Here is a 72,089-nt window from a genome sequence, read left to right on the forward strand (position 1 = left end):
TAACAACTTACAACCTTCTTGCGCTACTTGTGCAAGCTACCGGCTCATGCTACTGGCGTAAGCTACTGGCTCAAGCTACTGGGGTAAGCTACTGGCTCAAGCTTCCGGCTCAAGCTACTGGCTGTAGCTACTAGGGTAAGCTACTGGTGCAAGTTATTTGCACGAGCTACTGGCGCTAGCTACTGGTACAAGCTCACTGGGGCAACTACTGGCACAAGCTACTGGTACAAGCTGCTGGCGTAAGTTACTGGTACAAGCTACTTGCACAAGCTACTTGCAAATGCTACTGGTGCAAGCTACTGGCACAAGCTACTTTCACCACCTATTGGCGCCCGCTACTGGAGTAAGCTACTTTCACAAGCTACTGGCGCACGCTACTGGAGTAAGTTACTGGCGCAAGCTACTGGGGTAAGCTACCGGGGTAAGCCACTGGCGCAAGCTAGTAGCTCAAACTACTTGGGCAAGCTACTGGTACAAGCTACTTTCACAAGCTACTGGCGCAAGCTACTGGAGTAAGCTACTGGCGCATGCTACTTGGGTTAGCTACTGGGGCACGCTACTGGCGCAACTAAGTAACGCAAGCAACTGGTACTAGCTACTGGCGCAAGCTATTGGAGTAAGCTACTGGCGCAAGCTACTGGGGTAAGCTACTGGAGCAAGCTACTGGCTCAAGCTACTGGGGCAAGCTACTGGCGCAACTGACTAGCGCATGCTACTGGTACGAGCTACCGGCGCAAGCTACTGGTACAAGCTACTCGTACAAGCTACTAGCGCAAGCTAACTGGTGCAAGCTACTGGCGTAAGCTACTGGTACAAGCTAACTGGTGAAAGTTACTGGCTCAAGCTACTGGCGCAAGCCGCTGGCACAAGCTACTTGTCAAAGCTACTGGCGCAACTAACTAGCGCATGCTACTGGTACGAGCTACTGGCGCATGCTACTGGTACAAGCTACTTGCACAAGCTACTGGCACAAGCTACTGGAGTAAGCAACTGGTGCAAGCTACTGGGGTAAGCTACTGGCGCAAGCTACTGGCTCAAGCTACTTGCTCAAGCTACTGGCTCAAGCTACTGGCTCAAGCTACTGGGGCAAGCTACTGGCGCAACTAACTAGCGCATGCTACTGGTACTAGCTACTGGTGCGAGCTACTTGGACAAGCTACTTGCACACAAGCTACTGGCTCAAGTTTCTGGGGTAAGCTACTGGTGCAAGCTACTTGCACAAGCTACTGGCGCAAGCTACTGGCTCAATCTACTGACTCAAACAACTGGCGCAACTAACTGGCGCAAGCTACCGGTACGAGCTACTTGCACAAGCTACTGGCGCAAGGTACTAGCTCAAGCTAATGGCTTTAGCTACTCGCGCATGCTACTGATACAAGATAGACGAGATTTTTGCAGTGGGAGGAAACGCTTACGCGTTAGCGTAATTACGTGGTCCCGCTCGCGCTCGCACTTGCATTTTTTCGTAACTTAAAATCACGTAGTTTTCCAATGAATAGTCATGGGAAATCTATACATAACTATATAAATAAGGCACAAGGCCAGACGCTACACGTTTATTGTTTACTGTTATTAGGTACACAAAACAGGTAATAACTAAAAGTAAATCTAAATATAAGTAATAACAAGTTTTGTTCTAAGTTACAACCCAAAGTATGTGTACACAACTTGGAATTAAATTAAACAGTAAGTAAAAATAAATTTAAAGTTGAAACAAAAAAGAAACACTTAAAAAATAATATATATATGATTTCTCTAAAGATTATGTGGAATAATGCTTAATAATTTGATTTTTAAAAATATTTATCCTTTTGTTAAAAATGACAATATTACGATTACTTGATACTAAATCATTATAAAGGCGGCACATGCGAACGATGGGATTGTGAAAGGAACTCGTAGCTAGGGTACACTTGGAAAGCCCGTGCTTCTCACATAGGCAGCTATACATGGCATATATTCGCGTGTGTCCTATGCTCGAAATTTACGTATCGTAGTAAATGGAAAACACAACATTGTTGTGTACAAAAGTGTTCCGAAATAGTGCACTGTTCTATATTCATGATCTGTGGTCCTATTCCTTCTGGCAAAGTTTTTCAAATCACCACGCGAGCGAAGCCGCCGGTAAAAGCTAGTACTAAAATACAGCTTACTTATCAGGGTTGACTGCCAATTTGACTGCACTACGTGGTGATTATGGACAAGCCCTAGTTGAGAAAGACTTGCACTGTTACAGGCTATTTATGTAATGATGTTGATGACACTTATAAAAATTATATGGCATAGTTTTTCATCTCTTGATTGATTTTATTTTTGAACTTTAATTGTTGCATCAACCCGTTGGCGTCTTTTCTAACGTCAAAGGTTATCTGGAAAGTATCGCTTTAGCGATAAGACCGTCTTTGTACACCCTATTTTGTATTCTGAGTTTCAAAATTCAAAATCTATTTATTTCAAGTAGGCCCAGTTTATAAGCACATTTGAAACGTCAAGTCAGCCTGTTTGTGGTGACTCTACCACCGGTTCGGAAGGCAGATTTCACCGAGAAGAGCCGGAAAGAAACTTAGCATACCTATTGCTCTGTTTTTAGTTCATTTTACAGTTTACAATCTTTGAAATTCTTTCCTTTTTTCTTTCTTTGGAGAGATGAGAGTGGAGCCTGCTTACAAGTTGCCTTGTCGTTAAGAAATTCATCAATCGTATAGTAACCACGATTTATTAAATGTTAAACACATTGTGTGTGTTTAAACTTACAAACAGAGTGTTTAAACGTATGCATTGTCTGGTCTAAAATTACCTTGGGAATCATATTTTAAAAGCATATACTCAATCCCCCAAACGACTTTTGCACCTTTCGCAAGCGATATGTATATATCTTATGTCCATATTGTTTGACGGCCCATTGGCGCAGTTTGCAGCGACCCTGCTTTCTCAGTCAAAGGCCGTGGGTTCGATTCCCACGACTGGAAAATGTTTGTGTGATGAACAAGAATGTTTTTCAGTGTCTGGGTGTTTATCTGTCTATAAGTATTTTATGTATATTATTCATAAAAATATTCATCAGTCATCGTTGTACCCATAACACAAGCTACGCTTACTTTGGGGCTAAATGACGATGTGTGTATTGTCGTAGTATATTTATTTAATTATTTCGAGTAAGGCTTGTTTATCATTTCATACACGTGTTTACTTTGTATAAAGTTTGTGAGTGCAATAAAGTTTTCAAACAAAAAAACGGGACACGGTCCTGCACAGTGCTAATCGCAATATTGTAATCGCGACAATCATTAACCTTACAATGATTATCTGATTCATTACCACAAAGAAACCCTTTATCTATGATAATGATAAAGTGTATAAAGTCGTCGAACAACACTCTTAGGAGTTCACATAACACTCTCGTCAATCGTGTGATACGATCTATATATATATATATAATAAAATAATAAATAAAAAAGCCTTTTATTTCTTCATACATTTACATAGTTTCATATTTATCCTTAATTTTAAGTATATAAAGTGAAAAAATAATAATAATAATAGTTATAATAATTAAATAAAAAAACTCCGTTATGAAGAACCCTTTTTCAAGGTCAAGGCCTCCTCCAGAGACAGCCAGAGCTGCCTGTTTTTTGCTTTCAGCATCCAGTTTGGTCCAGCCACGTTTTTGATGTCGTCCTACCACCGATAGTGCGGTCTACCTCTAGCACTATATATACATATATATACATATATATATATATATATATATATATATATATAAAAGAGAAACTGTGTGGGTATGTTCCGTATAGGTTCCAAAACGGCTGGACCGATTTCAATAAATAATAAATAATAATAAATATACTACGACAATACACACATCGCCATCTAGCCCCAAAGTAAGCGTAGCTTGTGTTATGGGTACTAAGATAGCTGAAGAATATTTTTATGAATATAATAAACATAAATACTTATAATATACAGATAAACACCCAGACACTGAATAACAATCATGTTCATCACACAAACATTTTCCAGTTGTGGGAATCGAACCCACGGACTAGGACTCAGAAAGCAGGGCAGCTGCCCACTGCGCCACTCGGCCGTCAAAATGAAACTTTTGACAAAATGAAATCTCCGGATTGACCTGGCGAGTAATCCTGTAAAGTTTGGTGACGATCGGAGCACTCCTATTTTTTAACCGTCAAATACAGCTTTTATTGTAGCTATAAAAATAATTGTAGTAAATAAAAGCTGTATTTGACAGTTTGACAGTTCAAAATAAAATAATTCTATTTGACTATTGTAAGTCAACTCTACAATATTTCTCACATTCGAGAGGTTCTGGAAGAAATCTCTTTAGAGATAATTTGTCTTTGTGCACTTCCAGTCCATTTTTATGTGAACTTTTAAGTTTCGTTTCTTATTAAATAAACGAACAGTAAATTTTCACTTGGCTTACCGTAGTTTGCAGCGCCCTGCACTGCAAAGTAGACCACTGGGTCTGGTACTTTGCAGCGCGCTAGGCGCAAGACCCAGTGGTCTGGTACTTTTAAAGAGGAGAGCATGGCGATAGCGATGACAAACATCGCAATTTCGAGAGTTTGCTTTTTGTTATCAAACAATATCACTTGATACGGTAAATCTAAATGCTAGTGCAGTGTTTAACAAGTTGCAATTGTTTCCGCGCGTGCTATCAAGTGCGAAATACTGCATTCTCAAACAAACTTATCAGGAGGGACACGTCCGTATCGCTAATTAGACCAGTTAAAGATTTAGTGTTTATCTAACACGTTACTCGGGTATCTACTGGAGATCTTTGTGATATTTATTAGTGGATAGTCAGTGTGCAGTGTGTTTTGAAGCTGAAATGATTGTATAATATACAAAACTTCGCATCGAAGGATCAAATTCCTGTAAGTACTTTACAATATTTGTGTAAGATGTGTGCGGTGTTGTGACGGCAAATCAGAGTACAGTTGTCACCACCTCTACTGTCTCCGTACGAGACGACTTTGGAAATATATCGCAGAACAGACAGCAGTGTGCTCTGTGCTACTACTGCCATATACAAAGTATTATCACCGACTCTTCTTTCTGACGTGGTCATTGTAGGCAAACCTTCCCTATGACAGAGACCTTTAGTCCAGCAGTGGACTGTTATAGGCTTTTGATAATGATACACTATGAAATGCTAACTTTATGGAAATGGTAATGTTTGGCCTTATTTATAATACTGTTAATCTAATATTATAAATGCGAAAGATTGTTTGTTTGTTCATCAATAACGCAGCAACAGAGCAACGGATTCATGTGATTTTTGCATATAGATAGTTTATGGGCCGGAGAAAGACATAGGCTACTTTTTATCCCGGAATGCAGTTCCTGTGGGAAGATATGCTTACGCTTACGTTTTGCGCAGCAACAGAGTATCGGATTGACGTGATTTTTGGCATGTAGGTAGTTTAAGAGCCGTAGAGTGCGCTGTTCCGTATTCTTGATCGGTGTTCTATTCCTCCAGGCAGAGTTTTTCAAACTACCACGCGAGCGAAACCTCGGGTTAAAGCTAGTTTCCTATAACAAGTGACTGCATTAATAATGTGTTGCTTAACTGTTGCACTACATTATATTAGACGAAAGCGCTGGGTAAGCAACGTTTACGAAAGTCAGTAAATGGATGGGTGACCGTCGTTGGAAGTTGAGGGGGTGGAGGTCATACTATTTTGGTCTATTGGTCTTTTTACAATTACAATCCAACGCGTTAACGTAAGAAACCCACATTTTGAAAAATCTCACGTGAGATTGGGGGAGGGGGTTGAATAAAATCTCAAGACATCTCACCAGGGGGGGAGGGAGCGACATTAAATTTAAAAAAAACACCTCACGTAATTTATTGACGCCCCTTAACACACTTTCTTCTTCTTCTTTGCGTCCCCCCTTTGATGCAAAGGGAAGACACAACACTTCTCCATTCCAACCTGTCTGTGACCACATGCTTAACTTCAGTCCAGGTAAGGCCAATCTTGTGCGCCTCCGCTATGGTAGTTCGCCACTAAGTTTTTGGTCTTCCTCCATTTCACTTCTCCTGTGGGTTCCAGTCAAGAGCCTGTCTGGGAACGTGGCCCTAGTTCCTCCGCAGGGTGTGACCAAACCACTTCCATTTGCGGCGACGTATTTGGATTTCAATTGGATCTTCATGGCACAGTCTCCACAAATCCAAATTAGTTATACTGGCCAGTAGATTTTTAAAATACGTCGTTGGCAGCGATTAACTGTATGTATTCAGTATCGTTAAGCCTTGAGTGAGCGGTTTGCTGCTGTCCGCTGAGGATTTCTGTACTCTACCTCCAATCCAATTACATTCATCAGTTCTACACGAAGTAAAACCTATCCAATACAAAAATAATTATTCAAATCGGTTTAAATTTGACGCAGTTATGGTGTTAAAACATCATCAATCGTCTTCCAAAGGAACCGAGCTAAAATTCGGGATAAAAAGTATACTATGTCCTACTTCTTAGTGTGTACTCAAATTGTGCAAAGTTTCATTTTAATTCATTCAGTACTTTCAGCGTGATGCTCTGCCATGATAGTCTTAAATTACGTAGCCCGGAGGACCCATAGACAACGGGGTCCCAAGGTGCTGGAATGGCGACCTTGAACCGGTAAACGCAGCTTTGGTAGACCCCAACGAGGTTGACAGATGACATCAACCGAGTAGCAAGCTGTTCTAAGTGGTACAAGTCCATTGTATTTGGAACTCGCTACAATAAACTTATGTCCAGTAGTAGATATGATGATGATGATTTTGGCATATTCAGCATCTTAATATTGACCTATCTTCTAGAACCAAGATTACTGGAAGCAGTTAAGAAGTTAGGGCCTTAGCGCCCTCAGAATAATGGCGAAGTTCATTAAGTCGTTCTTCACCAACGATAGGCGGAAGAACTCGTGCTTCGAGGAAAGCGAAGAGGATAAAAATATCGCACTATCTCTCGATGGTAGGAGGAAGCTGTCTCTATCAAGATCGGGACGGATGAAGCAAACAAACAAAAAAAGGCATTCGCTATCTTTGGATGTTTATAATCAAGTGAGTATTTCAGTAACAGAATACATAATTCAAAATTCAAAATTCATTTATTTCAAGTAGGCCCAATTAATAAGCACTTTTGAAACGTCAAGGCAGTCTGTTTGTAGTGACTACCACCGGTTCGGAAGGCAGATTCCACTGAGAAGAGCCGGCAAGAAACTCAGCAGATTGCTCTTTTCCAACATCATTTTTAAGTTTAACAATCTTTAGAACTTTTCTGTTTTGTGAGAGATGAGAGCGGAGTTGCCTGCTTCTTAGCAGCCTTGTCGTTAAGGAATTCATCAATCGTGTAGTAACCACGATTTGTTAAATGTGTTTTAATATATTGTTTAAACTTAGGTAAAGGTAGATGTAATATTACCTTCTGTATCATGTTATAAAAGCATAACCCATCCCCACAAAGGATTTCTGTACTTTTCTCAGACGATATGCAGATATCACTAATTTATGTCCGTTTCTAGTTAGTCGACTGTTTATATCGACTTTTTGTTTATAATTACTTACGTTTTGTTTAATAAAGATTAAATTATTATAAATATACATATAATTAAGAACATAGCATTCAGCCAGTATTGCATGCAGTGCATTTTACCCAAAAACAGTAAAAACGACCAGCGCACATCTCACTTCATGCCCCAAGAATGTTGCTAGCTCACAAACATTTCCCATTTACCCATTTTACGAGAAACGTTTAGAACATTAAGTAAAATATTTACTGTCAACTGCCAAATGGAATAAAGTGATACACCCACCTGTTGGAGAAACAATACTAAACTGGAGTCGTTTCTGATACTTCAATATGAGGTCGTGTACACGGTTTTTGTATGTTCTTAATTCTGTGACAAAATTGGCAAATCCTTTGTAATTCCCACACTGCAGAAGTAAAACTTATTAAATGTAGCCTACGAGAGATTGAGATGGTTATAGAGTAACAGGGGGTTAGAATAAATGTAAGGGGTATTTTTAACCGAGCTTAAAAAATATTTATTTGATATTTTAATGTAAAACCATGGAAACTAAAATAAGAAATAAAATGTGTCATCTCATCCTCACATTTATGTGTTATTCAGTTTCTATGGTAATTGAAATAGTCCTACCTTTTTGTCTCCCATACATTTATGTGTTTGTTTCTTTATCGTGACGCAATTTTGTTTCATCGAGTTTCAAATCACAAGAATTAAAAAAAAGTTTAACTTCAATAATTCCCTGTGTTCAGTATCTGTCGAACTTCATGGCGCAGTGGTGAGCGCTGAGGTCTTATAGGTCGAGGTCCCGGGTTCGACCCCGGCATGAGGAATTTGGTAGTGGTGTGGTGGCTGAATCGTTTTAATCCATTTAGCGTTCGGTCTCGTTCAGTGTAAAAAAAAGTGTAAGCCGTCATAAGACGTCTAGTAGATGTGAAACATCAAGATTTATATTCATAATAGTCAGTGGCGTGCATAGAGGGTATGCATAGGGTATGCAGATGATATAAAATGAAATCTCCAGTACGAGTTATAAGGAACTTAAAGGATAGGCATTGTAAGAGTTATAAAAAACGTACCTTCTATTCACGCCGCTGATAATAGTTTTATGCATAAAATAACAGATTAGGGTAGGAATCAGATATGGCATAATGAAAATAATTTTTTTAATATTTAATAAATATGCATTTTTATTAAAAAAAATCTAACCTAACCTAAAGGGCCAAGTTACGTGAAACGGCATAACGCTCATGCCGTCATGCTCCTCTACGCCACCATATTTACTCATTTTGAAATAAATTCTGTACCGTTTAAAACCTGGCCAGGAAAATAAAATCGTCGCCATATTGCGTATAAAAATTAAACTTTTTATTTCTCTACCGATACTCTGCAAAACGTAGATATTGCCATGAAAATTTGGCGCCCTCAGACCAGGTTTTGTATTTTCCTGGTCGGACTAAAGACAATAAGAACAGTATATAAAGTAGACAAGGACCTACCATCCTAAAATGACGTAACTCTAAAAAATAAATTATGAGAAAAATAAACTAAAAAGTAGTTTATTTTTTTTCGTTATTGTTTTTACTAATTTTTAGTTTATTTTTTCTAAGTATTTCTTTTTTAAACTTTGGTCACGTCCGTTGCCATCTTTTTTTTTTAGTTAACAGCTTGAACATTTTTCAGGATATACAAATGTCAGAAAAACCAAGGAACACAGAGCTTCAAACAGCTTCAGTCACCAAAGACAATAAACCTGAAAACGTGCGACGAAGTCTGAGCGCCGAAGAGGAAATCGACACTGCCTTTGAGATCATCAATAAAACGATAATAACTGATTTATAACTAATAACATAAGCATTAAGAAAATACAGATTGTAGCAGTAGATCTTTTTTTGACATAGCTCGTCCGCCAAGCAGCATTGTTGCAATGCTGTGTTCCGGTCTGAAAGGCGTCGTTGCTGGTGTACTGATGATAATACCTACATCAAAATATCTTATATATGGTTAACTAGCGACCCGGCCCAGCTTCGAACGGTAAAATGTATTTAGGGTACTTAATTGGATAAGGATTAATGAACAGAATTAAGATCATAAAGAACCCGCGTACATGACTAATATTGAAGCATCAAAAACCACTCTACTTTAGTAGTGTTTCTCGAAGAGACAGATTGTCATTTCCCACATTTAGCAATTAACAATAAGTATTTTTCCACCTATGTTCTAAAAGTTTACCATAGAAAGGGAAAATGGGAAAGTGAATGAGCTAGCAACATTCCGCGAGTGTGAGTGCGCGGGGACTTTTCACTATTTTTGGACACAATGCACTGCATGCAATAATGACTGAGAACTTCACCTGCATGCCTGAGAGTCCTCCATAATGTTCTCAAAGGCGTGTGGAGGCCACCAATTCGCACTGGGCAAGCGTGGTGGACAACGGCCTAACCCCTTCTCATTGTGGGAGGCGACCCGTGCCCGGTAGTGGGTTGATATGATGAAGTAAGTTTACGCCGCTGTAGTTAGTTATTCGTATGTATTGATTGTTATAGGAAATTCACTGAATGAATTTACCGCATTTGATTAGGTTTTGGTTTTAAGTGGCTGTAAAAGAACCTATTAATATGAGCTTATCAGAATTACTATCGATAATAATTGATTGTATAATATGTTAAGATTTAAATGATATTTGACACAGATTATAGAAGTACCGTGAAAGAATAGTATTTCATTAGTGTACATGGTTTGAAGCTCATGGCGAAGTAAATAGAACCCAGACCATCCTCGAAAAGATATTTTGCGCCTTAGGCAAAATACTGTTAAGGCGCGCTTTAAAGAAAATTCGTTTAAAATAAAAAAAAATGTAAACAGATTAAATATGTTATTCCTAATCCAAAAAACGTTAGTCTAGGTTGTCGAGCAGTGCTACCAAAGAAAAATATTTTGGTAGATACATGAGTAAAAAATGGTAGAGATATACAGTTCTAAATTTAAAATAATGTTTTCTTTTTTTATTAAACAACTTAGAATAAGAATATGAATAAATCATTTGCTAGAATTGTGGGTCATAACAAGTTACTTTACAATATTTAAAATACATTTCTACACAATCTACTGCCAACGACAGTGTGCAAATTATTATTATAATTATTTTTTTCAATTATAAATAAGTACCAATAAAAAACAATATTGTTTAGATTGAAATACATTATTTTTGCCTACATTGTTTCACTGTAAAAAACTGTCAGGGCTGAAGTATTTTGTAAATAACTTTCCTGAAATTCGCGAGCGGTATTTTGTTTATGGCAGTCTGGCAGTTTAATACCTATATAAAGTTACCTCACACGATAAGAATTTCTGGTTTTTTTTTAATATTACCTTTTTTTCATGAATGTTTTTCTGTGTCAGGGTGTCTATCTATATATTTTAAGTAGGTATTAATGTATTTTACTGATAATTTTTTTTTTTAATCGCGTATTGCGCAGTATTCGACTTTTAAGTGTGTTGTCTTGAACCCTCCTTTTAAACACTACCTTAATTGGTATAATTGGAAAAAAGTGTTGATGTAAAAATTAAAACAAAAAATAAAGACTGATTTCTGAAAGTTGATAAATTGTATGCATTTATTTTATCTTTTACAACATTTGATAAACAATAATTAACTGATACGTAAGTGTATATTCTAGCACTTGAACAAAATAAATTATATTGACTAAACTGAAGAGTTTAGTGTGGACAATAAAAATGATGCACTGTTATCAATTTTAGGGTTCTGTTATTGAAACGGTTAATATTAAACTTTAAGGAACTTTAGTCTACAGCAACTGCTACTATTTTTAATAATTAAGGGAGCAAGCGGACCGCTATATTACCCTTAATAATAATAATTAAAAAAATATATCTTTATTTTCAAAAAGATTACAAAAATCAATTGCTAGTGGTCTCAACACTAGGTAGCCTGTATCGTGGAGACCATGAAAGACTTCTCTTTTAGATTAACATAGGACTACTTTAAAGCAAGTGTCATTTGATTGCTTAAAACCCGAAGAACTCCGAAAATTTTGCGGTTAGACAGAAGTGCTACTGGGCTACCCAAACAGGCGTTATTGTTTGTTTGTTTGAAAGCTTTATTGCACACACACACACACACAAATAGTTTTTGAGCACACTCTCCGAAATATAGGAAGTGAAGTTTTCAAAAATATTGAATAGGTATTTGCTTTTAACAGGGACTTCGTCAGCATATTTTTCGGTGTTTTCAAGAACCTCTCGGGACTAATCGTTTGCCTCATTTAGGCAAAATCGTTTTGCTTTGAATCCATGTTTTTCTGAATTTAAAAATATAAATATACACTAGCGGACCCCAGCACCCTCTGTCGGACTGATTTGTGAATCTAAACCATCCAGTGTGCCGCACGAACGCATACCTAAAAATACATTCAAATCGGTCCAGCCGTTTAGTGACATACACACGCACACAAGAAATATGTATGTAAAGATACGAGGGTGCATTTTTATATTCGCGGAATGGGTAGGTAATTAATAAATGAGGGTACTTTCCTTAGTCGTAACTGGTTAAGTAGCTCATTATTAGTATAAATAGAACGTTTTGTTTTAATCGGGCCATTACTATTTGAATTATCGTCGATCAAACAACTCAGTTGGGAAGAACATTGTGAAAAATTGAGAAAATCGAGCACCGCGCTGTCATAAAGTTCCTTACCAAGCAAGGTAAATCGGTTCAAACCATACTAGAAGAGATGTCACCCGTTTACGGGGAGTCTTGCCCCGGTAAAACCATGGTTTATAAGTGGCATACCCTTTTTAAGCAAGGCAGGGCCTCACTTGAAGATGATCCTCGGCCAGGACGGCCGATCGAGGTGACCACTCCGGAAATAATTCAAAAAGTGGAAAAATTAATACTGGAAGATGCTAGACTAAAGAAGAAACAGCTCGCAGAAATGGTTGGAGTATCCGATACAACCATATTTAGAATTCTTCACGATCATCTCGGCGTGACCAAAGTCAGTGCAAGGTGGGTGCCGAGAATGCTCACGCCGCCTCAAAAACAACAGCGCTTAGAGTGTTCTCGCGCGTTTTTGGACCCCTGTAATGAAGACCAGGATGGAGTATTGACTAGAATTGTTACTGGGGATGAAACTTGGGTTCATCATTATGAACCTGAGTCCAAACAAGATTCTATGCAGTGGCACAAAAAAGGTACACCACCACCAAAGAAATTTAAGGTGTCACAGTCGGCGGGAAAAATCATGGCGACAATCTTTTGGGACTCAGAAGGAATCTTGTTGATAGATTATAAAGATAAAGGTGTCTCCATAACCGGAGAATACTACGCTTCAATCTTAGAGCGATTAAAGGAAGCAATCAAGGCAAAAAGAAGGGGAAAATTAACCAAAGGTGTCCTCCTTCTGCACGACAACGCGCCTGTGCACAAGAGCCGTGTTGCGTTGGCTTCCCTGTATAAGATGGGCTTCGATATTTTGGTTCATCCACCCTACAGTCCTGACCTGGCTCCCAGTGATTATTATCTCTTTCCAAAAATGAAAAAAGAACTTCGGGGGAAGAAGTTCTCAAGCGATGAAGAAGTGAAGGAAGCAGTTTCAGCTTATTTTTCAGACAAAGAAAAAACATTTTTTTTCGAGGGTATACATAAGCTAATTGAAAGATCTGAAAAATGTATTAGGGTTGCAGGAGAATATATTGAAAAGGAAAAATAAACTTAGTATTTTTATTTCCACGTCTTACCCCCGATTCCGCGAATTTAAAAACGCCCCCTCGTATGTGCATATGAAGCAAATACTACATTTTTAATTTCGGAGCGAAAAAATTGCTTATCAGGTGCGATAGTCACCAGGAGTCGTGGATAAAACACTCGATAAAAACAGGTATAACCGCGGGGCACAATTAATTATACCATAATTATAATAAATTTTATTATTATATTTTAATTTTCTTCTTCTTTGGTTTGATGGCGAGCGGACCAGCGATTTTGAAGACGGTACTGTAAGAGAAATACGAATACAATAAATTTCTTTTATCTAATTATAACATAATAATTTATACACAATATTATACACAGACGTAATAAAAAATGTATTATCTGTTCAAATAAGTTTGTATACTCACTGACAAGTTGTGCATATGGGACTGAATTTGCAGAACACTGTAACAAACAAACAATATCTGTGAACACTTATAAATCGCTTTTGAACATTTAAAATGGCTTCTCCTAAACATTCGGAAAAACAATACACGATATATTATATTTTGTCGCTTATCTAATAAATAAAGTGTCGGTCAAGTTTTACAAGATACAAATAAACAGCTCTATATAATTTAATACAAAAATTCCACAGTGCCTGACGACCAGTCTTTGAACAGTGCGTGTTGTCAGAGATGACTTACGGCGCTGAAAGATGGTCGCTAACTATAGATCTCATAAGAAGCTCAGAGTCAATCAGTGGGCGGTGGAGAGAGCTCAGAAATGGGGAGATCCGCAGAAGAACTAGAGTTAACCGAAATAGCTCAACGAGTTAGCTCAAGTGGCAATGGGTGGGACACATAGCTCGGTGAACCGATGGACGTTGGGGTCCCAAGGTACTGGTGTGGCGACCCCCATTGTAAAATGTGAGGTAAGTTTTTGATATTGGTAGAGCTTTGTGACAGAGCTCGTCTGGGGAAGTAATACCGCCATGTTTTTTTTCTATACCCAAGTAGCATTGCTGGCATGTTGCAGGACTAGTTCTTTGCATGCCCTGCGAAGTTTAGCTCTGTTTTCAGGCGATGGTTCCCTGGTGGGACATGTGCTTGTTACGTCAATTTAAACTTTATAAAACGAAGCACTCCGAGCGATTCGTTTTACGTTGGATACAAGCGGCATAAATTCCCTAGAAGATGTTGATGATGGTGATGATGCCGACGACGTAGACAACGACGACGACGACGACGACGACGACGACAGCGACGACTACGACGACAACGAAGACGAAAAATATGATGATGATGAAGACGAGCCCCCCCAATCCATACAAAAATAAATAAATAAATAAATAAATATATTACGACAATAAACACCCGGATACTGAAAAATATTCAAGTTCATAACAGAAACACTTTCCAGTTGCGGGAATCGGACCCACGGCCTTGGACTCAGAAAGCAGGGTCGCTGCCCACTGCGCCAATCGGCCGTCAAATCCATGGTTGATCATGGATGGTGGGTTATACTCACCGCTGAGGCACACGGAGCACACGTATCCGATGGTGAGCAGTTCCCGGTGGCAGAAGCAAGCGGCCCGGTAGTCCACGCGCCCGCGACCTGGCAGCACCAGCTCCTTGCGCTCCCACGCCTCCGGTAGGAACACCCACTGGAAGCGAGTTCCATCATCATCATATCAACCCAGAAGTCTCCCCCCACGATAAGAGTTTACCTCTAATTATATAAATATCTCCTTTAACCAAGGAGATATTTATATAATTTATCAAAGGTTTTATTTAAATTTCGAAGTGGCTTGCAAATTTGAGAAAAATAACAAATTAACCATCTTACAGTCAATTAATATTTAGCTATGAAGTTAGAGCAATTCATATATTTTATAATAAAAAAAAAAACATAGTAAACATGTAAAATCTCGATAAAGTGTAGCAGAATGGATGTAATGTAACGTTTTACAGTAGCAAAACCTGTAATTTCGGTTATTGTTGTACAAACGTGTTAAAAGTCTGAGCTAGAGAATGGTACGCAAATTTGAACTTCAATCCAATGCCAATAAGATCCATTTTACTCCCGATGTTCAAGTATGAAATTTTTTACTAATATACATAATCGTCGATAGAATAGAAAAACTTTGTTGCAACAAAACACAAAGGAAACAGAAATAGGGTACAAAGGCAGCCTTATCACTAAAAGTAATCGATGCTAGATACACTCACCAATAAATACTGCAGTAGTCCATCGAGCGAAGGCACCTTCAGATACAGGCCGCCTGTGATGTCGCATCCTTGCTGCAGAAGGCTGAGATGTTTGTCTAGAGAGCACACATCCAACAACACCTGCTGCTTCTGGAAATATCATTTTCTCATTCCGTGTGGTCCCTTCCCTTATCCCTGAACAACAAGTTACTAGTATATAATAGAATAGAAAAACTTTATTGCAACACAACACAATAGGAAAAATACAAGGAAAACAGTAATAGTACTTTGTGCTAGGGTGCAAAGGCGGCCTTATCACTAAAAGTGATCTTTTGAAGACAACCTGAGCGTACGAAACCGATAAAAAAAGTGGAAAGTGGATGGTGCATAAAGTATGTTACAAAAAAATAATATAAACTTACATGAACATACATACTACATTTACATATTAACTAAACAAATACCGATATAAATTTATATATATGCTATAATAGATATATATGATATATATTTATGTTATTACTAGCTGGCCCCAGCGCCACCTGTCGGGCTGATTTGTGAATCTAAACCATCCAGGGTGCCACCCAAATGCATACCGAAAAATTCATTCAAATCGGTCCAGTCGTCTAGGAGGATTTTAGTGACATACACACGCACACAAGAAATATATATATAAAGATAAACTTACATAATACTCAATTACATAGATAAGTAATAATTTTATAAGTGCATATAAGTGCACAATAAAACCTATTTGGACCTATGGCGTAGAACTCCGGGGATCAACTAGCAACTCCAACCTTGAGATACTCCAGAGGTTCCAAAACATTGTCCTTAGGGCAATCTCTGGTGCACCTTGGTTCACGGAATGAGGGAATTCACAAATATTTGGAAATACCAACCATCAAAGAGGAAGTGAACAAATACTCCAAGAAACACAAGCTCAGACTCGAGAAACATCCCAATATCTTAGCACAGAGTGCGCACAGACAGAAATACTAACGTCTGAAAAGATGGCATATATCACCATTATAATTTTAAGTGTGTAATTTTAATTGCATATCGTCTGCGAAAGGTGCAGAAGTCATTTGTGAGATTGAGTATACGCTTTTATAATATGATTCCTAAGTTAATTTTGGACCTACCAAGGCATAAGTTTAAAGAATGTGTTAAAACACATTTATTACAGCGAGGTTATTATACAATTGATGAGTTTCTTAATGACAAGGTTGCTTGGAAGCATCCGGCTCCGCTTTCATCTCTCACAAGATAGAAAAATGAATGTTAAAATGTAAAATGTAAATTTTTGTTGTGGAAAAGAGCAACTGCTGAGTTTCTTGCCGATTTCTTCTCGGTAGAATCTGCTTTCCAAACCGGTGGTAGGGTCACTACACACGGACAGACTTGACGTTTTAAAAGTGCTTGTATTAGGCCTACTTGAAATAAATGAATTTTGAATTATTTATGTATTTCATATAAAATGAGGATGTTATATGTTATATCTATATATATATAATGATAATGGTCTTCGTTTGAGGCTCAATCACGCCTAAACCACTGATCTTATCGACATGAAACTACCACCATTCGATGCGAAATTTTTCCTAGATGGTTTATGGCTATCTATTTTTTGAATGCCAACATTCCTTCATTTTTTTATTGCTGTTTTACTTTTATGAACATTTATCCCGCTAATAAAAACAAAAGATAAGCATTTTCTCTTGATTCTTTTGTTTTCATGGATTTCAACAGAGTGTATTAAACGGATTATGGTTTTTTACATTCAGCTAAGAATCTACTCACGGTAGTGGAGAACGGCTGGACCAATTGGGCTTTTTTTTATCTTCAGAATTGTCAGGAGAAAGTTTTGTATGTAAGAAAATTTTAAAAAAGCCCGATAAAAAGTTAAAAATTTCGATGATAATCGAAGAATTCCCATCTATATAGTCACTCACCACGAAATCTCGGGAACCATAAGACTTAGAAACGTGAAACTTGGTAGGAATATTACTTTTGCTATGTAGAGGTCAGCTATGAATAGATTTTAAGAAATTCATTCCCCAAAGGGGATTGCGGGGGCGTTAACAATGAATAATTCCCGTTTTTAAACTATAGCTCCTATAGACTTCAAATTTGGTAGGAATCTTCTGTAAGAGGTGTAGAAATAGGCTATGAACGAATTTTACGATAGCTCACCCCACAGGGGGTTGAGGGGGTGGGTATTAACAATTAATATTTTTAATTTTCCAGCTAAAGCTCCTACAAGCTCCAAATTTTGTAGGAATTTTCTATAAGTGATGTAAAAATGATTTATGAACAAATTTTACGATATCCCACCCCAAAGAAGATTGCGGGGGCGTTAACAATGAAAATTTTTAATTTCCAAGCGATAGCTCCTATAGACTCCAAATTTAGTGAGAGTGTTCTATATGTAATATAAAAATGATCTTCGAGCGGATTTTACAATGAATCACCTCCAATGAGGTTCGCGGGGGTGGGTGTTAACAATAAAAAAAAATTAATTTCGAAATATAGCTTCTAAAAATTCTAAATATGGTAGGAATCTTTTATTATTCACATAAAGAACATCTCAAAATGGATTTCAATAAAGTCTACTTCCGACAGGAATTGCGGGGGTGGGTGTTAAAATCTAAAATTTTTATTTCTAACCTGTAACTTCTACAGATTTCAAATTTGGTGGGGATCTTCGTGTATGTAGGGATATTCGTGTATTTCCTTACAACAATCGTCTTTTTGGCAGCGGAGAAAAAGTCATTGAGAGGTTTCAAAAACTTAACTTTACATGTAGCTATCCAATCAACGGACTAAGAATTTTACATTCATTTTACTTTTGCAGACTACATAACCGACGAATTCTTTTATTGCGGGATCGCGGAAATGTAACAGATTAAAATGAATGCATTTTCCAAGCACATGAGATGTGAAAAAAAATTTAGTTACTTATTCCAATAGAATTCATAAAAAACATGCACAATTAATTTTCTATAAAAAATTGATGTCACGGAGAAAATTTTAGTTAACAGAAAATTCGTCGCACTTGAACCTAGACAGATTTCAACTTCACATATGAGACTTGCAATGACTTTAACTTAAACTTTCAATGCTCATTTCAAATTTTTTCTTCATGTCAATTATTATTAATTTTTGGAAGAAAGGCACGGAAATGTTATAATGATTGCACATTGAAAGTTACAATGAATATTAGTGAGAAAAATCACCTGGATGAAAGATACAGGCTAAATCGATGGAATTTGGAATTTGAGTAAGTCTAAACAATATCGATGCTTACAGTTCTATCCGCGGGGCCTATTTAAGTTCATACAAAAATAAAAAAAGGAGAATAATAAAAATATGAAAAAAAAAAATAAAAATGAAACATAAAATGTAATTTATTTCCTTTTTCAATTCGCCCAGCGAAGCGGGCGGGAAACGGCTAGTATATACATAAATACTTTAACACCCACCCCCGCAATTCCTGTCGGAAGTAGACTTTATTGAAATCCATTTTGAGATGTTCTTTATGTGAATAATAAAAGATTCCTACCATATTTAGAATTTTTAGAAGCTATATTTCGAAATTAATTTTTTTTTATTGTTAACACCCACCCCCGCGAACCTTATTGGAGGTGATTCATTGTAAAATCCGCTCGAAGATCATTTTTATATTACATATAGAACACTCTCACTAAATTTGGAGTCTATAGGAGCTATCGCTTGGAAATTGAAAATTTTCATTGTTAACGCCCCCGCAATCTTCTTTGGGGTGGGATATCGTAAAATTTGTTCATAAATCATTTTTACATCACTTATAGAAAATTCCTACAAAATTTGGAGCTTGTAGGAGCTTTAGCTGGAAAATAAAAATATTAATTGTTAATACCCACCCCCGCAACCCCCTGTGGGGTGAGCTATCGTAAAATTCGTTCATAGCCTATTTCTACACCTCTTACAGAAGATTCCTACCAAATTTGAAGTCTATAGAAGCTATAGTTTAAAAACGGGAATTGTTCATTGTTAACGCCCCCGCAATCCCCTTTGGGGAATGAATTTCTTAAAATCTATTCATTGCTGACCTCTACATAGCAAAAGTAATATTCCTACCAAGTTTCACGTTTCTAAGTCTTATGGTTCCCGAGATTTTGTGGTGAGTGACTATATAGATGGGAATTCTTCGATTATCATCGAAATTTTTAACTTTTTATCGGGCTTTTTTAAAATTTTCTCACATACAAAACTTTCTCCTGACAATTCTGAAGATAAAAAAGGCCCAATTGGTCCAGCCGTTCTCCACTACCGTGAGTTGATTCTTAGCTGAATGTAAAAAACCATAATCCGTTTAATACACTCTGTTGAAATCCATGAAAACAAAAGAATCAAGAGAAAATGCTTATCTTTTGTTTTTATTAGCGGGATAAATGTTCATAAAAGTAAAACAGCAATAAAAAAATGAAGGAATGTTGGAATTCAAAAAATAGATCTAGGAAAAATTTCGCATCGAATGGTGGTAGTTTCATGTCGATACGATCAGTGGTTTAGGCGTGATTGAGCCTCAAACGAAGACCATTTTCATTATATATATATAGATATATATATTTTATTTAAATATTTGTATACTTTAAATCTTATTTATTGCACCACCTACCTTTTTCTATTTTTTTTTCCTTTTACGCCATTGGTTGCCTGGAAGAAATCGCTATGTAGCGATAAGGCCACCAAATTGTACTCTCTTGATATGTATTTATAAATAAATAAATAAATAAATATACTACGACAATACACACATCGCCACCTAGCCCCAAAGTAAGCGTAGCTTGTGTTATGGGAACTAAGATGACTGATGAATATTTTTATGAATTATATATACATAAATACTTAGAAAATACATATAAACACCCAGACACTGAAAAACACTTAATGCTCATCACACAAACATTTTCCAGTTGTGGGAATCGAACCCACGGCCTTGGACTCAGAAAGCAGGGTCGCTGCCCACTGCGCCAGTCGGCCGTCAATATATCTCTGTAACTACTTTTTTTTCTTTGGTGTACAATAAAAGTGTATTCATTCATTCATTCATTCATATACTAGACTTGGACGAAAGAAAAAGCTTCACTTACCGGACCATAATTAACTCTATAGGGAAGGATATTCACTGGAATACCCCTCAAAATCAAACAGCATGTAAACATACAATCTGATTATGGCTGGAAAAACCGATGGCAGATAGATATAAAAAAAAAAAAAAAAATACCGTGTTGTGACCAGGGCCCGGAAACCGAAAAAAATTCAAACCGGCAGGGGGATTACGTATCTCGCGACAGCAATGCGACAGGCGTAAATCTTGCAATCACTGCTGTCAAACGTCACTTTTGTTTATTTATTGTATGGAAAAGTGACGTTTGGTCACCACACGGTATTTTTTTTTTTACATTATATCTATCTGCCATCGGCTTTTCCAGACATAATCATCCAGCAATAATTACCGGAAAGCACAAATAAAATGACATTTTCTAAAAACGAATCCAAACTAGATCGATTTATCGCCCCGAAACTCCTTGTATACTAAATTTCATGAAAATCGTTGGAGCCGATTCCGAGATTCTAATAATAAACTTATAAACAAGAATTGCTCGTTTAAAGATATAAGATTATACATACCTGCGCAGTGAAGAACACGTTCATGTAGTTTATGTACTGCGCAGCGGTGTCCGAGCTACCCGTCACCACTAGGATCCGGCTGCTTTGGCGCAGGCCGGGTGGTGCTTGCCGGCGCATCTTGTTAATAAGATTGAGGCATGATGACAGTTACAAAGAATCGCTAAAATACTGTATTTATCTAATGATATATGATTCATGCATTATGAGAAACGTATTTTTATTCATATTCGATGTCTGATTGGTATTTATTTTTGATAAATAAAACTGGAGAATCTAGCGATCCGCCATGACAGGTGAAACGCCGAATTCAATATTATGACGTCACATCTATATAAACATAATTAAAAGCTGATTGATAAAAAGCTTGGGTGTAAATTATTGCTCTAACCAGGTTGCTCTTCTAATAATTTAAAATGACATTGTGAGATGGTGATAACAAAAAAAAAACACCCGGCTAAGTTTGTTTGGGCTTCTTCTTAGACCGGGACGCGTTTGGAACCCTCGTAGCTTTAGTTTTAAGTTTACGAATGTGGTTATCGCCATCATCTCACTACCGTGTAATTCTTATGTACGCATCAAAAGTGTCACCTACTTGAATAAAGATATTTTTGACTTTGACTTTGACTTTAATTTTGTACCGCTTGAGCTTTGAAAATCTCTGCGTGTTTTGTGATTTCAAACTATCATCAGTTATTAGTATATCAGTTTTTTTGTCCAAAATAAATAAATTTTAGTAACTCTAGTTCTTCTACGGATCTCCTAATTTCCGCAGGGTGATTACGTATTTTGCGACAGCAATGCGACAGGCGTAAATCTTGCAATCACTGCTGTCGAACGTCACTTTTCCATACAATAAATAAACGAAAGTTACCTGTTATTAGTTTTAAGTTAACCAATTTGTTAATAATGTTAGTATTTACAACTGTTGGTTTTCCAATTAAAGAAAATAAATTAAATTAAAGAAAATCAAAAAAATATATTAATTTTGAACAAAACCAGGGGTTGTATGGGGCAACTTCCCGCTGCCCTACCCTGGCAAACTGTCCAGCCTTACTATATTTACCCTTGTAATAAAGCAGAGTGCCATGGCCATAGCTCCAGCTAAAAGCGACTCGCCTGGCCTCTCCTCCTGCGGCTGACTTTTTATTAAGTTTACTAATCTGTAATCAAAAAAGACTTCTTCTTGTTTATGCTTGTGAGCGGACTGAAAGGATTTTTACGCTCTTGTGCAAGTGTTTCTAGTAAAATCAGAGTGTGATCATAAATAAAATGTACAATATATGTCGCGAAACCAAATCCAATGTGTCAATTATTTGCATGTGGAATTATCTACTTAATATCTTCAAAAACAATGCAGGCTGCAAGGGTTTTTGACGCTCTTGAGCATTAAAGAGTTTAAAGGAAACCAGAATCTGATTTTAGTTTCTGTAACATATACAGCACATATAGGTCTCCAATCTAAACCCAATGTGCCAATACAATATTTCCATATAGTAAGTATGCTGCACTGGTCAAAGTTTATTGGCACAAAAAAGAGTCAATAAATTACCAAGCTAAGATAATGTTGTAAGAATAAGCTTTTTTGTAATTATTAATCATCTGTTTTAATTTTTTTTCATTTATTTGTAAACAATAACATAAATTAACCACTAATTAATGAAACAATGATCACTGTAAACGTATGAAACTGCATAACAGTGATCACACCCCCCTTCAAAACATTTAAATTACCACTGTTTACTGGATATTTATCAAGAAATCTAAGAACAACTATGCCTAAAAAGGACAGGGAATCAAATTATTTTTTCATCATTACCTGAATTTTGTTGCCTATTTAAGAGGTACCTGGTACTTAATTTTTTTTAGATCAAATAAAGGTGATATATTTTTAGTAAATACATTGACGTATAAGTCTTAAACAACCTAGTTTGTCAGTTCAAATAAATCTTTGCTATTTCCTCTAAAACAAGGTAAAGGGATAAATTGTAATGGTTACCTCATTTTGATAGTTTTTTCTACAAGAGTGAATAGTTCATATTGGCCGTCAATTTGCCGCACATCCAAAGGCTTCCCGGGAGAAGGGTATAAGTATTCACTGGAAAAGAAATAAGTTTAAATTATATTTTAGTGTCGAAAATTTTGTATGATAATAATAAATAAATAAATATACTACGACAATACACACACCGCCATCTAGCCCCAAAGTAAGCGCAGCTTGTGTTATGGGTAATAAGACGACTGATGAATATTTTTATGAATAATATACATAAATACTTAGAATATACATATAAACACCCAGACACCAACAAACAATCATGCTCATCACACAAACATTTTCCAGTTGTGGGAATCAAACCCACGGCCCTGGGCTCAGAAAGCAGACTTGCTGCAATTGACCATCAAATATAAAATATCTATAATGTCTGTGCTTACCTTTTATGAAAATGACACCCAATTACCGCTAACTGGTTCCTAGATTTCTGCATCAGATGTGAATTAGCAAATGCTATAATGGCATCAAGGCATCCTGTCAGTACCTTTGGATCTTCAGTAATATAGCGCTGATTTGGATTGGTGTCCACTATTATAACCAATAGACTGCTATCTGAAGGAGCTGGAATAGAATCCTTACTAATATAATAAATGCAAAAATGTGATTGTTGTTTGTCCTTCCTTCACACCCTCCACAGTATAAAGTTAGGCAAACGGCAGGAGAGTTACATTGGCTATTTATTAATCCACAAAAAAACAAATGGTTCCCATGGGATTTGCAAAAATAAACTTCCTACAAACTGCCTAATTCCTAAAAGGTTTCATTCACTGTTAAAGCAAATGATGGAAAATGCATATTCAGTGTTTTTTTTATTTTTTTATTATTATATAATAGACTAAGCAGCTTTCGCTGATGCGTCTACATTTCTTGCACTCTTGGTCTTTTTCATGTTTATCCAGTCTATTCTTAAACTGATTCAGTGATTCTGCAGTCACTACATCTTCAGGCAAGGCATTCCACGTTTGTATAACTCTATTGCTGATAAAGTGCTTATTATTTATGATGTATACAAACGTATTTTCTATATTTTGTGAATTTAAAACTGAAGCCACGAGGGTGCCATACCCGCCCTGGTCAAGGAAGAAGCCCACAAAAATGTGTGAAAAAATAGCTGGGTGTATTTTTGAGTATCAGCGTTTCACAGTATCACTTATCAATAAGTAGGTAAGTATCAACTTAGAAAAAGAATTAATTTCCAAGGTTTTTTATCAGTAAAGTGATTTAGTTAAATAACTTTACCGAAACGAATCAAAAAAGGTTTAAATTATTTACTTACTATCATCATCTATTATTTTATCCATGGTAGTGTAGTAGCTTACAAATTGAAAACCAATAATTTATGCGTAGAATAACGCATATTCATATTTTTATATGAAATTAGAAAACTCTACCGGATTTTCTAACCTTCCAGAGTTGTTTATTTGTTGCTTTATAAGCTGTGTTTATAAGTGCTGCCTACAACTTATGGAGGGTAGAGGTAAGGAGAGTCATCTTATATGGGAGAAAAGTTGAAAAAGTGTCCAGCTGTTGCGCTAAATAACAGTTCAAAAATCCTCCACAATGGCGCTGGTGGATGCACAGTGTATGGTATGAATGTAGCAATCGTAGATGAATTGAAGTATGCCGAGTTAAAAAATTTAATGTCATTATCGACTAAAGTAGTTAATTATTGAGAATTTCAACAACTTACGTTGTACAAAATATTGTGGTAAATATAACCTTACTTCCTTGTATCTCCATACTTCCTTGTTTATTTTTCAAGCCTACTCTAACAATATTTATATTTGGCGCTTCTTTTAAGAGTTACCCTGATGCAAATGTGGCGCCATCCTAATTTAATACATTTTGACGACCTTTTTTCATATACACAGATGACTCTCCTTACCTCTACCCTCCATATTACAACTACAATTCCACTACAATCCCCAGAGTACAGACTACAGTCTACAAACGTAATGTCAAATGTCAACGACAATTTTTTTTGTTTATTCTTTCCCTTTCCCGTAGGAAAAAGGCAATGGTATATTACCCGTACAGCCCTCTTCCAAAGTCAAACATGTTGCTGTTTTTTGATTTGTCTTCGATAGGCACAGGCGGGCAAAGATAATTAACTAAACAACTTAATGAAAACTGTCACTTGGACATGAACTCGTGAGGTGACTTTGTATCCTTATTAGAAAGTATTGCATTCTACACATTGTGGGTCAAAACCGCTGATCAAACGGCAAACCATACTATTATATTATATGGCTACATTCCTGTTTATTTTGGGTGGAAAAAACAGTACGTGGATGGCCTTCCTAATCTAACGCAACTGGTTACAATTTTCATTTTATTATCTTTTAAATTTTTTTTTTTGTAGCGCCTATTTTATTATGATATGAATTATTGCAGTAATATTTTTGCAGGAGCTTACTTAAAGATTCATAAAATCCTGGCTAGCATACCGACAAACAGCTTATGTAACAAGATTAATCTATGTCACCATCCGACAATTTTATTGCTTTCGGTTATAAATCACGAACACCTTAGCTTTTTCATTGGAAAATAAAGGTCTCAAATTCGGAAGTAACGTCATGGGTGCGATGGAAGGACAGATGTAAGGGGACGCTATTTCAGGTACCAAAAAACCACTGATGCATGTTTCTTTGTTGTCTTTTCAGAAAAGAGCGGTACGATCAATATAGTCAAGTCAAGTCAAAGTCAAATATTTCTTTATTCAAATAGGCACATAGATGGCACTTTTGATGCGTTGATTATATACAAAATGTGTACATAGCAGTGAGTTAGTATATAAACTTGAATCACGCGAATCCCTCCGTGAGAAGTTTAAAGAAATAGGTTTACTTACTGTAGCTTCGATCGGCGTCTGATTTTATCATATCGAGATGCGGATCACGCTGATCGGCGTATGCATTAAAACCGCTCGCATCTTTTTTTTTTTACTAACGATAGGCCAGCGTTTGACGACAATCATGCCCGTTAGAAAGCAGTTGCCGGGAGGGCGTTACACATCTTAGCGGCACGTATCAGAAACGTGGATAAAAAACGTTTCGTGCGTGTTGATGGAATATCAACCACGTAAGGATGCCACCGCTCATGGTGTCTCGCTGTTCTGTGGTGGTGTGTGGCAGCACACTCACCGAAGTATATCCGGTAAAAAACCGATAAACAGGCAACATTGCGTCGGTGCTGGAGACTATGTAGTTTCGACTGTGTTAACGAATTGTCGCCTATAATTCTCCTGGCGCGACGATCCACCGAATCTAAAGCTTCAGTCATCTGAGTACTTGATTGTCTGTGCAAACCATTGCCTACTAACACAGCAACACTTCACAGGGCATGCTAGGAGCATTTTGCATGCCACCCTGCGTCTATCAATTTGAGGCACAGGAGTTAAGCCTCACGTACCTGTATTAACACCGGCAACCACGCCCTTCAGACTGAAACACAGCATTGCAACAATGCTGATTAGCGGCAGAAATAAGCATGGCCACAGTACTTCTCCGGACGAGCACTGTCACAAAAAGCTCTGCTACTACTGGATGAAGATTATCAGGAGATTACGATAAAATGATCTTTATTTTTTTTATGACAGCCGATTTGCGCAGTTGGCAGCGATCCCGCTTTCCAGAGTCCAAGGCTTTGGGTTCGATTCCCACTTCTGGACAATTATTGTGTGGTTAATATAAATGTTTTAAGTGCCCGGGTGTTTATCTGTATATTACAAAAACTTATAGCATGTTGTTCATAAAAATATTCATCAGTCATCTTAGTACCGAGCTAGCTTAGTACGACCTACCTACCCGTACCTCTAGATGGGCTAGATGGCGATGTGTGTATTGTAATATATTTAAAAAAAGTATATTTATCCCTACTAATATTATAAATGTGAATGTAAGTTTGTTTGTTACGCTTTCACGCAAAAACTACTTAACCAATCCTCATGAAACTTTGTACACATATTCATGGAAGTGTTAGAAGTAATATAGGATACTTTTTATCCCGACATTAAGCTCGGTTCCTTTGGGAGATGGGGATGAGTGTTTGACGATTTTACACCATAACTCCGACAAATTATAACCGATTTAAATAATTATTTTTGTACTATAGAGGTTATAATATATGTTTAATTTTGCCCAAACTGTGGTTGGAGATAGAGGACAGAACTCCTCAGACCCAAACCCCTCATTTAAGGCTTAGCGATACAGAATACTTTAAATTTCTTTAGATCTACAACTAAATTTAATGCCACATTAAAAAAACAAAGTAAGTAAGGGGAAGAGTGACGATAACACCTAGTCAACCCCAAATGTCAACCTCACCTGCTCGTGGTGCTCCCTGCTAGACAACAGACGAGGCTCTGGCGACCGATCAGTGGCGGGATATCCATACTCCCGTCCGGGAAACTGGATGGAAGAGGCTGCAGTGGCCTTGGAGCTATAAATAACTCCTAAAATGTCTGGTGCAGAAGGCAACGGGAAACCACTGTACTATGTTCCCAAGAGAGAAATGGTAGATCGAGACTCAATGGTGATTTTGTCGGACGATCCGGCTAACGCCCGGCGCCACCTACCCGGGATAGGTGGTGTGAAATATGCTACCGGCCACGTAGGTGACTCACCAGGCACCACATGGAAATAATGCACCTGGTGCAGATAGCTCTGATAAGATCCGAGCCAGACACCCACAACGCATTGGAATATGGAATGTCCGGGGTCTTAATCAAGATGGAAAGCTACAAATCATAGAAAGAGAAATGAAGAGGAAGGGAATACATCTGCTTGGCTTAAGCGAGACTAAATGGAAAAAATCTGGCCATTTCGTATCCGATCTGGGAAACAAAATATACTTCTCGGGGCCTGAAGAGGAAAGTTCTAGAGGGGTTGCTTTTATTGTACCTCAGAAATTAGACAGGTGTGTAATGGGATATAAAGCAGTTAACGACCGGGTAATCACTCTCAAGCTAAAGGCATCCCCATGCCATATTAACATTGTACAGATATACGCTCCAACTGCACAGTCTTCTGAAGAAGACATCGAACAATTTTACATCTCACTGGTTCAGACTTTGGAGAATATTCCCCAGAGAGAGGTGACACTGGTTATAGGAGATTTAAATGCCAAGGTCGGTAGAACGAGTGATGATGCCCATCTCAGACATCTTGTTGGAAGGTTTGGAATAGGCGAAAGAAACGAAAGAGGAGAGCGTTTGTTACAATTTTGCAATGAACAGAACCTTGTTATCACAAACACATGTTTCGAGCACCACATTCGCCGACTGTACACGTGGATTTCTCCGGGTAACAGATATAGAAATCAAATAGACTACATCTTGATACAAAAACGATGGCGGTCGTCAATAGTCAACACAACCACTTTTGTCAACAAAACCAACTCGAGTATCGGATCTTCGAAGAGTGAATACGATTGGGTTCAAACAAGCCGTAACTAATAAAATCATGAACCTTCCACAAGATGATATGCTCAACCCAAATCTCTCATGGAATCGTCTAAAAAAGTGATAGTAGAAACTGCTAAAGAAAATATGTTACCCAGAGGAACCATGAAAGACTTCATAACACCAGAGACGGCAGATATTATTCTGGAGAGACGGAAATTAAAAGAGAAGGGGCTCATTTCACAGGGAGATCATCGCCGGTATTCTGAACTCAGTGCGAATGTGCAGCGTTTTTGTCGAAGGGATAAGACTAACCAAATCAATAAAATATTTATTTTATTTATTTATTTATTTATTTATACACTTTATTTGTAAACTACAAATAGTAAAAAAAAAAAACAATGCACACAACAAAAATAAACTTAAAAAGTAGGATACAAAGGGCGGCCTTATCGCTTAGTAGCGATCTCTTCCAGGCAACCTTAGGATTAGGAAAACCAAGGGAAACCGATTGGTGGGGTGTATTATTATTATATACATACTTACGAACAATTACACACTAATACTTATCAAGATTACACACATAAAATATTAATAATAATAAATATAAAAAAATAATAAACTAATATATACTAAAACATACTTAAATATGAGTAAGAGTTAATCACTGTCGTCTTTATTGTTCAAGATAATGGGCTTTAACAGCATTTTTGAATATGTCTAGTGACCTTGACTGTCGTATGCTTATTGGGAGTGCATTCCACAGTTCAGTAGCTTGAACAATGAATGAATGCTTATAAAACTTAGTTTTATGAAACGGCATGCTCAAAGTCAGCGTACGACAAGAACGTATATCTGACTGCACTCCAAGAAAATTAAATTTCTCCTTTAGGTAAGAGGGAGTTTTAGGGTTAAATAACACACAGTACAGAAGCGACAGAACATGCAGATCCCGGCGACGACGAATAGGGAGCCACTTAAGCTTTAGTCTAAATTCAGATACATGATCATATTTGCGTAAGCCAAATATGAACCGAATAGCGAGATTTTGAAGACGCTCAAGTTTGTTCAGTTGGTCCTCGGTCAGGTTAAGATAGCTTGTGTCCGCATAATCAAGAATAGAGAGAATAAGAGAATGTGCCAACATAACTTTGGTCGGAATTGGAAGAACAGAACGCAGGCGACGCAATGACCTAATAGTCGCAAACATCCTCCTACTCAATACGTTGACATGCACAGACCATGATAGTTGTTTATCAAGATGTAAGCCTAGATCTTTAACAGTATCACAGTAGGGAATAGTGACACCGTTGTATACAACAGGAGGGAGATTCTGCCAATCAACTCTAACACCCAATCCCGGGCTGCCAATAATGATAGCCTGAGATTTTACAGGGTTAACCTTAAGTCCATACTGCCTGCTCCACTCAGAAATGTTAGATAAATCACTATTAACTGCAGAAACAGTAGGACCAAGATTTCCAAGGGTAGAGTGACGATATATTTGAATATCATCTGCATACATGTGATAGAGAGAAGAAATACGATGAGTAATTGAGTTAATGAAAATAGCAAAGAGTAGAGGAGACAACACGCCACCCTGAGGTACCCCAGCCGCAACATCACACCAGGACGATGAGGACTCTTCAATCCGAATGCGCTGTTGACGACCATTGAGGTAACTCCGAAACCATTCTAACACCGATGGAGATATGTTAATCGAGCGCAGGAGACTCAACAGGATGTCATAATCTACTGTATTAAAAGCATTACTAAAGTCAAGTAAAGTCAGTACTGTGAGTTCCTTGTTATCCATCGCCCTTCGAATATCATCGGTAACTTTTACTAGTGCTGTAACCGTACTATGACCAGGGCGAAAGCCAGACTGCAGAGGACTAAGAATACAGTTTTTATTAAGGAAAAGACTAAGTTGCTGGTATACTAGTTTCTCAAGGACTTTTGAAATAAACGGCAAAATTGAAATCGGACGAAAATCGGAGAAAGATGCAGGGTTGGCCTTTTTAGGAAGAGGGATAATTTGAGCCTTTTTCCAGGCTTCGGGAAATTTGCTAGTCATGATAGAATGATTTAGAATATGAGTTAAGACAGGGGAAACAACATCAAGAATAGGAATGATCATATTACGGCTAATGCAGTCAGTACCAACAGCATTCGAGGTGATGGACAGTATGCTCTTCTTAACATCACATTCAGTGAAAGTCTTGAAGGTAAAGGGCAAAAAGTCTGGAGTTGCGTACGAAGAGAGAATACTAAGGGTACGATCTTTATCGATGCTATCCATTGTATCGGAAGTAGAGAAATGTTTATTGAGGAGCTCGATATCAATGTTGACGGAAGTCTTATGGGATGATTTACCAACTCCAAGTGACTCAAGAAATTTCCACGTTTTGGCTGTATCACCATTTTCAACTGACTTATGGATGTGGCGTCGTTGAGCATCTCTACACAATGTATTACAGCGATTCCGTGCTTTATGGTATTTTGAACGGTTTGTTTCGGAATTTAATACTTTATATTTGAATTTTGCAGAGTTCTTTTTAAGCATAGAAATTTTAATCTCTTCTGACAACCACGGGGCTGGTAAGTGCTTCATTTTAACAGGCCTTACCGGAGCATGTGTATCATAGAGTTTGGTGAGCAGTGTGTTAAATATATCAACCTTGCGATCAATAGAGTTAACATCCGCTATAGCAGCCCAATCCAAATGTCTGGCATCATCACAAAGACGATCCTTGTCAATTCCTCCAAAGTTACGCTGCAGAAATATTCTCGATTTTGCTTTAGGAGGACGTATTTTATAGGAAACGTAAATCAAATCGTGATATGAGAACGCATCAGCAGGGCATTGACCATGCTTGAGGACGAATTCAGGAGAAGAAACTATAATTAAGTCAAGAAGAGAGGGTGTACAGCCGGGAGAGTAATGCGTTGCAGCAAGGGGCAGGACAGAAAGACTACAAGATTCCACCGAAGTCAGTAATTTCTTGCTACGATAGTCGTCTTTGAGTAAGCACGTATTAAAATCTCCCATAATTATAGAGTGGCTATACGAGGGGACTTCTTTCTCTAACAAGGTTTCAAGAGAATGAAAGTAATTAGAAATAGTGGGCGGGCAGTAGAATACCCCGAGAAGGATTTTCGTTTGGGATAGGAGAACTTCGACCAGTAAGTGCTCAGCCGTATCGGGAGGAGGTGGTTGAGCAGACGAACTAACAACAGAAAAAGGAATATAAGATCGCAAATAGATCGCTACTCCACCACCTCCCCTACCAACACGATCATTGCGGATTAACCGAAAACCTGGTAGAGAATAGGAAGTTGAAGGTAAACAAGTTTTAAGCCAAGTTTCAGAAACTAAGATGGCATGTAAATTACGAGAATCAAAAGACGCAAGCATATCAGGAAAATGAGCCGGGATGCTTTGTGCATTAATATGTATGACATTAAAGGTTTTCAGGCAATCTGAGAAATAAGAATCAATAGTAAGGTTAAGTGGAAGGAGAGATGTACTGTGGAAACTATCAAAACTAGATGACACAGACAGAAAAAGATCACTATCTATACTGTTTGACGACATAAGTAATAAAATATAAATAATATAAATAAACTAAATATACTTAAAAAAAAAAAAAATAAAAAAAACAAAAGTTTTGTATAAATATACTAGTGTTGCCCAATCCGCCAGCTGCTCAGGAAAGAATAAAAACAGAGTATAGAATATTTACACATAAACAAATAAAACACATGAAATAAAAAAAAAAACAGTAACGAATTAAAAAACAAAAAACGACCAGTGTGCTGCAGGCTTAACATGATAAGTAAATTTCCGAACGAGCTGTCAAATGTCAGACTAACAGAACATTGAGAAAAACTTCTGTCAGTGTCAATTGTCATTAGACGCCAGATTAAAATCGAAGCATATCAGAAAATAACAATACATTCAATTAAGATCATAAAACAAATACAGAATACAACTTACAACAAACAGCACACTGACAAGAAAAGTAAAACAATTGTTCACGGCAGCTTATTTCCTGACCACTCTCTTAATTCTTGGATTAGCCACTTTGGGGTCCTTCGGTGCTTCAGATGCAGCAACAGGTGCAGCCGGAGTAGCAGCGACAGCAGTGGCAGGCGCAGATTCACCCCGAACAGAAGTGGGAATGGCGTTCAGCTCAGACATGGTTGCGATGCGGTGCCGCTTACCTTCGGGGTCAAGCACCATGATACTGCCATCCCTTGTCCAACACTTTGTCACACCAAAGCGCTGCCGCGCCGCCAGGAAAATCTTGTGGCGACTTTTAATGAGAAACTCCGAAATAGTTACTCCAGTGCCTTTTAAGTTTGTCTTAGCAGACCAAACTGCATCTCTGAGAGACCAATCTCTGAACTTCAGAAGCACAGCCCGAGGCTTGTCACCACCAGCACGGCCCAAACGATGACAACGGCTCAAAGACTGGGTAGACAGTTGTGATAAATTAAGGTGTCTAGATAAAAGACTACACACAGAGGTGCCGGAATCTTCCTTGTCAGCCTCCGCAACACCATGGACAAGAAGAATCTTTTTCCTAGAGCGCATTTCTAACTCATCCTGCTGCCTTGCCAGGAGCTCCACTTGCAACTGGAGATTTTCTAACGCAGTAAGAACAAATGAGCGAAAAGCCCCAAACTGAGAATTAATGTTTGAAGTAGGGCTTGTGGCAGGGATGGCACCTTTCAATTCCCTCTGGAACTCCGCCATTCTAACATTGAAGTGATCATTAATTTCATACAAGCTACGCTTCAGTGACTCCATAGTGATAATTCAGTGTTTCAGTGTAAAAGTAAGGTTATGTTACCACACGGTGAAAACTGAGAAATATTTCTTGTGCAAATATTTGTGTGCAGGCTGGCAGGATTAGGCTCCTCACAGGTACATCCTTTGTACAAAATTAAGCACTTTTATTAATTAAAATCAATAAAAAATATGAGAGCAGAAAACTTATGACTTGTTTCTTTTGTGCCTACCCACCAAAAAAAAAAATATGTGCAGAGTTGGAACGACATTCTGTGAAGAACGAAACCAAAGACCTTTTTCAGAAAGTGAAAGACCTAACAAGAACTCGCACGGTCAAAATATCCGCGGTTAGGGATGAGGGGGGTTTTTTGGTAACGGAGACCAAACAAGTTTTGGAGCGTTGGAAGCAATACTGTTCAGCTTTGTATGAACATGACTTCGCAGATGAACGAACACAAGACTGGAATTCGGAAGATCTGGAACCGGACATATTACGATCGGAGGTAGAACTGGCAATGTCATCGCTGAAGATAGGCAAATCCCCAGGAAACGACGCCATTCCAGCGGAGCTTATTAAAAGCATAGGTTCAGCAGGCATTAATATCATCACTGCCATCTGTAACTCAGTTTGGAGGACAGGTCATTGGCCTCGGGATTGGACCGAGTCCGTGTTTGTGCCGCTGCACAAGAAAGGTTCAACTACTGAGTGTAGTAACTATAGGACGATAGCTTTAATTTCACATGCAAGCAAGATCCTTCTACATGTGATCAACAAGCGCCTCAAAACCTTTTTAGATCGACAGATTCCGGAGGAACAGGCAGGATTTGTAAAAGGGAAAGACACTAGAGAACAAATCCTTAATATACGTCAGATCATAGAAAAAAGTCGGGAGTTTAATAACCCCGTTGTATTCTGTTTCATAGATTATGCGAAGGCTTTTGATTGCGTCATATGGAGTAAATTGTGGTCAGTGCTGGAAAAGATGGGAGTACCAAAACACCTTATCATTCTTATTCGAAATCTCTACTGCAACAACCGTTCTTTTGTGAGAATTGATACTGAATGTTCGGATGTATTCTCTACAAAAAAAGGCGTACGACAGGGCTGCATTCTTTCTCCAATGCTATTTAATGTGTACGGTGAATATATCATCCGTAAAGCACTGGAAACGTGGAAAGGGGGTTTCCCACTGGGTGGGAAGCGAATATGTAACCTTAGGTACGCTGATGATACAGTTCTCGTTACCACCTCAATGAAGGATATGAAAGAGCTCTTGCAAAGACTTGAAGTGGAGAGTTTGGAGCTTGGTCTGTGCATCAATAAGAGCAAGACCAAGTTAATGATAGTTGACCGCTCCGGAAATCTACTCGACACCGCCAATATACCATCCGTAGACATCGTGGAGGATTACATCTATCTAGGCTCCCAAATATGCAACGATGGTAGTTGTGTGCCGGAGATAAAGAGACGCATAGCAATGGCGAAAAGTGCTATGATACGGCTTGGCAGTATATGGAAAAGTCGAGGCATAACATTCAACACTAAGAGCCGCTTGGTCCGTGCCTTGATTTTCCCTATATTCATGTACGGAGTTGAAACGTGGACCATCAAAGCAAGAGAAAGGCAAAGGATAGACGCGTTCGAGATGTGGTGTTGGAGGCGCATGTTGAGAATACCCTGGACAGCCAAGCGCACAAATGTGTCTATCCTGGCGCAGCTAGGAGTTCGTGTTCGACTTTCGTCTATATGTTACCAACGTTTGCTTTCCTATTTCGGGCACATAATGCGGCGGGGGAATGATAGCCTGGAAAAAATTATAGTTACGGGCAACACCGAAGGCAAAAGACCTAGAGGCCGGTCCCCAACCAGATGGGCAGACCAGCTGAAAAAATCAAATTCAGACCGGTTCTATCAAATCGCAAAAATGGCCTCCAACAGAAGTCGATGGAGACAGTTTACCAACGCGAAGTTGAGATCTCACCAGGACCACGATCTTCAGTGATGAAGGAACGACCATAGAGAGAAAAAAACAAAATCAAACGCAGACGAAGTCGCGGGAAACAGCTAGTATATATATATTATTAGTAGCTAGTATAATAGCTAGTATAATATATATTATTTAACCAAGCATAAAAACATTTTTAATTTTAAAGTAAAATATTATTTTACATATTATTCAGTTTCCTTGGTAAATAAAATAGGATTCATTCTTTTCCGCACAATTATGTCTCTGTCATTATCGTGACGAACTTTTGTTTCAACGAGTTTCAAATCACAAAGATTCTAAAGAAGTGTATTCCAAAACTAAATCAGATAAGCGTAACGTAACGTAACAGTATGGTTTTACGAGTAATAAAAGGTAACAACTGTAAGTCATCTAATTACATGTTTCGAGTCGGTGCGATGCTATCTGGCCACGAGACACGAGCCAGTACGACATCCAAACATGATGGATTCGAGCAGCTACGTTAGCGTTTGGATTGTGTTAGTAGGTAGGGCTGTCACTGAACCCCTAACTGATACCCCTAATATAACTTTTGGTGATAGCCTAGTGGGGCTAGTAATTAGGACTTCGAGTGCACGTACGAGTATGAGTACGAGAGAGAACCTCTAACTTTTGAAACACTACTTGCGTTGTGTATTTGAAAAAAATAAAATTATTATCTACTATTATTGTATAATTTTCATATCACCTTTTTCATTTTCTTATCCTAAGTAGAGATCGCTGAATAACGATAAGGCCGCCTTTTGTATGCTACTTTTTGAAGTGTATGTCTTATTTTTTTTAATTAATTTTTTTCAGGTATGCCTAATATATAAGCACTTTACAAACGACAAGTATGTCTGTTTGTAGTGACTCTACCACCGGTTCGGAAGGACGAAAATTTTTGTAGTAAAAATATAGAGTGTAGATAAAAAAAACATACTTATTATCTTTTATTTATTTTTATTTTACGTTTAATAGGACCCTCGTCGATCTTTTGAGTAGTGTTTGACTACAGATTACGAGGTGCTGGGTCCGATTCTCGGGTCAACAATTGTTAAGTATATAGAGTTTTTTTTGGCAGGAAATTTTCAATACCAACCTGGAATTTGGAAACTGGCGTCGTCCAATGCTCCAACTCCCTATCTCTTATAAGAAAAGGGAACCTAAAATAATGGGGTAGTTTGCTGACGTTTATAAAATTAAAACGTAATTAAAATACTCCTAAAATTATTTTTGTTTTTTTTAGATCTCACATTTAATCAGAAATTACTTGTCTGCGCGTCGTAGTCGATGGCAATCGTTAGTCCAAAAAATGGTAAGTGCCAACCCTGAATCTAAACCTTTAGTCCAGTTGCGTGGGCAAGAATGCGAGGAATGCGCATTTGACAAATATGAATCTATGACACTACGACATCTGTCCACAGGCGGTCAACAGACAATTAATTATATGCTTGAATTCTTCTTACTAGCATTGACACATGATGCTTAGCATCCTTAGTAGGTATCTATGGTTTTTATCCGATTAAAAAAGTAGGGGTTTATAAGCTCAACGGTTTTTTATGAGTAATAATATTGTTAGTAACTGGGTGCCTGCTGTTAATTCGGCCTCCTTTTAATTATTCGATCGCGTGTTATTTTTTTTGAATGGAAAGAGCGCAAACTGGTTTGTCACTAAATGGCGCTCTATAAATTCAACATCTCACACTAAGAATATCAGCGAACGAAAACATAGACATACAGCCCTTTGTATAACAACCTGAGGCGTAGCTGTTAAGACTCAACAGTCTATGATTACACCGGTAACCACGACTGGGCTACAGCAAAGCTGATTACCGTGTAATCGACGTTTTTAGAACTGTAAATTAAATTAATTTATACATTTCAAATAGGTTTACCCAAGAAGCACTTTCGAAACATTAAATCTGTCTGTAGCTCAGATAAAGGACTTATATCTTTGGTTTTTCGTTTGTAGTGAATCTACCACTGCACCGTTTATTAAACCTTTGCCATATTTTTAAACTTAGAACTCGGTGGATTTTTTTCATTTAAAATGTCATTTTTTCAAATTGACCATGATCTTGCCGTGTTTAACTTAATAAATCACATTTATATTTATACAATATTTTTGGTTCTCTCGATTGTGCTAAATATTTTTAATGGCATTGACGCTATAAAAAACTATAAAGCTCAAATCGATTTCTCTTTTATTCAATTAAAAATAACATTAATTAAGCAATAACTCATTATTTATACAATACGACACAATAGCACGGTAAATTATTTTTTATAACGTCCAATGTTTCCGTTTCACTTTTTCAAGCGAGCCCATTACATTGATTTACCTTACCGCTTTATCAGACGTAAGACAGGAGCTTATTATTGCTTTCAAATTGTATATCATCGGGCCCGATGACTCGAGGAGATATGACGCAAACTTATGTCATCTGTCAAAATACATGTTAACAGTGGTACGCTGATGACGACGACTGATAGCGAGAATGTAGAGCCGCCATGGGTTTTATTCAGTGAACATGTTTTATTTTTTATTTTGTAAGATAAAAGGCAAAGGTTAAAAATTATACAATCTCATTACAGCCCCGCTACCAGAAACAGGCTTCCTCTTCTATAAGGGAAAAGGGTTAACAGCGTAATGGATATAATCAGTTTTCTACGCCATTTAGACTTAGCATATAATATATGCATAAAAATATTATTGTGTAGACGGACACACAAACATATGATATTTCTATGAATTTAATATAATTTTAATGCTTGTCCTTAGGTGTAGAATACAATATCATCGAACATTTTAAAGTTTTGTTTTTGCTGAATGAAAAATATTATTATTTAAATGAATGGTCACCCTACGACCATATAATATGGGATTTTGACAAGCACTAGCTGTCATTTCATAATATTGTTTGTACAAGGTATAGTTTGTATCCTCTTTGGTATAATGATATGGCTCATTTGAATGCGTTGGTGGTCTGGTTTAGAAAAAACAACGTCTCAGTCAGTAAAGAAATTGGTTTGACATAGTTTAAAGCAACTTGTTTGTTATAGAATATCTATTCCTCGGGGTTTCACATGAGGATCGCAATATAAGGTCGAAACATAATGTTATGAGATAATATTAAAGTTAAGAACGGCGTACTCTTAATTCTTATACGTAAGCACTCAACTTTAGTGACGCCTAGTGCAAACCCTTAATTCGGACTTCGAGGGTTTTTAGGACTCTTGTTGAGAAATATTATGGTTCAGCGGTTACAACTATCGATGGAATGATAAAAAATGCATTAAGGCGGTTTTACCATTTTTAGCTATCTCCTCCAGAACTTAAAAATAAATTTAATTTAATAATTGGATTGCTAGCTACTTACTCAATTAGATTTCAATGGCTTCATGAATTTTGAAAAGAAAGGAAATTGCACTTTCTCAAACTTAGAAAAAAATAATAGTGGTTTATGGTCAACTTTTTAGGTCCTTTTTGGTTAAATAATGAGCTAAAGTAAAAATTTCAGCAAATTTTCACGCCTTAAAAAAGGAATGAACAGTTCGCAACCTATCAGTTTATTAAACGTCTGTAATTGAAAGAGATTTTATGAGAACATTGTTTACAATCATTTACAATGCTCCGAGTTCGTGCCAAAGGCCAGCGTCACTACATTAGCGCGGGTTTTCGAAAATCGAACGCGGGAATAAGAGAAAATAAAGAAAAAAAAACCGGGAACGAAATAATTATGCACGTTCCGTTTCGTAATGGCGTCGCGCTACCGTTTCGATTTACAGCTGCGTGCACACTCTACGTATTGTCAGTAACGAAAAATGTAAGAAAAGGTTTTAATATTTAGTACCTATTTTTCTAGTAACAACAGATCACGAGACTCTGCGTTCCATTTCGAGGTCAAGTAACTTTTGAGACTTTGAGAAGACATAATATCTATTTTCACCAGTACCTCTGAGAGCACGATAAGGCGTCTACGGTTAAGCCATTACAAACCCTTTACCGGTTGACTTTATGGCACGGGCCGCCTCTCGTGTGAAGTGTTTAAATCGTAATCAATCACAAACTGTGGATCGGTAGACATCAGACGCCTTTGAGATAATTATGAAGGAAATGGGAATCTCATCAACATATGGAGAAACATACATATCTGAGCGAGGTATAGAGAGGGGAACATGCATGTTCCCCACTATGTTTTCTATACCCACTTGGTTCCGGTTATTTTCACAAATATTATTTGTGATAACAATCAATTAAATTCAAAAAAACATTTATTTCAAGTAGCCTTACTTTATAAGGACTTTTGAAACATCAAATCTGGCTGCTTATAATGGCTCTACCGCCAGTTTGAAAGGCAGACTCTACCAAGATGAGGTTAAATTAATGAATTGAAGTTTGGCTCTTTTTGTTAATTTCGGCTGTGGTTAATAAGTTCGGTGTGTACAACGCCTTACAGTTAGCTTGTTCTCAGAATTTAATTATGCCCACCGTCCAGATTAGCCGGCGCGCGTTCGTTTTGTTAATAACTCTAATAATGGATGACGCTCGCACTTTTATTATGCCTTTAACTACTTGTGTTTAATTAAAACTAAAAAAAAGATTTTTTTTTTAAATTTTAACGTGGACTCAGAGTTTTGTAATAATTGGTTTAATCCAGCCCTCTTGATTATTACCAGGCTGATAAATTTTTGGAAATTAAAATTAGAATAAAAACTTAAAACACTACTTACTTATATTACTAGTTTCAAAGCCACTTTCAAGAGTAACACTTCACAGAGCATGCCAGTTGGTTCCTACAACGTGCTGCAATGTGTCCATCAATCTGCATGTGACTGCAATTACACCAGCCGCAACGACCTTCAGATCGGAACAGCATTGCAACAATGCTGTTTTGCGGCGGAAATAAGCTTGGCTGTAGTTCTACCCCGGACGAGCTCTGTCACAAAAAATTTACTACTACTAAAGTGACAGACAGTCAAATGTGAGTTCTGTGATCGAGCTGGATTCTTTAGGAGCAAGGTTATGGAATTGGTAGAGTTTTTCCTTAAAAGTCTCTTGGAATATTAGTGTATTTTAAGTCCTATAGCATTTTTAATGTAGGTACGAGTGTCATTATCATTTTGGGGGATGACGTCGCTCGCGTCCGTAGGAGTTACCACCCTGTCCTTCAACAGGGCCCGCCCTACACGTGTCCCCTGGGTGGTGCAAAACGAGCTGACAACGCCGAACAACAGGCGGCGGTTAATTATCCTGACCACGGTTACCACAAACCCTGAGGCATTAAATACCCTCAAAAACGGTGGCAGTAGTACCCTGGGAAAGTACTGCTAGTATTTTTTCCCAAACACCCAATCCAAGGTGTCTCACGACCCGTGCCGATGGATGAATGGCTGATGGGTTAATCAGTCTTGAACGGAGTCTCCTCGAAACCGGGGCAAATCGAGGCAGTATCTTGCCCTTCGGGTCTCATGCGGGGCTCTGGGGCCTTGCGACATTTTATTTCCCTTGCTACTCGTGGGACTTGCATGGATACAAACATAGCAAATTTTCTACCATCCACCTCTGGTGGACTAGACCAGGAGCAGAGGAGTAAGACTGACTCAGCACCAACTGGTATTTTCCAGGAGCTGGGGACGCCTAGTGACTCTGCACCAACTGGAGCACCCTCGGCGCTGGACCGGGATGCTATGATGGAGGACGGAGGTCATACCACCTCTGCTCAGCCCTCGAGCAAACCTGCCCAGCCCGACAACATCTACTCCAATCCAGCGTTCAGACGCTTGAGTGGGGCGGGAAAAAAGAGAATGTGGAGGCTCCTGAAGGGGGGTCTCGAACTCAACGAGGCCATTCTTCAGGCAGGCAAACCTTGCTCGACTCAACCGGATGGTCAGCGATCTAACCTCAAGAGGGGCAGACCAGAGGACAACTCCCCCAAGGAGAAGCCGAGCAAGGCTCCAAAATTGTCCACTACACCTGTGAGGCGGGGTACTAACCCGACTCTCAGCTATAGGGACATAGCGGGCGCGACTAGAGTTGGCATCCAATGACAGACGCGCAAATGAGTTCGGTTCGTGCGACCCTGGTCACCTTCCTGAACACAAAAGGGAGGTGCATGGACAACAGAGGCGCTGAACCGTCCTTTCTGGGCTTTACTCACAAGGCAGGATGGATTCTCGTAACCTGTGAGAATCAACGCAGCAAAGACTGGCTTGTGAGCGAAGTCCCAAATTGCAAGCCATGGCCTGAGGCGAACCTATCCATAATGGAGGATAGCGAGCTTCCAAAGCCATGGATTGCAACCACCCTCATTCCGGCGACTGATGCGTCCTCTGTCTCTGAGGCTCTGGACACCATCAGATACCAGAATGAGGGGCTTTACCCTGAACACTGGAGGGTCCTCAACGAGAGGGTCGACGGAGCAGGCATCATTGCTGCCATCTCCCTCGACGAGATCTCCGTTGAGACCCTCCGCGCACGTGACTTTCGGGTCAATATTGGCTTCCGGAAGATAGTGTTCAGGGTGAGAGGAGCCAATACTGGTTCTGCCTCGGGGGCAGCTGCAGAGGTGCACACTAACCCGGCGACTGCAGCACCTGGCTCGACTGGCCTGGGAGTGGGGTCGGCTGGGCCAAGCACCAGTCCGGCACCACCCGCTCCTGGCCCAAGCGGGCTGGGGGGCAGGAGCGCGGGGAACCAGGGGAGAGCACTACCCGGTGCGAGCGGACGGGGGGGGGGAGCTGCCGGCCGTAAAACTGGTAGCTCCTACAACCCTGTATCGAGCGGACTGGCGGGCTCTCATACTGGGCAAAACACCTCTGCGGCTGGCCGTAGAGGAAAGGCGGGCAAGGGGCCTAAGGGGGCTCATTCCGGCAGAGGGCACGCGCCCTCTCCAACGGGAGGAGGCTCTGGTGGACCCGCACCCGTCGTTAAAAGGGCCAAATAAATGGCGACTCCCGGGGCACCGGCGAGGGTCCTCCAAGCTAACCTTCACCACGCGGCCGCCGCTGCCGCGGTTGTGGAGAGGGTTCTTGTAGAAGGTAAATACAACCTCGCCCTCATCCAAGAACCCTGGGTTTCGCACTCAAACGTCCTAGGCCTGAACGCTGGGGGTAAGTTACTATCAAATACCAACGGTTGCAGGCCTAGAGCTTGTATTGTTTTCAACAGAAACATTAACTTTCTGCCGATTCCAGAATTATGCACTGACGACCTGGTGGCGGCATATATTGACCTCAACAGCTGGGGGGGCAGAAGAGTCATCCTCTGCTCAGCGTATTTACCCGGTGAGGTCACCAATCCTGCTGTCGCCCTACTCCCGGTGGTAGAGTACGCACGGGTACACAACGCGGAGCTACTGGTGGGATGTGACGCCAATGCCCACCACGACGCCTGGGGCAGCAGTGACATCAACGAAAGGGGTGAGTACCTTTACGATTTTCTTCTTGCAAACTGCCTTCAGCTCTTAAATAGGGGAAACACGCCTACTTTTATAACAAGGGCAAGACAGGAGGTCTTAGACATTACTTTCGCGACTACCAATCTAGCCAGGTATATCGAAAACTGGATGGTAAGCGATGAACCTTCCATGTCGGACCATCGACACATCAACTTTGACATAAAGTCATGCTCCAGCATGGAAACAGTTACTTACAGGAATCCGAGGTGCACCTCTTGGGACAGTTTCCAAAACAAACTAGAGAGCAACCTGGAACTGGTCCCCAAAAGTATAAAGACCCGTGTTGACCTTGACCTTGCGGTGGATGCTGTCTCCAGAGGTACAATCAGTGCCTTTGAAGACAGTTGCCCGCTTAGGGTGAAGACCACACGGCGTAAGGCACCGTGGTGGAACTCGAGGCTAAAACGACTCCGAGACAAAACACGTAAATTATTCAATAGGGCGAAGGCGACCAGAGAATGGGACATTTATAAAAAAGCCCTAACTGAATACAATAAGGAGATAAGGAAAGCCAAGCGAGCATCGTGGAGGAGTTTCTGTGAGGAAATTAGTAGCCTGCCTCAAGGAGCGAGACTCCACAGAATGCTAGCTAAAGCGAAACCCAATCAACTGGGGCTCCTGAAAAATCCTAATGGAACCTACACGTCAAGTGAGAAGGAAACCCTAGAACTACTAGCCACAACTCACTTTCCAGGAGCGAAAATCGGGTACGCTGGAAGTACTATGGCATGCTCTCTCGGCCATCCAAAAGTTGAGGATTGGAGAAGGGCATCCATCGTCTTCAGACCTGGCACTGTGAGGTGGGCCATAAGCTCTTTTAACCCGAATAAAGCATGTGGAACTGACGGCATTACTCCCCTTCTTTTACAAAAGGGAGCCCAGTTGTTAGTTCCGCATCTGGTAAAAATCTTCAGGGCAAGCTACGCCTGGGGACTTATACCGGAACAATGGACCAAAGTTAAGGTCATCTTTATACCCAAAACGGGGAAAAAGGATTACGCACTGCCGAAATCCTTTAGACCCATAAGCCTATCCTCGTTCTTACTAAAAACGATGGAGAAAGTGCTTGATAGGTATATCAGAGATGCGTTTCTCATTGAGAGACCCATCCACGCTACCCAGCACGCATATTGCAAGGGCAGGTCCACTGAAACTGCTCTGCTCAGCCTTGTTGACAAGGTTGAAAAAGCGCTGGAGGATAAGGAGATCGCACTCTCTGCTTTTCTGGACATTGAGGGAGCATTTGACAACACCCCGATACGCACACTGGTGGGCGGTCTTGCCAATAAGCAGGCTGATCATACAACCATCAGGTGGGTAGAGGCGATGCTCTCCAACCGGAATGTAAAAATCGAACTAAACAGTTTCTCGGTTGAGGTGCTCACCACTAGGGGATGTCCGCAGGGCGGGGTTCTCTCGCCCCTGCTTTGGACCCTTGCGGTGGACAATTTATTGCACAAGATGGCTAACTTGCACTTTGATGTCCAAGGATACGCAGATGACTTGGTGGTCATTGTGCGAGGAGCATGTCAGGACACCCTCTCCCATCGCATGCAAAGAGCACTCAACACTATTGAAAAATGGTGTATAGAGAACGAACTTACAGTTAATGCTGACAAAACTGTAATAATACCGTTCACTAGGAAGCTTAAGATTGACAATCTTAAGCCACCCAAGCTGAACAACATAAGTATCCCATTCTCGGAAGAGGTCAAATACCTGGGAGTTACACTTGACAGGAAAATGACCTGGAACTCCCACATAGATGGCGTACTTAAAAAAGCAAAATCTGCACTGGGGATCTGCGGTCGGCTGGCGGGGAACAGATGGGGTATGAAACCCAAGATAACCTTCTGGCTCTACACAGCCATTGTGAGACCTATTGTGTCTTACGCATCCGTGGTTTGGAGTAGTAAGACGATGCAGGTAAGAACCCAGAACAAGCTAAGCAGTCTACAACGCTCAGCCTGCTTACTCATAACAGGAGCGATGAGCACCACCCCTGGGGCTGCTCTGGATGCTTTGCTGAATCTCCCTCCTCTTCATCTACATGTTAGGAAGGAGGCGAAGGCTTGCATGTACAGGCTAGCAAGCCAGGGTGTGGTAAACTGGATCTCACGAGAACTGAGGCATCTTCATAACTCAGTTCTTGAGATACCTGTTTTGGGGATGCCAACAGACTCAACAACTCCAAAACTTAATTTCCTCAGGCAATATACTGTGGAAATTCCAAACCGTATTGACTGGCTTGAAAACCGGATCACCTGGAAACCGGGGAGCCTTAAGTGGTACACAGATGGCTCCAAGTCGGGTAGTAACGTAGGATGTGGAATATTTGAGGAGACCACCAGGTTGGGGCTCCAACGTAACCTGGGTGTCTACGCCTCCATATTCCAAGCAGAGGTCTTCGCAATAATTGAATGTGCGGAAACCTGTCTGCTAAAGAACTACAAAAACAAAACTATTTATATCCATTCGGATAGTCAGGCTGCACTTTCTGCTCTATCTTCTGAGGTTCTAAACTCAAAACTGGTAGAAAACTGCAGACAATTACTGAATACTCTGGCGCTAATAAACAGGGTCATTCTACGCTGGGTTCCTGGCCATAAGGGGATCATCGGTAACGAAATGGCCGATGAGCTTGCAAAGTCAGGCGCTTTGGAGAAGCAGATTGGCCCTGAGCCGGTCTGCGGAATACCCAAAAGCTTGGCGCAACTCACCCTTCAAACCTATTGTAATTACCACACACTTATTCGCTGGAGGCAACTCCAAGGAATGAACCATTCTCGAGCGCTAATAAAACCATTTAACAAAAGAGCCGCCTCTGAGGCATTAGCACTCAACAGAAAAAACCTATGCATACTAGTGCGAGCGCTTACGGGGCACTGTGGACTTAATAGACACATGTTCAACCTAAAGCTGCAGGATACAGATCTATGTAGACTCTGTAAGGAGGCTGCGGAGACGCCGCTGCATTTGATCTGTTCCTGCCCCGCGCTGATGCATAAACGCAGCACTCTTTTGGGGAAACACATAATGCAACCAGTGGATGCTAAATCTCTTCCAGCAAGGAAAGTGCTGCTTTTCCTGAAGGCAACCAACGCTTGCTGGGAGATCTAGACAGCGGCGTCACAATAGATCGTAGCCGGTCGACGTGACACCAGGGATCAGACGAACCTGAGCCGCAAGCAGAAGAAGAAGAAGAAGTCATTATCATCATCAACTAGCTTTACAATATAAAAAAAATTGAGCCGTAACCAAAGTGTCTATAAAGCGTTTAAATAAATAAACTGTCGATATTAGTGGAGGACGTCTAATTTTTTTTAAATTAAAAAAAACATTTTTTATTTTTAATTTTGATTATAGGCGATGGATTTTAAATATACGGATATATCCGAACTTAGAGCATGTTAATAAATCTTTTTTTACCGCTTCTAATTGCTTGATTCAACAGATGCACCGTTTTCGAACTAAAAAATAGTTATTTAAAATAACAATCTAAAAGCTCCTTTTTATAAGAACAATCGGGACCAACAATTCCCTAAAGCCAAGCTGGTATGAGAATTTCCTTGACCAAAATATAACTTAACTAACCCAATAACTTTTAACCTGGCCCGGAATCGAACTCAGCAGATACCTCTTCATAGTGAACATCCGAACCACTTGACTAAAGAGACAACTCGAATAAATGCACCTTAATCTTATATATGCATCTTATATTTATGAAGCCTTAACAATTACCTAATTGACGTCCCAACATTTGGCCATTCAGCCAAATTATATCCAGTTTAACATTAAATATACCTACCGGTCGTTATTAATATAAATAATTCAAATAACGAGTCCCCAAAAACAAATTGCCTACCCGATAAGACGGCCCAATGCAAACAAAACAGCCCCGATCCGTCCTTAATAAGAAACGGGAACCGAGATGAACACAAAAGAAGAAGATAAAGCGCCCATTGTTTTTTATCATGTCAATATCACGCGGCCAAATTTCCTATATTGGAATGCCAAGATTCGCCAATAAGAAGCGGGGAAGAATTGATTTATTGTCCAATTAGCGTCGGTCAGGTGTGCCAACTGCCAAGATAGCATCAGGCTGGCCAACCTAACTCGGCCCGCAACTCGTAACCTTCGTAACTACTATTTCTTTTAGCGCTCGTCTTTTAAAATGGCATATTGGAACTAAACAGAGAGCTAGTGGGTCACTTTTAGGAAGTTAGATGAAGGAATCTTACTACCTACTATGAAAACTTTCTCAGTCTCAATAGCTCCCTGTTTAGTTCCGATATGCCATTTTAAGAGAAGAGCTCTATTAGAAATAGCAGATACGAAAGTTACGAGTCGCGGGCCGAGTCAGTCAAGTCATGGCGTTGCTAAGTAATAGTAGAAGTTTTTGTGACAGAGCTTGCCGGCTTATACTACCGCCATCCTTTTTTCCGTGCTGTTGTCTTAAGGACGGAGTTGCTAGTGTAATCACAGACAGATGAGGCTACCTACGCATCTTGTTGATGGCCAAGGCGAAACTTTGTAGTGGGTGGGTACATCAAGGTATTGCATGTCCTTCGGAGAGTTGCTCGTAGACGATGGTTTGTGACTTATCATGAGTAGATCGCTATTCTGTGTCTTAGTTGACAGCAAATCTAGCTATCCACTGCGGAAAGTTGCAAACATAAACCATATTTTGCATCCATATTGTCTGAAATCTCAGTTTTTACCTGAGATTACCTGAACTCGGTTACGTCATCATCATCAAATCAACCCACTATGGGGACGGGTCTCCTCCCACAATGAGGAGAGGTTAAGGTCGTAGTCCACCACGCTGGCCCACTGCGTATTGGAGGATTTCACACACCTTTGAGAACATTATGGAGAACTCATTTATGCCGGTTTTCTCACGATGTTTTCTTTCACTGTTGAAGCAAGTGATATTTACGTATTAATGGTATTTAGGTAATGGTTTGGGCGTTATTTTATGGTAACTTTCCACAGTGGCTATTATTCATTTGTATACCACATCATTAATATATATAAAAAATTTAAATCGGAACAAACAAAAGGCGGCTTTATCGCTTAATAGCGATCTCTGCCAGGCAAACTTACAATTTAGAAGAAAGTAGGAAATAAGGAGAATAGACGGCTGGTGGTACAAATTTGATATGAATGATAGCGTATCGAGAATTTCCCACTAGCTCTTGCATCAAATGGAAAAAGAACATTTACACGGTAGGAGCAGCCATGAGCCAAGTTGGTCGGGAAGGTCCATTTGAAATTCTGATCGTTCGCAGCCAGTTTGCTTGAGTGCAGATCGATTTGAATTAATTGTGTAACCGCCGTTTTTGTCGCTTAGGAACTTTAATTTGATAGCAATTGTTTTACGCCGTTATATAATACATTGAGGTTGACATTTTGTTCGAATTTTAAAATAATAAGTACCAGCTCGCCGCTAACTTAGATATCGTGTTGTAAGTGAAATAAATACCCTTCATTTTAAGGGAATGTATTTAATCGAAAAATAAGAAAAGACAAAACGTGTACTTATGTACACGTGTTCGAAATAATAGCTCCTTTGGCGTAACGAGATAAAGTCCATCACGCTGGCCCAGTGCGGATCGGTGAACTTCACAGACCTTTGAGAACATTGTGTAGAACTCTCAGGCATGCAACTCTCAAGTTTCCACGATGTTTTCCTTCACCGTTGAAGCAAGTGACACTTTAAAACTTATTACTTAAAACCGACATAACTTCGAAAAGTTAGAGGTGCGTGCTGGGATTCGAACTCGGCCCCCCGAAAGTTAAGTCAAGCTCCTACCCAATGCGCTATCAGCGCTTTAAATAAAGTAATAATTTAATTTATTGGTCACAAAGAAACAAGTACAATTATAAATGTATAGAAAAAGACACATTTCTTATCAGTTAAATTATCAAAGCAATTGATTACAACAATCTATAGTTCGATAATTTTTTTATCTAACTACTTTTCTTCTAAAGTTAGATACATTTTTAATCTAACTATTACGAGATATTTTTTTTTATCTAACTATAGAAGAAAGGTCTAATAAGGAGATAATTCTTAATAACACGATCCACCCATCAATTAAAGAAGGTGTCGGGCGTCGGCTAACGTGATTTCATTTAGCCGAGCGTGATTTAATGGTTGCCTAGCCGGACCGGCTCGCGTTACCGGCTAAATGGACTTGTCAACAACGGCACAGATTAAATAGGATCAAAAAAATTGTTCTTACTCAATCACTACACAGTATGAATGAATGAATGAATGAATACACTTTTATTGTACACCAAAGAAAAAAAGTTATTACAGAGAATATATAAACATAGACCAAAAGAGTACAATTAACAAAACGTGGTTACTACACGATTGATGAATTCCTTAACGACAAGGCTGCTTGGAAGCAGGCCACTCCGCTCTCATCTCTCACAAAATAGCTAAATTTTAAAGATTGTTAAACTATAAAATTATGTTGGAAAATTGCAATCTGCTTAGTTTCTTGGCGGCTCTTCTCAGTGGAATCTGCCTTCTGAACCGGTGGTAGGGTCACTACAAACAGACTGACTTGAAATAAATAAATATTGAATTTGAATTTTGAATTTTTTAAATTTGAATTATAAATAATAATATCTATATTTATTACTAATATCAATTGCTCCCACCACAAGTGTATTTCTAATAATTCGAATAAAATTCTAAAAAAAATATTTTTTTTGAGAATTTTTAATAGTGTTGTTTTTGTTTATATAATTTAACATAAAAAAAAAAATTCATTTCATTTCAAATTTCATTAAATAGACAGTACCTATGTAGACTCAAACAAAAACTACGCCGATGCTTTAACTGAGCCATAGTACGTACTTTGTGTGGAATTAGCAGCATAGATTTCCCATATTATATTATATTTTGCTGTGTGAAGGATATATTAAGTATTTTTTTAATTTTTTATTATATAAGTTAAAGAAGGTAGCGGGCTAACCTGTTAGGGAGTATGGTAGTCATACGTACCCCTAATCGGTTTCTACGCGACATCGCAGCGGAACACTAAATCGATTAGTGGCACGTCTTTGTCTGTAGGATGGTAACCAGCCACGTCCAAAGCCTCCCACCAAATCAGACAGACCGAATTCAGAAATAATACATTCTCAAATTGTCCATGCCGGGAATCGAACCCGGGACTTTCTAATTAAATTCACAGCGCTTACCTTTGCGCCAGGGAGGTCGTCGAAAAGTAATTAAAGATTTCAAACTAAGATTTTCGTGGTTACTCAACATTTCTTAAATATTTATTTATTTATTTATTTATTCTCATCTTACATTTTTGTCATTACAGGAAAAAGTTATCCTAATACGACAATGCAGCATGTTATGTAAATTTTAGTAATAAATATAACTATAGTGTATATGATAAAATCCAAATCGCTATATTTGTGAGTTCACTCAGAGTGCAACAAATTAAATAAGTGCAACAATATAGTTCAACGGGTACATACCACGATAATATTTTGGATTTGTCGATATCTCGACCCAGTTGCATTGATCGCGGTCACGACGGGACTCAACAAATATCAATTCCAGTTAGAAATAAGAACTTTTCTATGACATACCGAAGTAATACTAATAACAATACACAAGAATTAAAACGGAATCAGAATTCGCTCATTCTCATAGCATTGAAAAACTTGTTTTGAACGCTTCCAACACCCTTTTCACCGCAAAAGTCTCCACGCGGGAAAGGGACAGCAACACAAGCGCGGAGCCCGCAATAAATGTGCGGGAAAGAAAGAGACGTAGTAATAGCCGGAAATTAGCACTCGTCTATCTTTCATTTTACACCCCAAATTTTCTTATTCCAATTTCCTCTTACTACGAGCTTTCTCAAAATTACAGGGCATAAGTATTTTGTATTAGCACACTGAATTTTCTACTTTACTAGTATAAAAATAGAGTATATAATCCAGTGGAGTGAATTGTATGGTTTTGAGCGTTTTACGTTCGGGAACGCTTTAGAACACTCTGTCATTTGAAATGAGTCATTTTCTGATAAGAATGCCCTATTGGCTGAGACGTGTGCGATTTCGCCCGCTCGGCCGATAATGCCATTTCCGAACGTAGATAGCGCATAACTGGGGTGTCGGTTTTTGCCGGAGTTTTAATAAAGCATAGGGGGCGGTCGAGATATGGAAATGAGCGTGTGGAGGAGAGGAAATTTGAATTTATACACGTTGACGTAGCTAGGGATTTTCCGGGGGGGAGTCTCTTAAAATATATATTTCTATCGTAATATATATTTTTTATATACTACGACAATATACAAACCTCCACCTAGCCCCAAAGTAACCATAGCTTGTGTTATGGGAAATAACTTATAAAATACATATAATTTTTAAACACCCAGCACTGAAAAGCACCACACAAACATTTTCCAGTTGTGGAATTCGAACCAACGGCCTTGGACTCGAAAAGCAGAGTCGCTGCCCACTGCGGCAATCGGCCGTCGATATTAGATAGATAGATAGATAGATAAATTCTTTATTGCACACAATTTATAATATAAATTGAAACCATAAATATAAGACGAATAACAATGCGCAAAGGCGGTCTTATCGCTTTAAGCGATCTCCTCCAGACAACCCTTAATGAAAGAAGAACAGGAGTATGGAAACGGGATAGTGCAATTTTAAAAATAAATAACATAAACTACATCTACTATATATAACAATAATACATAAACAGCTTATACAAATACAAATAATACAGAAATAAATACATACATATATAAACATATATATATATATATATATATATATATATACATATATAAATATATATATAAATAAATATAAATATTAGTTTACCTATATTTTTCTGTGGTTTGCAATAAAAGTGTATAAATTCATTTACATTTATAAAAGAGATAATTTTAGTAGAGTCATATTATCATTGTTTTTTATTGCGGTACTTTGACTACAATTTTAAATAAAAATACTGACGGCTCAACGTGCTCTCCGGAGCACGGGGTGGACATTTCCCCGGGAGGGTTCAGAGAATTTTAAATAGAAAAACTAAATACCTGATAAGTATTCGTTCGAACCGGGATAGAACCCAATACGCCAACCACTACCATAAACAGACAAACATACCAACAACCAGGTTAGTTAGCTTATAATATTAGTGGTCGATAAAGTGGTAAAGTACCTACGAAGTATCTGTATTCTTATTAGGAACCAATTATTAAATTATGCTTGGGATTATATTATATTGCCAAAGAACGAAAAAAGTTACTCTAAAATGTGAGAATATAATAACTGGTATGCTACATAATAATATGTATAGCGGTCAATCGTGACTTCATCCGCTTATAAGTTAACCCTTTAAGATAGACTGTCGCGGACTATTTTTTAGAACTTTTAAAGAGACTATTTTTTGATACATGATTTCATCGGAACTATTATTACCGTTTTCGCAGCGCAAACAGCGGAAGCTCTGAAAAAAAAAATACCCCGAATTTGAAACATTTTTCTACTAGTTGTTGTTTTCTAGTGCTAAGCTCCTATTGGTCTTAGCGTGATGATATATATATCTTAATAATAATAATAATAAAATCTTTTATTTGGGATAATAACAACACATAGCAATTAACATATAAAGTACGAGCTACACAAAAAAAAAAAGTTATCATTAACAACTTAAACTTTTTAAAAATAAAAGAAAGGATCTTAAAATTAGGCTACAAAATAAATATGCTAAAAACAAACAAATGTATAGCATTTCTCGATAAATGGGCTATACAACACTGACAGAATTTTACAAATCGGACCAGTAGTTCCTGAGATAATCGCGTTCAAGTAAACAAAAGCTCTATATCGCATTATTTTAATTACTAATAATTAAAATAATGACGATTAAATTTTATAAATTTAAAATGCATATAAAATTTTTCGGAACCGACAGGATTTGAACCTGACTCTCTGGCAATCGCGGCCTCAGTCTTTCTCCAATTAAGCTACGGCTCCTACTGTCGATGCCAGAGAGTCGCAGGTTCAATCCTGTCGGTTCCGAAAATTTTTATATGCATTTTAAATTGATAAAATTGATAATTCCTCCAAGTGTAGATGGAAAAACTAATAAAGATTATAAGACGATTAAAATTGTAGGGAAGAAAAGGGATCATCTAAGTTAGTCTTTGTGGGGGGGGGGGATTCGTGCCCCCCAAGTTACCCCCTAGTTACGTCAATGTCCAAACAGCTAGTTTTATTCATGAGGGTGCTTTGGAGATTACCTTCCCTGTTCCGAAAGGAGATGGTTTTTGAACAGTTACGACTACATTAATGTCGGGATAGTCCGTTTTATGATAATTTGATTAGGTTTTATTTGTTATTGTTAACTTCGCTTGTTCATAATAGTACAGCTTTTTGTGACACAGCTCGTCAGGGGATGTGCCGCCATGCTTATTTCCCGAACGGATGAACCGATGTCGATTCTATCTTTTGTTTTGATTGGTGAATTAGTAGGGATTGATCTTAGCTTGGTTTTTACAATCTAGGGTTATTCAAATACACATATTTTTATAAAAAACAAAAAACCACTCAAACAAATAAACATTTTAGTAGTATTTCTCGAACAGGCGGTTAGTGAGCGAATGAGGATTGTATATGTTCTTAATTCTGTGAGTAGAATGCTATACACTATTTTGAAAATCGAAATTTATATATTTTTTGACGTGACGGGTGAACAAAAATCATGGAACTCGCGTCATAGTCACCAAACGCTTCCCAATAGATATATAATAATAATAAACAATAAAAGTTGATTAAAAGTACATTTTTTATTACACTGGGGTAATAAATGATTTATTGCACACCACAAAAAGTACATAAAAAAAAGAAAAGTATAACAAAACAGCTTATACAATTTGGCGGTCTTATCGGTTCATAGCGATTTCTAATTAACAATTAAATTATAAATTACTAACAAAATGGAATAGAGGGTAATTTAAGATCAAAATTGTACCCCCAAACTATGTAGGTGAGATACAAATTCCAATAAAAAATCATTCCTTCGCTTAAAACATGATAAAATATTATACGTGTATATTCTTAGTCTACACATGTAATCTTAATTTATAAAACATCACCAAGCAATTGCAAATACATTAAAAATAATAAAAATAAACTCGCATGGACTTTTTATATTTTTCACACGAACTCCTAGGCCTCCTACTTTGGATAAAAATTAAAAAATTAATTGACCGCAAAAATCTAACAAAATTTCAAAGTTAAATCGCGTGTAAGAAATCGCTACAGTCCTAATCGATTCCCTTTCGAGTTCCCACGCGCTGTGAGAATAATAGACCTTTCATAAAACATATTCCACCTGTATGACCCGAGAAGTAAAATATCACGGTTTATTAATTTTTATTTTCTGAACACGGTTTTGTCTGTAAAAAAAAGTTAAAAAATTCAAAATTCATTTATTTCAAGTAGGCCTAATATAAGCACTTTTGAAACGTCAAGTCTGTCTGTGTGTACTCTACCACTCGTTCGGAAGGCAGATTCTACCGAGAAGAAGCCGGCAAGAAACTCAGCAGTTGCTCTTTTCCAATATCAACAATTTACATTTTACATTTTTCTAAATTCTGAGAGATGAAAGCGGAGCCGGATGCTTCCAAGCAACCTTGTCATTAAGAAATTCATCAATTGTATAGTAACCTCGCTGTAATAAATGTGTGTTACAGTATATTTATAAAGTGGGTAAATAATTAAACTTTTGATAACTATAAATTCATATTTGCCAGATATTTATTCGTGACATTGAGTTGGTGGGTATTTTGATATAAACACGACTGCATTATCGATGCACCGCAGTCCTACATGGACTCGAACGATGCAAAGATACCTCCCGGTGTCTTAGTTGTTCATCATGTGTTTACAAATTCTTTAAACTTATGCATTGGTAATGTTGTACCAGTTATATATAGATTTTAGGGAAGGCAGTGCTTTTGTGCATGTATGAAGTGCACGACGCTGCATGCAAGGAACACGAAGTGTTGTCTTGTGTTTAAAGAATATATCGCTGTAAATAGCAGATAACTCTATTAAAATTAATAGTTGTTAATTCGTAGCATTCCACTCGACATAGTTTCACATTTAAAGTTGAAAAAAAAGGCTAAACCATAAATAATAACATTCAACAAAACAAATTTCTATCGCCTGACGACTCTATAGCACAAGTGGGTGCATTCAGTTCATTCAAGGAGTCTCCATTCACTTTCATTCACTTGTGAAATGCAAAAAATGACCACTACCATTCATTTTATTGTTATAACAAGGTTTGAGCGGATTGCATCCCTTTTTAATATTATAAAACTAGTAATTTTCGTGTGTACTGTTAAATATTGAAAGAAAACACTCATGAAAATTCCTATTTTCACCCGTCTGTAAGTATTTATTTTTTATATAGGTATATTCAGGCCTCGTCATCTTTGTTAGACGATTCAAACATTTCTGTATTATGTATTAGTATGTCGTTATTCGTATGTATGTTTTTATTAGTATACCCAATATTTTTACTTTCTTTTAGTTTTCCTTATCCTAAGGTTGCCTGACAGAGATAGCTAGTTACTTAGCTATAAGGTCGCCTTTTGTATCCTACTACTTTAAGTCTCTATTTTTCTTTTGATGTTCTTAACATGTGATGTAAACATACAGAGTATTAATAAAAAATAAACTGAAAGAGTTCAGTTGGTTTGTTTAAAGAAAAATTGATGTATAAGTACAATCGAAACTTATTATCTAGAGATGTTGACTTGACAATTATTCATTGTAAAGTCATCATGCCTGAGGATGCTCCGGTTTCGGAGCGAAACGTGCGTAGAAGGTACATTGCCGAAGATCTGTTTAGTGTGGAGGATAAGGATTCAGGAAATTATAAATTACACCATACAGATTCTCCTGCTTTTCGCGGACTATATCAAATTAAGCTTAATTTTCATAATAAGCACATTATCAATCTAACGTACGGTAAAGTGAACACGGTTAAAATAATTGTGCGTAGATAAAGATGTCGTCAAAGCAAAAATATGAAAAAAAGCAGAGAAAATATTAGTTGTCTTACACAAACATAGCTAATAAATTTGTTATTATGATATCCATAGTTCTAAATATACTTCGAAACTCTGTAATTCTATAACTGTAATCATTACTTTCTTAGGTACTCCTTTTCACTATCTTCAAAGCCATATGTGTAGGATTTCTGCTAGCCGAATAAGCAATAGAATATAGCCGTCTCTCTTTTAAGTTTCATTGTATAAACGAATACCCATCGCGGTCCAAACTATAATGTAATAGATGGTACAACCTTAATGGACAGTTTAAAGGCATCTTTTACACTCATTGTATGGAGTTAATCTATACCTCTTCATTTCAGTATCCCGTGGGATTCCACTGTGATGTATGGGCGTTTGTTATTTCACTAACCATGAAGTAATAATATTATAAGAGATCTTCTTTGTAAAGTGTTGTAAATCATCCAAAAAAATAAAATAAATACGAAATTAGTGACTGATTGCTTGTTACCTATGATCGTCTCAACCGTGCCCGAACTTGATAAAATTTAGCTTATATGGCTTGCATCAACAATTCAAAATTCTTTTGTATCGCTCGCGTCACATCGCGTATATAGGTCATGCTCGATAAGAAATAAGAGGGTAGTTGGATAATATTGTGGTAAATTTACTGACTTATTAATTCCAAAAAGAATACTATAATTTAAAAATTGAACTATTTTGCACTCGGAATATGGCTACCAAGGAGGTAATTTGTATAAGGTTTTATTTAAATTTTTAAGACGTTTTTGAATGTTTATCGATCTATAAGTACTTTTGATACGTCAAGTTTGTCTGTTTGTAGTGACTCTACCACCGGTTCGGAAGGCGGATTCTACCGAGAAGAAGCCGAAACCCAGTGGTTGCTCTTTTCCAACATCATTCTAAATTTTAGAATTATTTTTTCTATTTTGTCTGAGATGAAAGCTTATAAGATTGCTTAGAATCCCGGCTTGGTTCTAAGCAACCTGTCATCAGAAAACTCATCCATCGTATAATAACCTCAATTTATTACATGTGTTTTGATACATTATTTAACCTCCCAGAGATAAATCGAACATTACCTTCGGTATCATGTTATAAAAGCATATACTAAACCAAGGTTTTTTGTACTTTTCTCAGACTATATTGTGCTGATAACATAATTTTATGTCTGTATATACATATAATCGTTTTTTGACGTGACAACGTCTTATAATTCGATGGAGCCGGCTGCACGCACGAAAAAACATGACGTATGCGGCGTTACCTTGTTCTGAGGCGTTAGATTCAAGGCTTGCAGTGCAAGCGAGAGCGCGGAACGAGCGACAAAGAGGCACAGTCGGCCTCCGCGTTTTTTATTCGACTACCACACCACTATAAGTTGGTACTTGACTGCAATGACCTGGTGGTAAGTGAAGCTGCAGTATAAGATGGTAGCGGGCTAACCTGTTAGGGAGTATGGTAGTCATACCCCTAATCGGTTTCTACGCGACATCGCACCGGAACACTAAATCGCTTAGCGGGACGTCTTTGTCGGTAGGGTGGTAACTGGCCAGTAAGCCAGAACCCATTCTGAGAGGAGACTCGTGTCCTGTAATGGGCCGGTAATCGGTTGATGAGGAATGCTAACTCTTGACATAAGTTCACTCGACCAATTAGTTTAGACCGCGGGCTTCTATAATTACGTAAAGGTAATTAGGCGTTTAAAACTACATGCATTAATTACGATTGCCGTAAAAAGTGCAATTATATGTGAATATTAATTACTCGTATGCAGAGGTATGCCCTCGACATTTCATTTCTCAAAATTGGCCGATGTTTGATGTCGTTACGCAATAATTATATAAATTGTGCCTACCTTCTGAAATAGTGACAGAAAGTATTTAAAAACAAACACGAGTACCTCCCTGTCGCAGCGTCGATAATTGTGGTTTTAGATACGAATTAGTTTGGCCAATTGGCTATTACTAAGTATTTTCGTTTAGTAATACTAGCGGACCCGCGCGACTTCGTCCTCGAATGAGTCGACTTAAAAAATAGTCGTATGTCCAATATAAATGATTCCTAGATTCCAATATAAATGAATCCTAGCTAGATCGATTTATCGCCTCCGAAATCCCCTGTATACTAAATTTCATGAAAATCGTTGGAGCCGATTCCGAGATTCCAATTATATATATACAAGAATTGCTCGTTTAAAGATATAAGGTTTTAATGGTAATCTTTAATAATAACGGTGATGGAAAACAGCGTGAGGAACCTTCACGCCTGAACTTTCTCAAAGGCGTGTGTAGCGGTCTCCCCATTACTGAACTAGATGGCGCCACAAAAATCCTGCATCGCGCTAGCTTGAAGTGTTCACAAAAATTGACTATATATACAACTTTCAAAGTTGAATATTTGGGCAACAAACACAGCGTCTTTGCCGGCGAAGACGAGGGCCGCGATTCCTGACGTCATCCGGACGTGGATCCTTACCACGGTCACGGGGGCGTTCGGACTAAACAATGATTAATCCAAAAGTCCACCAACACTCAGATTAACGTCGAACCGAGCCGAGGTCCGAGCCCTCGCAGGAGGCACCCTCGGGTCGACGTCTCCCACTATCCCCCAGATGTCGTCGAGCCCTGGGGCTCTTCTCATGGCGAGCTTTCGCGCTCGCCCCACTCCCCCGGTGACGCCGTAGCAACCCCTCAGGTGGTTAGCGGCAAGTGACCATCCGTAAATCGATGAATATTTGGACCTCATTCCCAAACACGATCTACCGCCCGGAGGAAGATCTTCCTATTGCCGATTGGCGCATTGGGCAGCTACCCTGCTTTCTGAGTCCAAGGCCGTGGGTTCGATTCCCACAACTGGAAAATGTTTGTGTGATAAACATGAATGTTTTTCAGTGTCTGGGTGTTTATCTATATATTATACTTAAGTATTTACGTATATTATTCATCAGTTATCTTAGTACCCATAACACACAGTATATTTATTTATTTACAGCGTGTTAAGTCCACCAATACGCACTGCGGCAGCGTGGTGGACTACGGCCTGAAACCTCTCTTTGCGGGTTATTCATGCCCTGTAGTGAACCTGTTATACGTTGATATGATTATGATGATGAATAATAAATAAAAAAAAACACTTAAAGCAATTAATTGAAAGCATTTTTCATAGCTTCTCTGTCACAATTGGTCGAAATTCGTCCACACGCGATACGACTAAGGCAATAAATTATCCTACCCACAATTATGTTTATTCGCTAGAACAATGTGGTAATAGTTGGCACTGTAAAAACAATTTTCCCCACCTAATTAAATCAATGCGCACACAATGCTACAAATACGGGTAATCATGTAAAAACGTATGAGTCGCTCTCAGCAATTTCACAGCATGACTTTTCCGTCAACGGTGCATCTATTTCCAAGAATCTTAATTTATAGAGCGGGGCACACTCGCGACTTTTTGAGTGCCTAGTGTCATAGAGTAAGATATTCTACCGCTTAAAAGCTAACTACGATCGCTTCAAGCGATAAGGCCTCCTTTGCGCATATATATTTATTTACCTTTTGTTTTGTTCAATTTGTTTTATTTGTATGTACAATAAAGACTTTCTATCTATCTATGTACCTAACTACGATTTATAATACTGTGTCCCAGTAGATACTGTAACTTGTTATTAGAAATACGTCTTACAACGAAATAAGAACATACGGAATCATTCAGCCATTATTGTATGCAGTGCATTGTGTCCAAAAACAATGAAAACGCCCCGCGCACGTCTCACTCCCACGGAATAGCTAGCTTACAATTTTTTGTCTCCATTTCATGAAAAACGTTGAGATCATTAGAGGTAAAATTATTAGAGTCAACTGCTAAATGGAATGAAGATTGAATGATGTGATTTGAGAGTTGTTCGAGAAACACTACTTACGTGTGTGTTACTGTGTTTTCTTAGTTTTGAAATAAAAGGGATACAAAAACTACTATAAATGTAAACATTAATCAGTAATTTTGTTTAATTACTCATTAGTTATACCTACTGATATGGGCCTCCTAAGAAGGCTCAGAGTTACTCAGCGGGCGACGGAGAGAGCTATAGGTAGGATATGTTAAAGCTCAACCTATAATTCTGTTCAATTTATTGTATGGAATAGTGATGTATGCTAGCAGAAATTTACGCCCGTCGCAAGCCGGTCGCGTGGTTCGCTGGTAATCGGTTGATGATCGTGATATTAATATCGAATCATCGATTAAGGATTGCTTAAGCGATAAAAAAGCTTGGGTGTGAATTGCTCTAGCTCCATAGCTAAATAAATTTACTGTGAGATGGTGATACCAAAAAAAAAATACCCGGCTAAGTTTGTTGTGGGTCTTCATAGACCAGGGCGCGTTTGGAACCCTCGTAGCTTTAGGTTTAAGTTGGCGAACGAAGTTATCACCATCCCCTTACAATTATGTAAACACTAGCTGTTGCCCGCGACTTCGTCTGCGTTTGATTTTGTTTTTTTAATGTGGCATTAAATTTAGTTGTACATCTAAAAAAAAATAAAGTATACAGTATCGCTAAGCCTTAAATGAGGGGTTTGCTGCTGTCCGCTGAGAAGTTCTGTCCTCTATCTCAAATCAAAGTTTGGGCAAAATTAAACGCATACTATAACCTAGTATAAAAATAATTATTTAAATCGGTTATAATTTGTCGGAGTTATGGTGTAAAATCGTCAAACACTCATCCCCTCTCCCAAAGGAACCGAGCTTAATGTCGGGATAAAAAGTATCCTATATTACTTCTAACACTTCCAAGAATATGTGTACAAAGTTTCATGAGGATCGGTTAAGTAGTTTTTGCGTGAAAGCATAACAAACAAACTTACATTGACATTTATAATATTAGTAGGGATGTATGTATGAAAGCTTCATAAGTGTCTGTGCTGAGCCTACATGAATAAAGAAATTTTGAATTTGAATTTGAATCCGGTCATATCACGCTCATTGGCCCCTTCACTTACCCGGACTACAGTGATTTTATTCAGTCATTGTAAATAGTGAGTATATTAATTTATCATTTCTCACTAATTTAAATGACTATAATTAAAGCAAAATTTACTGGTTTCGGTAGAAAGTTAACGTAGTCCTAAAACTTCATTATCAATTATTAACTCAGAACTTATTTACAGAAATTTTTCGCCTGTAAAAGAGTTAATTTATTTATTATTTATTTATTTATTTATATTCTTATTCTAAAACTATCATTACAGAATTCTTAAACCTAATGCGGTAGTGTAGCTTTCTTTAAAAAATAATCCTAACACCATAATATTTAATTATCTATTCCTGTAACAAATAACCAACATTGCGATCCTTGTTTATTCACTCTGAGCTCAACAATACAAATCACATTGCTCTGATATGACATTGAGGATGCGGAGAGCGCGCGTCATTTAAAAGTGTGTTTGTTTGTTCGCTTGTTTATCTTTCCTTCGCGCGGTTACTAAGCAACCAGTTAACTTAATTATTGGCATCGAGTTAATTGAAAATGGCGTAGAGTAGCATAGACAACTGTTATTTTTTAGATCCAGGAAAACAATTAATCGTTCACAAGGGATTTGTAATAAACGCGGGCAACTTATTTTCTAACCGTAAGGGTAATATTTTCGGGCGGCAAGTCGTCGGTGCGTACGTTCACTAAGTCTGTACAATCTACTGCAGCCATTGAATTTGACTTAAGCAAAACCGCGGTTTTATTGTTGGCTAATGGTTCTGAACACTGGCATTCTTTGTTTACCTCTATTATTAAAATGCCGGGAACGCTTCAGTTTTATTAAATTAATTAGTCTGTTGTTCTCTTAGGGCTGCCAAGAAGGCGTCGCTAAAAAACCTTTACGACTTTCATTCGTTGGAAATATCGAGGAATAAACTCTCCAAGCCAGGTTTTTAAATAAATCATGGAGACTAGATTTTAAATATTGAAATGATGAAAATTAAGCTTAATTTTCTATACTCCGCGATAAGAATATATAGTGTGATTTATAATTTCTTCAATCCTTTTACTCCAAACCAAACAGATCTTCGGCAATGTACCTACCCTCTATGCACGTTTCGCTCCGAAACCGGAGCATCCTCTGCGCGGCTAGCATGAGCAGGAGACAATTATATCAACGGGGAAAGGAAAATAATGCAACTTCTCCCACTGCTTTATCAACTCTCAACACATTGGCCAATAATTTACGGATCCATCAAAGAGGATGTCAGGAAACGTCTAGAAGCATTCGAGATGTCGGCATATCGACGCATGCTGAAAATCGGTTGGACTCAAAAAGTTTCCAATGAGGAATTCTTGCGACGAGTTGGTTGTCACCGCAAACTTTGGAAGACCGTCAAAAAGAAAAAAGTTGCTTATCTAGGGCATGTGCTTCGGCATGACAGATACAGGCTACTGCAACTGATAAATATGGGCAAAGTTGCTGGAAAGAGACGCATCGGTCGCAAGAGGAAGTCTTGGTTGCGCAACATTAGAGATTGGACTGGGATTGCGAGTGCCGCCCAGCTGTTTAGCCTCACGAGGAAAAGGAAAATTATCAAAAACTGACGGCCAACCTTCACTAGTTGGAGAGGCACCTTAAGAAGAAGACCAATAGGGGGAAGTCTGGATAGAGTGGCAACCCTAGAGCAGCCTCCAGTCTTAAAAACAAACGTTTTCCCAGCAGGAATGATAATGGTATATACTCGGTGGCAATCTGCTAACGAGAATCATTATCGACGAGGTTTTTGCTTCTACGGTTGGTTCAGATCGCATTTAATGGTACCTATAAAGGTGACAGAATCATGGTGCTCACGGACCTCTTTTATAGGCACTGGAAATGGTAAATATTACCGTCTCCCACAGCTTTAAAAAAAAATGGGTAGTAAAAAAATAAACCGATTTTGTTACATATATATACAACTAAAGAGGCTAGATTTGCAATTTGGACGGCCGATTGGCGCAGTTGGCAGCGACCCTGCTTTCTGAGACCATGGCCGTGGGTTCGATTACCACAACTGGAAAATGTTTGTGTGATGAGCATGAATGTTTTTCAGTGTTTGGGTGTTTATCTGTATTTTATAAGTATTTATGTATATTATTCATCCGTCATCTTAGTACCCATAAAACAAGCTATGCTTACTTTGGGGCTAGATGGCGATGTGTGCATTGTCGTAGTAAATTTAGTTATTTATAATTATCCATGTTATAATAGGCAAATAACAACTGCTCATAACTTTTTACAAAATTTTTCCTCTTCCGAACCTGGGACGTTAATGGTTGAGGAGTTCTCCCGGCACTTCACCATCACCAGCTTTGTAGCGCCGAGTATAAATTGGAATTCCAGTGGAATGGCTCACTGGTAAACGCAGCATTGGTAGACCTCCGACGAGGTGGACGTATGACATCAAGCGAGTCGCAGGGAGTCGCTAGATCCAAGCGGAGACACTGGTACTTGGAACTCCCTACAAAAGACCTATGTCCAGCAGACATAGGTCTTTTTCAGATCTATGCCCTGCTACTATAACAAGGGGTTAAGGCCGTAGTCCACCACGCTAGCCCAGTGCACATTGGTGGACTCCACATACCTCTGAGAACATTATGTTGAACTCTCAGGCATGCAGGTTTCCTCACGATGTTTTCCTTCACCGTTGAAGCAAGTGATATTTTTGATAACTTAAAACGCGCATAACTTAGAAAAGTTAGAGGTGCTGGGATTCGAACTCGGCTCTCGATAGTGAACATTCATTGGTTGACATGATGATGATAAATTTTGATGATATTCGCACACATTTCGTTTTCTTCATTTTGTCTGGTGGGAAGCTTGGCCGTGGCTAGTTACCACCCTACCGACAAAGACGTGCCGCTAAGCGTTTAATAACTGCTTTACTCCCTAACAGGTTAGCCCGCTACCATCTTAGACTGCATCATCACTCGCCACGTGTTAAGATTGCAGTCATGGGCTGACTTGTAGTGTGATACAAAAAGTGTAGCTTGCATCCTGGAGAGAGCATTGGATACTTTTTATCATGGGAAATGTAAAACTTCCCGAGGGATTGTTAAAAGAACCAAAAAACCCGGACGAAGTCACTGGGTACAGCTAGTAAAGTCGATAAATTAAAGTAGCAGAATTCTGTTATTGTATTTTTATTGTTTTTTTTCTTATATCTGAAACTTAATCATTGTTTTTATTTATCTTTGTTTAATTGACTCTTATTTTCTTTTTTTTTATTGGCATTTACTATGTTCTACTTTTGTTTTATTGGTACTAAGTATACATTTGTTGTTGGAGGTGGGCCTTAATTGTTGCGACACAGTTTATACTACTGCAACAGTTATCGTGGCACCATGTTTATTGTGTCAATTCTGTACCCTTACCAATATTCTGAATAATTGAAATAAAAAAAAATTAAATGAAATGTTACCTTTAATTGAGAGGCAAACATTACTGCGGACATTATTATGGAGCAATTCAATGAAATGAGGTTTTCTTTTGACTACCTGCTGAGATATTATACGCTCCCTCGTTCATACATCGTTGTGTAGCAGGATAGTGATGTCTTGATCCTTAAAAACTTCATCATCATCATCATTTCAACAAAATACCGGCACACTACACGGCACGAGTTTCCTCCCACAAAGAGAAGGATATTGGCCGTAGACCACCACGCTGGCCCAGTGCGGATTGGTGGACTCCACACGCCTTTTGATAACATTATAGAAGTATCCTCACGATGTTCTCCTTTACCGTTGCAGCGAGTGATATTTTAATTACTTAAAACGCATTTAACTTAGAGTTAAAGTTAGAGGTGCGTGCTGGGATTCGAGCTCGGTACTCTGACTGAAAGTGACACCGCAGCCTTTACCACTAAGCTATAAAGGCTTCAGAAATGTATCTTTTTTATTTTAAACGAAAAATATATAGAGATCTCCACTCAGCTTGAATGCAGCTGAAATAAGAATATTCTGGCAGAAAAATTCAAAACATTTTTTGACCGACCTGCAAATTGTATCTCTTGTTTTCGTGGAGCATATCGGACTCTTAGCAACTAAAGCCTTACGGTGTCCTAAACCGTCACCTGGTAACGTCAGCTGGGCCACGGGAACACATCGCACACATTTGCGGCCCAGCCAGCGTGCAGCGACGCCTCAAATGAGAGACTTTCTTCTGGGACATACTAGAGTGGGCCCTAGTCCCTACGAACTATTGAAGGCGTGATAGCGAGAACACAGGGTAATCTGAAACCACGTTTCCACCGCAATACTGCTGAAGACCTAAGATACCAACTGGATTATTTGTTTTTTTCAAATAACCAAATGAAGTTCTAGCTCTAAGGCTTTCTTAGATATTTAATTAAAAAGCGCGTGTACCGAAGGGCAAAAAAATTATTAGTTACAAATAAATTACTTTCAAATTACCTAATTAGTTTTATTTCATGACCTTAACTTAGAGAATATAATTTAATTTAATTTCATATCAAAATGTACTCATATGGTTTAAATAGTTTTACCCTATAATTTTTTTAAAGATCGATATTAAAACTGTCAATTTTATATTTTTCATTGCGTGAAATAAAATATTATTATTTTTATTTCATTGTATTGATATCTCAAGACTGTTTCACTCTACTAAAGCAGAGTGTATGCAGCGGTATTATAATGTGTCCAGAATCATTTCCAAGGAATAGTAAAAGTTAACCAATGTTTAGACGGTAAAGTGCCCACACGCAGTTATTTTGGGTGATCAGTTATCTTTTGACAGATAACCTATTTATTGAGCAACTATTACTTCACTTATATTGACACTCAATACCTCAGTATGGGGTTGTTTAATTTTGACAGAAACCTTTTTGCTATTTTATTGACAATCATTTATTTATGTAAAATGTTTTTGTTGGATTATCTTTTTTAATAATAATAATAATAATAACAATAAATTTTATTTCAGGCGTAGCCCACATACATTGAAATTACCATTTTAAAGAAATACAACACAATAATACAAAATTTTAGAAAAACGTTAAATTGTCAACAATAAGAAGTAAGAAGCACAAATAAAATTAAATACAATTATAAAAATTATAAGATCATCACGAAATAAGTATTAAAATAAATATTAAATATTAAATAGTGTTAGTAACAAAACAATAACCACTATCCTATGTTAGATGAAATAAATTTGTTACATTTTCATTGTCATTTCATTTTCATTTCATTTTTCATTTTTTCATTTTCATTTTTTCATTTTCATTTTCATTTTCATTTTTTCATTTTCAGATAGACTCATAAGACTATGCCCTAAGCTACACTGGCCCAACCACCCAGGCACTTGATTTATATATATATCTATCTGAGACTGCATCATTACAGCCAGGTGAGATTGCAGTCAAGTCATGTTGCAATGGAATAAAAAAAAAATGTTAGCGAACTCTAAAGAAAAATAGTGCTTAAAGGCAGGCGGACTGCCTTTTTTTCGGAAGCAAAAAATAAATTGAAATCGACTCAGTGTCTACTTAACTTAACAAAGGTTTTCCAATTATTAATTTTATTCTTGTTAGTACCCAAAACAAAATATACGAAAACCAACTAAATAATAAAAAGAAAAAAGTTAGCTTCGCCCGTTTACCATACCAGTCCATCTGTCTCAGCGCAATAACTTTGAAATAACAAGCGAATATTGTACTTTTCTCATGATTTGCATCACGTAACGATGTTCTCATTCGGCCATACTCGTCGTTTTTGTTCGTGTTGGCAACATTTGCATCCGGGCCCGAACTCTACCTAATTTGGGCGCGTCCTATCTCCACAATCGTTAAACGCACGCACGGTAGCGAAGGGGCAAAACAAATGTGAGGGCAGACACAAAAGACATTTTTAAAAGATTAATTGCCCTCCCGAATTCTGCGATTTAAAAAATGTATTTGCAGTCTTACACATGTGTGCTATCCTGCCCGGCTAGCAGAAAATGTCATCATCATCATCATCATCAGAAAATGTCTCCTGCCCCATGACAGAAGACATTTTCTCCTGCCCCATGGCAAAAGACATTTTCTCCCCGGAGAAAGGCTAAAATGTTATTTTCTTCCAAAGTTTTATCAACTCTCTGACCAATGGCACACGAGTGGAAATAATATATAACGGGGGCTTTTATTCTATATTGCCATTCTTTGGCAGGTTGTCACGTTAATGTTATCAGGGGATACTTTTTTATCTCCTGCCTTTGTGGCTAAAGATTCCAAAATGAGGTTCAAAAACATCACTATTACCGGCCAACTACAGGGCCCGGGTCTCCTAGCACAGTAAGAAGGGGTTAAAGTCGTTGTCCACCACGCTGGCCCAGTTCGGATTGGTGGACTCCACACACCTTTGAGAACATTATAGAGAACTCTCAGGCATGCGGGTTTCCTGACGATGTTTTTCTTCACCGTTGAAGCTAGTGATATTTTAATTGGTTAAAACATAACTTAGATAAGTTAGAGGTGCGCGCTGGGATTCGAACTCTGAAAGTGGAGTCGAGCTGCTACCTCTGGGCTATCACCGCTTAGTCAACATACTAATATTAAATCCATGGACTTGTTCAAAGCGAAAGAGAAGATACGTAATTCTTATGAATATATCAGACTACCTAAATGGTTAGCCACTGTGTTAGATGACAATTTAAAATTTAAAGACAGTGTAGGCATCAACCGACTTTCAAAAAAGGAGAAGGTTCTCAATTCGTTTGCATTTTTTTTCTTTCTATGCTTGCTACCTCAAAACTCTGTCATTTATTAAACGATCTAATACTTCCCGTATGGTCCCATTTATGTCAGCAGGGATGAATGAATTAATGTGTACACTTTTATTGTACACCACATAAACATATAGAAAAATTATAAATAAAAATGTAACAAAAAGTATAAAATTTGGCGGGCTTATCGCTACATTGCGATCTCTTCCAGGCAACCAAAGGTTATTAAGTATCTCACCGTCAAACGTCACTTTTGTATATTTATTGTTTGCAAAAGTGACGTTTGACAGAAGTGACCGCGAGATTTACGCCAGTCCCAAGTCTATCGTGAGATACGTAATCACCCTGTAGGTTAAGATCTGCTGAAGGGATCCTGAAAAATAGAGGGAACTCTACAAATATTATGCTAGCTCTTAACTGTAACGTCATTCGTTTGTACGCTAAGGTCACAGAGTGCTATATAAACACTGCGAAATATTAAAGAGGATATAAACACTACGTTGCAGTAAAGGAATTGAAGTCCATGTGACAAAGAAGTTCTGATCTGTCAAAAACAGCTTCCGAGAACGAGCGATTCTCATCTCTATCGTCTTCGAAATGTCTTTAATTAATGAGTCAACGCCACGTTCGTTTGACCTCGACGGACGCAGTAAAGAAATGTCGTCTCGTTTAAATTCCTACTAGAGTCCTTATTTGCTAGTCATACAAATCGTAGCCTCAGATCAAACTATCTTTAAACACGCTTTTAATCATAAACTTCAGGGAGGTTTTTAAAAATGGAATGTGTCCAAAAGAATATTAAAGCAAAGTGCAGCTACATTTTAATTATACTACATAGTTGTATAACACGGTTGGTTCTTTTTTGTCAAAAACTTTTTTCACGTTTTTCTGTGGTTAGGTTTGCAATCAAAATATCCTCTCAGAATAAGAAGAGTTTTAGAGGAAGTCCGACACGCAGGCTTATTGTGGATTGGTAGATTACATACGCCTTTGAGAAAGTTATGGAAACTCTCAGGCATGCAGGTTTCCTCAAATTGTTTCCTAAAGTAAAAAATATCTTTACACAAGTAGGCCTATAGACGCCACTTATAATGAAATATACATAAAAACGAATAGGTACATGGACGTGAGATGTGTGATATTTTAATTGCTTTAATAAAAAAAAATACCTTTTTATTACACAATTAATTAGTATAATAACAAAATGAGTTGGTGTAGAGCAGGAATTACAGCATAACAGAACATCATGCCGTTTACCGTGACGACATACGAGTCGGTTTTTGCCGAAGTGCGCCTATAGATGTAAAAAATAAAGTCTGACATTGTTTGTGTGCAGTGAAGAACCGAAGGCGCTTAAGTTGTAAAGCGGTAGATCAAGTCGCGAGAATGGCTGAGTCGAAAAAAATTATAATCTTTAGGCCCTATTAGGGGTCGAGATGGACGCAGGCTGTCTTGTCGTGTCGCACCAAATTTATTACACCAATTAGTAGAGTCAATGTGAACGGGTTATCTCGGATTTCGATCACGCTCTATTTGGGAGGTAACGGTCGATAATGGCCGAATTTCGGGGAACGCGTCTTTGATATAGGTACCCCTGCTCTCTTTTTATTATTTTTACAAGTAGCTATTTTCGGAAGCGAGAATGTAACAAGTTAATTGGATGGAAATATTCCAACACTAACTGGCTGTATTACTGCCGACGTTATTCGTACAGATTAATAAGGGATTCTTGAGAGGTTTATTAAAGAATTCAGTGGATGCTTAAGCTGTGATGATTCGTTTACACTGTACAAGATGGGAGATATTTGTCTTGATCTGTTATTTTATATTAAATTATTCATTGTAAAGTCAACATCTCCTGAGGATGCTCCGGTTTCGGTGCTGTTTGGTGTGAGTATAGGGATTCAAGAAGTTAAATAGATTCTCCTGCTTTTCGCGGAGTATAGCAAATAACTAAATAACGCTTAATTTCATAATATATCATGGAATTCCGCAATCTAACGTCAATACTAAACTGAGATAATAATAAGGCTTCTATCGCTAAGTTATGTTTTATTTCAATTCTGAATAAGAAAACATCGCAAATATACCGATTTACGAGTTTCTCAACAATACTGAGGTGTATTTTTTTATCTGCTTTTGCTACGTTATGGGTAGTTCTTTTCAAATATGAACTGTTATCGCTTCTGGTATTTGGTTTAGATAAAGAAGCGCTGATAGCCCAGTGGGTACTACGACCTCATTTTCGCGGGGCCGAGTTAGAATCCCAGCACGCAACTCAAACTTTTCTGAAGGAAGGAAACCTGCGTACCTGAGAGTTCTCATAATGTTCTCAAAGATGTGTGGAGTCCATCAATCCGCACTGGGCCAGCGTGGTGGACAACGGCCTTAGCCCCTTCTCATTGTGGGAGGAAACTCAACGGGCCGGTGAAGGAAAAGATCGCACGCAGGTTACCTCACGATGTTTTTCAATTTTTATTATTTACTTAATCGTGTAACAATTAAAATATCACTCGCTTTAACGGTGAAGGAAAGTCTTAATGTTATAAAGTAATGCCCATCCATTTCACTATATTCTTCGTCGATCCACAACACTATTTTAAGAACTGTCATTTTAGTTTATATATTTTACTATATACAACAAAGTTTCATTCTCTTTATATTCCGATCACTACACAGTTATAACTTTGTGGACAGGTATTTTATTCATCGAACGTGTAAAGCGGACATAAGATCATTACATGGACACGCGGACAGTTGAATAATGAAGAATAATGGCCATTTTTTATATCATAATTAAGTTTTAAGTGGGTATGTGCTTCAAGTTGCGATATTCATACAAATTAAGTGTAATTATTGGGTTTATATTATGTCTCTTGGAGAATTCTTCGCCGCTCCGCCCCTGTTCTTAGTTACGGACACGACAAAATTCACGAATTTTAATTTGGATACAAAATTTTAAGTGATACTTTTTCTCGATACGGTCAAGTTGATGTTACTGTAAAAACTTTTTATTTGACATCTTGGAACAGTCCCTAAGACTGAAATATTTTTTTATTGCCTGTGAATATATTCATAAAAAGTTTGCATATCTAGTTGTACATTTTAACAGTACTAGAGGTTTATGTGATAGGAGGTAGAGCTCATGCTGAGATGTAGGTGCTAACTCTTTGTAGTGTATATTATTTCACTCCATCTCTTTGCCACATCATCCCATTGTCAGTCCACTACAGGGCACGGGTCTCCTTCTAGAAGGAGAAGGGTTTTAACCAGTAGCCCTCCAACCTGGCCCAGTGTGGATTGGTGGATTTCACACCTTTTGAGATCATTGCGGAGAACTCTCAGGCGTGCAGTTTTCCTCGCGATATTTTCCTTCAAGTGATATTTTAATTTCTTAAAACGCACATAACTTCGGAAGGTTAGGGGTGCATGCTGGGACTCGAACTCAGAAAGTGAAGCCGCTATCTTCTTTATAGACTTTAATTTTAATTTATTTGTTCTTTTATTTGTATATAACATTGGAGGTAGGTATACATGTTTAGCCAAAATCTATGACATGCAAATCCTAATTTACACAATAACTTGCAAATTAAAAAAAAACATCAAAATTCGCCTGAATATACTTAAAATGCCATTAATTTTACTCTATGGAATAATAATTGCAAACCATGGAAAGTCAATTGAAAATAACATATAAATTAAATTAGTACATAAATAAATTATATTTTGTTATATAAGAACTCTCTTACCGAGCAGGTATCTTCTTCTATCTTCTATCTCTATATATATATAATGAAAATGGTCTTCGTTTAAGGCTCAATCACGCCTAAACCACTGATCGTATCGACATGAAACTACCACCATTCGATGCGAAATTTTTCCTAGATGGTTTATGGCTATCTATTTTTTGAATTCCAACATTCCTTCATTTTTTTATTGCTGTTTTACTTTTATGAACATTTATCCCTAATAAAAACAATAGATAAGCATTTTCTCTTGATTCTTTTGTTTTCATGGATTTCAACAGAGTGTATTAAACGGATTATGGTTTTTTACATTCAGCTAAGAATCTACTCACGGTAGTGGAGAACGGCTGGACCAATTGGGCTTTTTTTTATCTTCAGAATTGTCAGGAGAAAGTTTTGTATGTAAGAAAATTTTAAAAAAGCCCGATAAAAAGTTAAAAATTTCGATGATAATCGAAGAATTCCCATCTATATAGTCACTCACCACGAAATCTCGGGAACCATAAGACTTAGAAACGTGAAACTTGGTAGGAATATTACTTTTGCTATGTAGAGGTCAGTATGAATAGATTTTAAGAAATTCATTCCCCAAAGGGGATTGCGGGGGCGTTAACAATGAACAATTCCCGTTTTTAAACTATAGCTCCTATAGACTTCAAATTTG

The 72,089-nt window shown here is 38.2% G+C and overlaps 4 protein-coding genes across 4 annotated transcripts; 3 read left to right on the forward strand and 1 right to left on the reverse strand.

Moving 5' to 3' along the window:
• The first annotated feature begins 4,664 nt into the window (after positions 1-4,664).
• Positions 4,665-9,844, forward strand: LOC120634237. The gene is made up of 3 exons (XM_039904712.1): positions 4,665-4,898; positions 6,830-7,072; positions 9,220-9,844. The coding sequence occupies exons 2-3, from the start codon at positions 6,884-6,886 to the stop codon at positions 9,376-9,378; spliced, it is 348 nt and encodes a 115-aa protein (XP_039760646.1). The 5' UTR covers positions 4,665-4,898; positions 6,830-6,883; the 3' UTR covers positions 9,379-9,844.
• Positions 9,845-13,467: 3,623 nt separating this feature from the next.
• On the reverse strand, positions 13,468-24,635 carry LOC120634344 (general transcription factor IIH subunit 3). Its single transcript, XM_039904857.1, has 9 exons — positions 24,468-24,635; positions 23,572-23,752; positions 23,135-23,233; positions 22,202-22,298; positions 21,139-21,255; positions 15,481-15,609; positions 14,780-14,915; positions 13,678-13,714; positions 13,468-13,552 (listed from the first exon to the last, which is right to left on the reverse strand). The coding sequence occupies exons 1-9, from the start codon at positions 24,490-24,492 to the stop codon at positions 13,489-13,491; spliced, it is 885 nt and encodes a 294-aa protein (XP_039760791.1). The 5' UTR covers positions 24,493-24,635; the 3' UTR covers positions 13,468-13,488.
• Positions 24,636-27,649: 3,014 nt separating this feature from the next.
• Positions 27,650-28,646, forward strand: LOC120634109 (craniofacial development protein 2-like). The gene is made up of 2 exons (XM_039904501.1): positions 27,650-27,724; positions 27,819-28,646. The coding sequence occupies exons 1-2, from the start codon at positions 27,650-27,652 to the stop codon at positions 28,644-28,646; spliced, it is 903 nt and encodes a 300-aa protein (XP_039760435.1).
• Positions 28,647-41,425: 12,779 nt separating this feature from the next.
• Positions 41,426-42,325, forward strand: LOC120634110 (cuticle collagen 13-like). The gene has a single exon (XM_039904502.1). The coding sequence runs from the start codon at positions 41,426-41,428 to the stop codon at positions 42,323-42,325; it is 900 nt and encodes a 299-aa protein (XP_039760436.1).
• Positions 42,326-72,089: the final 29,764 nt, after the last annotated feature.

This window comes from Pararge aegeria, chromosome 23 (genome assembly GCF_905163445.1).
Source record: "Pararge aegeria chromosome 23, ilParAegt1.1, whole genome shotgun sequence".
Lineage (NCBI taxonomy): Eukaryota > Metazoa > Arthropoda > Insecta > Lepidoptera > Nymphalidae > Pararge > Pararge aegeria.

What these genes read in the sequence shown, in the direction of transcription:
- LOC120634237 (XM_039904712.1), top strand. Translation starts at nt 6,884, where the DNA reads ATGGCGAAGTTCATTAAGTCGTTCTTCACCAACGATAGGCGGAAGAAC. An exon ending in CTTTGGATGTTTATAATCAA is followed by an intron (nt 7,073 to 9,219) that starts GTGAGTATTTCA and finishes AACATTTTTCAG; the next exon opens with GATATACAAATGTCAGAAAA.
- LOC120634344 (XM_039904857.1), bottom strand. Translation starts at nt 24,492, where the DNA reads ATGGATAAAATAATAGATGATGATA. An exon ending in TAAAATAATAGATGATGATA is followed by an intron (nt 23,753 to 24,467) that starts GTAAGTAAATAA and finishes ATTCTATTCCAG; the next exon opens with CTCCTTCAGATAGCAGTCTA. An exon ending in GAAAAAACTATCAAAATGAG is followed by an intron (nt 22,299 to 23,134) that starts GTAACCATTACA and finishes TTTTGATTACAG; the next exon opens with ATTAGTAAACTTAATAAAAA.
- LOC120634109 (XM_039904501.1), top strand. Translation starts at nt 27,650, where the DNA reads ATGTCTGGTGCAGAAGGCAACGGGAAACCACTGTACTATGTTCCCAAG. An exon ending in TGGTAGATCGAGACTCAATG is followed by an intron (nt 27,725 to 27,818) that starts GTGATTTTGTCG and finishes GTGACTCACCAG; the next exon opens with GCACCACATGGAAATAATGC.
- LOC120634110 (XM_039904502.1), top strand. Translation starts at nt 41,426, where the DNA reads ATGACAGACGCGCAAATGAGTTCGGTTCGTGCGACCCTGGTCACCTTC.